Genomic DNA, 63,724 nt, shown 5'->3' on the forward strand with positions numbered 1-63,724 from the left:
AACAAAATAACTGATATGAATGAGAATAACTGTTTCCATAAATTTGAATTGTACTTCCTTATTTGTCTTAATGTCGACTGCTTTTATTTCATTTGAGTAAATGAATATTGTGACCGTGTACATTTTACGTTTTACATTCTTGTACATAACGTGTTTAATGTATAATAAAAAATGTACTCTGATAAAAACACTAATTTCTGTGTAGTTATGACAAACAAACTGGCACGATGTGTTTATGCTAGTATCTAATGTTTCAAATAATTTCTATTCTGTGTATTAGATAATTGAAATAAAACAGAAGCGTGACGATCATTTTGTATGAAAGTCTCTAATTGAATGAACTACAATGTAAATGAAATAGTTTTTCATATTTTCACTTTAACATAGCTTGATAATGCATCCGGTGAATAATGAAGCCAACATTCCGTCACTTTGTCTGTGAGCTGACCGGTTTGTGTCGCATGTAACCTATATTTATTTGCCAAGATTTGTGGTATGGTAACTAGAAATCTGTGAAAGTTCATATAAATATATGTCAACACGTGAACGTACATAACTGGTTAATTAGGCACATTTGAACCCCAACCCCTCTCATACAAAATTAAGCTAAAAATAGAAATTTTAGACAAGTTTCGTGTGCAACTGCAAGAACAAAAAACTTTCCAAAATTAGTTATATAAGCATCTAACTAATGCATCTGATATTTTTTTAGATCGGCAGAGTTATACCCCCTGCTTAAGCAAACAGAAACATAATTATTTGGATGTATAACTGCTACGTATATACAATCATTTTGTAATATTCCGACAAAACAGCATCTGTCATGTACACACATTTTTAGTTCGATATTTTTTCCTGTTGCCAACTTTAATTTGCCTGTTTAAAATTTGAATTCGTATATTATAGTCTGGTACATAAAAATGTGTTTATTTATTTTTATGTCTCAGATAACTGTTAAGTTTAAATGTATTTTGTATTTTATATGATATCTGAATTATATAAAAGAATAAATTATTGATAAAGAATGAATTATTTGGTTTTAATTTTATTATTTATTTGTGACATAAAAACTTTCAACAGGTAAATAAATATTTGCTGATAATTTTCATGAAAAAAAAGATACAGTGTGCTCCCTCGGAAGCATTAATCACAACAAAATTACACAAAAATTGCAGACTCGATGTAATTGAGTCTGTACATTAGGTGCAGCTTCCCTCACGCCCCTATTTGATTTTCAACATGTAGCTGTTCAAAAAATAACTTTATTGTCTCTATTAGAAATTGTCCTTAAAATAAGAACTCGATATCGTACGCTACAAATAATCAAAACTTTGACTTTAAAAACTCAGGTCAAGGTAAGCGATTCATTAATTTCATCGGAAATTTTCATTTTTTTTGTCTTTATAATGCAATAGTGCCAATATTATGGGTTTACGATACCTCTATTGAATATAGCTTAACTTTTTGAAAACAGGGGTGGCTATTTTACAAGATTGAAACTTCACACCTTTTTCAAGGGCATAATAGGAGGCTACTGCCCAAGGCACATTGTCCTCTAACATGGATTTTGTCAGAATAAGCGCCCGTTTTAAACTTAAAAATTCTACAATTACCCATGTTTATCATCACTTCAAAGAACACGTACTGTGATGGGGTTGATCCGTACGTTTGTATGCACGTCACCTCTTCTTTGTCCGATCACAAAATTTAGAAGGAATGTACAGAATTCCATAAACGACAGCCTACTGTTTACTGTCAACTGCCTACTATCAACTGCTTACTGTCAACTGCCTACTGTCAACTGTTTACTTTAAACTGCTTAATGCTTACAGCGACTGTTTAATGCTTACTGTTAATTGATAAATGCCTACTGCTACACCTGTCTTATACCCGATTAATTGCCTGAAAGTAAATGTTGACTTTTTATGTCCTTCTTCCAATGTGTGTATATGTTACAATGAGGCCGTTTGAAACAGTATTGGTCAAGGAATTACTCAGTATCATTTATGAAGACTTTGACTGAAACCTTGGAACTTGTTACATTTATACATGTACATGCATAATTCTCGTTTTACTAAGCAGAAAAATAAGTATATATCTTTGCAGGCATCTGGAACTTTTCCAAATCATAGACCTGTGAACTTTATAGAAATTTTAAACTAACCAAATATTAAAATATTTTTCTGTCATTAATTCTTGTTCGGTAATTTTGAGCTACCAAATTTAACTGCTTGCTTAATTATTTATACATGTATATCCCTGTTCAAGCTTAGATATATCTACCATATAACATGTATATTATAATATTTGTTCATTAAATGATATTGACCCTACCCTATAACTATTAAGCTTAATAGTATTTTTAAACGGAGGCCTTGTAATGTCATGAACGTCTTTGTTTATACATTTAAATCACAATGGTCAGTTTTAAGTTCGCATTTTGAAAATAATGCTATAATGTTTTGTTAAAAAAATCTAGGTAATGGTTCTAAAAACAAAGATATAAAGATTTTCAGAAAAAATATATATACCAGTCACGTCTCGGATTACCGGTAGTTTATTCTGATAAACGGGAGAGTATACACACTTCATGGTCCAAATCATACATAGAACCATTTAGTTCTATCTAAAAAAGTTACTACTTGTTCTGGTGATTGTAGACCGTACATTTATCCCTTAATTCTACAAAGCCTTAGATTTGACTCAAGAAAATGTTACTTTAGTAGATGTTAAAAAAGCATGATGAGTAACATGTCAATTATTGTGTTATAATTGGAAAGTCGATGCATAATAAAAACATTGAAAGATCTTTGAGTTACTTCGGCATTATTAATACGCATGTACAAAGAGTTGTTAGTATTTGTTTATCGATATGATGAACTGCGGTATCCTAAATTTGAGTCACTGTAGTGCCTTCCGTATGTTATTTCTTTGTTTTGCAGTATTGCCTGTGTTACAAACTGATTTTTATAATTTATGATAAAGGCATTAAAACCACATGATTAAAACCAGATTAATCAATACATTGCTGGACGGCCGTCTTTCTATTTCATTGCCTTAAGAAAAGAGTGTTTAGGTTAACTTGTAAAGCTGTTTTGAAGAAATATATTCAGTTAACTTGCCAGATATTGGAGCTTCAGATGTATTTCTTATGGAGCTAATGATATAACGTAATCTTCATCTTCCTAATACATACTTTTTGCGATCCCATCCATTTAAATTAATGGACTAAGACACTGTTTAACCCATTACCCGATATACACACCTTTTAACGCCTTTTTCACCCCCTTTTTTGTTGTCTCAAATGGTGAAAAAATGCCTTATTTAGGCCTCCAACACTTGTTTTTGTTTGCGAAATGCTGTTTAAAAAAGTGACCACATTTTCGGCGCGGCCCCAACCAAAAGATACATCAGGGGGTTGCCAGAAGGAGGCACAAGAAAATTTTGCACTTTTGAGAGGCTAAAAATGACCCCAGATTGATAATAAGGTAACGTGTAACCAATACTGAAAAGCATTTGACTCTATCTCTATCCATTTAGAAGTTGCAGCATTTTAAAATCAATTTTGATGTGAAAAATCAACGCAAAATAGTGTTTTTTGGCAATTTTGAGATGACCCCTCGTTGCCATGGTAAAAGGAAATTTAAGCCTGGGCATGTTGTTACAAAGGCAGTGGTCCAGTCAACATTTGTGCCAAGTTTGATTAGTATTGAAGCAGTTTTTATAGTATTATAGCAATTTGAACTTGTCAAGGGAGACTTTTCAATGAAAACAGCCATTTTTCACAAAATGCTCATGAAGTAATGGGTTAAATGTGGACAATGTTGAATATTGATTTTTCAAATTGGTCATGTTACAACATTCAACAAACAAACTTTGCTTTATGGTTAAAATATATATAGCCATTTTCAATTCATTTTGTCATAATTTTGTTTTTCGGGGAGCTAAACATAAAAAAATACAAGAAAATTATGATATTTTATTTTTAAAGAACTTTTTTATTTACAATTAAAACGAAAACAAAATACACTTATTGATTATAACACCACATAAAAAGTATGTTTTGTCCCAATAATGAGACCTGTAAACTAATACTTTCTTGTATACACCGTTATTTAAAATAAAAATTATGACACGCCTGTAAAAAATCAAAATCTATATAAAATATTTGTAAAGTTTCGGGGAAAGCAATTAATATAAAAGCAGAATTATAATTAAAAGTTCTGTTATAAATTATATACATGTAGTTGTTATGAAATTATATTAGTGTAAATATACTCTGCAATGTAAAGTGATATACACGTTGTAAGAAAGGTAACTTAAAAATGCCTCATTTCATGTCATAGAAGCTGTACACTATCACGATGTCTTAGAACTGTTTACCATTGTCTTGTCAATTGAACTTGTCAAACCTCTAGAACCCTGATAGAAATAGTAATGACTTTCTGGCAAATACGAAGGCAGATTTGCTCATTGGTTTTACTTGCGGTAATTGCAAAAAGAAATAGAAAAAATAACCAACCTAAAAAGTTCACTGTTAACAAGATAATTATAAAAATTATATAAAAGATGGATTTTAAACAAACACGTCAAAAAATATTGTAACATTAACATGATCATTTTGCCTATCAGAAATTTTTAAGTAAGTTTAAATAGTTAAGAATCTGTTATTTCTCATAGTTTTTCAATAGCACAATTGAATTTAAATAAGAGAATAACGATGGCTTTTCATAAAAGTAAAATAAGCTGGTCCAAACTGTAATTTATCACTCCATGTTTGCACTCTTTATGTCATTGAAATATTGAACGTTTTTGAAACAATTTGAATACAGCCAAGTTTGTCTTTGTTTATGTTTTCAGAAGGAAGCCGAGTTAAACCCAATTCATTTATGTAGTCCTTTTCCTCTTCCACTGTAATTTCAATATTTTCATACAGGTTACTTGTCTGTAAAGTCAATGAAAGTATAGGCTGTTCCTCCATTGAAATGTTTCTGGCAGATTTATCATCCTCTGTACTAGAATAAAATTGATTCTACAATTGTATTATTAACCTTCAAAGCACATATCTTTGCAACATAAACTATCAAGAGTGCAATCAACTTAACCAAAATGCAATACATAACATCTAATAAGGAATTACACATTTATAAGCTATAACTAACAGCCCATGAAAACTGAACCTAAATGATCTCGTAAATGAACTCACACATTTTTGATTATGAGAGATTGTTTAGCCTAAATTTCACCAGTGATTTCACCAGTATATTACAGATATTCTTCTAGAAATGTATTACATTGTCAAATGAAAGTTTAATAAACTATGAAATTCTAAATAAAATAAGGGAGTGTTGACATAATGGTCCAGATATCCGCCTCTCAACCGAGGAATAGTGGTGGACTCAAGCCCATCCATGTTGATTGTTGAACACAGATTCTTTGTAAATAAGTTATTATTAAGTTGATTTACCCTAAAATGAGTCCTATATTTGACAATTTATCAATCACCTGTGCAAGAGGCACGTGGAACCATTTCATAACATAATCAATGCAGTGTGCAATGACCGAGTCATTGAAATGAATTCGAAATTACAAATTATTAGGCTTAATTATAAAATAATCCTTTTTAATTTACTTATCATTGTTTTCCCTTCAACTAAATGGCGGGTGCACATGTTTGTACATTCGGAATACTTCTATTTGATCCATACATAGACTTAGACTGTCAATAAGCAGTTAGCAGTAGGCAGTGAGCAGCAGGCTGTCCAGTTAGCAGTAGGCAGTGAGCAGTAGGCTGTCGTTTATGGAATTCCGTAGGAATGAGACGTGGATTTTGTTAGTTGGTAGGGTCTTTGCATATGGCAAGTACATATCTTCTATTGATAGTGAAGTAAAATATGTCAAAGCGAATAAAGAATAAAGAATTTTTACGATACAATCTTGCAATGGAGATATGGCATGGCTAGCAGATGACCCCTTTGGTTTTTTAATCAATGTGGCCTAAATAAAGGTCATCGTAGCCTGATTACACTTAACGCTTTGCTTTTCTAATTGCTAATGGACCTTTAAAGTGACATATTGCCTATCCAAGAGTAGTATCAAAATAATTTTAGGTTTGGCATCACTGCGTCTTGTACATTTGCATAGTCAATAACTCATCTCACCCACAGAAAATACTTAAAATATCCTTCGGAATATATACAGTAAACATTCAATTCATAAAAAGAGAGGGGCAGTCTTTTTATATTTTCGGCAGTTGTTATATTTTATCTTAAACATTTTTTCATTAACAACTTTTAGTCATTGACTATTATAATAGTCAATCTTTTTATATACATTTGTATATAGTCTGTTCTGCTAAAATTGACAATGAAAAGTAAGCACTGTGTCACTTTAAATTATGAAATACTCGTTAATTTGCTGAAACTGAGATTTGTGGTAACAGCAAAGCGGTTTATGAAATTTCCGAAACTGAATCTTGTATTAAATCTACGCCGACAAAACATAGAACTCCGGATTACCTCGCTAAATCTCCAGAAACACATGTGTAAGTAATGTATGATAAATAAACAAAACAAACACATTAGCCCAAGACATCTATAAAATGAATTATTTAATCACATCTTTTTTAAAAGTAATGAAAAAATTTCTTCAGCTTTTTTATATTTGATTTCTTGCAAATCGGTTTCTCAAAAATCCCAAATCTATAAATGGCTCTAGCCTCCATTGTATCTATAATTCAGCGTCTTTACATTTGCACTGTCGATTAATTTTACCCTGTGCGCCGTCCCTCTCGTGAAAATTGTTTGTTTTTTATTTTATCAGCACTGAAAATACGATCACTACACATACATAATAATCTTCCACAGATTTTCGGCAAGTTTCGTGAGAGTGTACACAGTTAGATTTGATTTGGTTTTATTTCTGGCTCTGAGCGTTATAGCCAATTGCAACTTTTTGGCCCTTTTCGTTAAGGATCTCGAAGTCATAAGAGGCATACACAGAACGGATACGGTATTTCGGTCTAACTTACGCTAAAAAAATAACGTGTAAACAAATATTAATTAAATGCTGATAATTATTGACAATTATTTCCAATATATCAGACAAAGACCGCTTAAAATAAGTTAATTCATAGATATCAAAGTAATGCGTACATCATTTACATGTATATATATATTAAATATTATGGTTGTAGAAACCGAAAGCATAAAAATGCCAACCTGCTTACATTATGTCGGATTTGTTTATAATGTTACATCCGTGGGCATATTAAATAAAACAAGAATTTGTAAAAGAGTTACCAACGTCCCCCGCCTCGGGGAAGTTTTATATGAAGCATAAAATTGCGCTATTTCAAAAGATTGAGGTGTGGATCTCAGGACTTTTAGTCCAAAATTATGATCAATGCTAGATCTGCAAATGCAACAATAAATTTATTAAAGAAATAAAATGAAACACGGAATTTAAAAATCTATCATGTTAAGCTTTGATCTCTAAGTGTGACCTTGACCTAGGAGGAAGGGGTGCAGATGTTGTACTTGACATATCGTCGTATTATTGTGACTATTTGTGCCTAGTTATTTCAAAATCCCGAAGAAGTTCTAGATCGGACAAAAAATATACCCAAAATCTTTTAACTTTTGACCTCTAAGTGTGACCTTGAACTTGGAGGTAGGGATGCAGGTGTTGCGTATGACACATTATCTTATTATAGTGACTATTTGTGGCAAGTATTTACAAAATCCTTTGATCTATGAAAAAATTATGAACCGGACACAAAATATACTCTGTAACAGACTATGCTAATCTTTTACCTCCACGTGAGACATTGACCTTGGAGGTAGCTGACCGGTTGTTGAGCATGACACATCATCTCATTATTGTGAACAATTGTGGCAATTATTTACAAAATCCCTTTAAAGATAAGAAAATTATGGACCGGACACGACATATACCCTCAAATAGACAATGTTGAACTTGAATGAGCAAGTGCGACATTGACCCTGGAGGTAGGGGTCTGGTTGTTGCGCATGGCACATCGTCTTATTATAGCAAACATTTGTGCCAAGTTATTTCAGATTCCTTTGATAAATGACAAAGTTATGGAACGGACAGAAAGTGTGACGGACGGACGGACGGACGTTCCAACATTTTGGGTTTAGGGGCTATTTTCTTTGTTATTTTCTTTGTTTTCCTAAGGGCTACTAGCCCTAAACCCTTTAATCACGGAATGAACCTATTGTTCTCTTTTGTTCTCTTTACTGTTATATAGCCTCTAAGCCCAAAATGTTTGCTCGGACAGACGGATGGACGGACGGATGGAGCCTATTTCTATATCCCCCTTTTTCTTCGAAAAGGCGGGGACAAAAATGGTTATCAAACATATCTTTAATTATAATTGTACCGAAACAGACTTTATTTTTGTTTGGATGTTACACTCTCTGTTTATATTTACATAAGGAACCACTTGGTAGAACTCATTTCACTCGGTATTGTTTCCGAGGTTATAATGAATAATAGCCAAGGATGTTCCGATTATGTTATAGCGCAATAAGTAAACAACTGTTTATACTTTTTAAATGACCTACTACTTGTTGCTAACATCAGTATCGTTTATACATAATAACTTTACAGAACTTAAACAATAAGCAACAAGTAGAAATGTTGATGCTAAAGCATCAAGTCGCCGGATAGAAAAATGATTGAATTATCATAAATATAAGAAAATATCAGTTTAATTAATGGTTCAAGTTTAAAGAAAAGAGAAACAATATGTTAAGTAACTGAACACAATAAAACATCATAAATGAAGCAAACTTGCATAGCAACATTGTCAAGGAACTGCTATGATTATTAAATAAGCAAGTATTGTCTGGCAATATTGACCTGAGACTCATTAATTTTCGGGTGGTGTTTCGTTAGTTTACGTAACTTATTATGATTAATGCTAAAGATTTTATTGATAGTATAGATCTCGATATTAAATCAATTAATATTGCTCGATGGCCTAGTGGTGGTAAGTATGACGAAGTTGTGACCTAGTAGACCAAGTTTGAATCTTTGACAATCCCTTTTGCAGTTTTCATAAAACTATTTTTTTATTATTTCTTTTAACATAATATGAAACATAAGTTGAAAAATCGTGTTTCACTTCTAGCATTCTTTTATTTCATAATTTTGACTAATTTTGTAAGGCGAGTGATATTCTTGTAATTCTGTTTGTAATTCTACATTATACCTATTCCGTTATACGAGACATCGAAATCCTTATTGTATACTTCAGAATCCGAATACCGCCAAATAATTAACGGTCATCGAATATTTGAAAATATATATATGTTTTAATTATTGCATTGCAGCATGAAACAATGCAATTCTACCGTAAAAGTGGTATCTGCATAAAAAAATATTCTTATGCGCTATCGAAAAAATATATAATTTAGTTGATATCAATAATCCTGTCGTTACATACGTTAATACATACATAGTTAACATTTAAATGCCTTTCATTTCGATAAAATATCAAAAACAAAATGATATTTTATTAGTTTTCTTTATGTATCTAATACGATTCTGGATCCCTACCGTCATACCGTTTTGGTGACCTGCGCGACGGAATATAACGAAGACGACGATTACCACTATTTATTTCAATAAACGTGCCTCTTTATCATATACCTATAACCTATAACCTATACTAAACTATTGAACGTTGACAGAAATGGCCAAGTTTAACCCTTTACCAAGAAAAAATGAAAAGGTTTTGAAAACTTTTGTAAATTATGAGTATACAGACCTTTCTAATGATATGAAACTGATTAATGAAAGATTACATTGTAATTATTTATACATTTGTATCTTATCAGCCGCGATACCTTTTGCCAGCTATCAGTCTGTTACTATTAATGGATTTTATAACAATAACATACAACGTGTAGTCACGTAATTCTTACAAAAGATCAGGGAGAATCTGTTTATAATTAGATAAAATAATGAAATATAATAAGTCTCATAAGATATAAACAACCAAATAATTTAAATATGTCATTTCAAATATCATTCATGATTATTTAAACATAAAATAGCAACGCTTGACACTTAGAAAAAAGTAAAAGTATCTCTAAATTCAATGACTTGTCCATAGGGATACATTATTAATTCATTTTATGAAAATTGTAATGTTGCTTTTTAAGATGTCAATATTTGTATATTTCATTTCATTTAGCAACGTTACTTAATGTTTGAATTTTTAAGATTATGAAAAATAATTGTGGTCCTTAATTGTTCAGTAATTGATTTGCTTTTATATTCAGATCTTAAGGCCTTCTCCTACCATAGATATAATATTAAACTGTTACAAATATAGTCGCCGGTTTCTACAGGCGACTAATAAGTTTTACATGTATATCTACATTATTTCCAATATCCAATATAAGTATGAAACATTTGTTACAAATAGCGTATAAACCACCTTGTATTATAATAACCAAATAGTAAATTTAAGAAAAATCAAAATTGAAAACTTTTTTAATTGCAAATTATACGATTCGTGCCATAATGATTTAAATATCCGTGGCGATTCTTATTATTCTCGAACTATTTAGAAGCAAGGTGTGTTGGAAGATTATTTACATTAGTAATTCCATTATTTATTTTAAATTATTTATTTCAAACACAATAGTTAATTATAAAATTCAAATCTCTTTAATATGAAAGCCACTTAAAATAAAAATAATATTTGAAGTACACTACATGTATTCATATATTATAATTTTATACGCAAATCAAGTGCAAGGGAGCCGTTTCATGAAACATACACCACACCCATAAAAGGATATTGACGGCCTTTAAACTTTAGAGCGTAAACCAAATCCTGCTGGTACCCGAATGGACGATTACATTTTACTGTACAGGTAGAATAGCATAACAGTCACAAGGTTTTTAAACTCAGACTGCATGGATTTATTCTAAGAAGGAGAGAGTTCATTGATGCAATTACTGATAGTCAACACTCAAAAGATAGATATTGTTTTCTGGCTCAGCTGTGCTGGTCATTTTTAGCAAAACATAACGTGAGCCAGATCTTTTATTTTTAGTTACAAACGACAGCCGTCCTTCGTAAAGACAGTCATTTATGTAATAAATCGGTCGGTATGTGTAGCTGATTATTAAATGGCATTGGTATAAACATTAACAGGACACATTTAAAAGACCAAAAAAACCTAAACAATTCTTGAACTATTGCTTACTCTAAAGGGCTCTTTTTGATACAAAGAGATATTGTTTTCCATTCCCTACAATCACAGGCATAAGACAGAAATATGATGTCAGTCTATAAAATTATTGAGCCTAGAACTGTTTCCTGACATCTTTTATTTGGTAAATAACATGCACAGATAATGAGCCAGACTGTGCTCACATCTACCTTTCTAAAAAACTTTACATCATAAAATTGTGCATAATCAATGATGTTCTAACTTTTATAGATGAAATATCTGTACAAGAAGTTACTACTGCTGCAGTCCCACATTGAAATACAAGTATGTCAGTAGAACCTTAATCCAAAAATAATTACGAAATATCATGAATTTTCTTTATTTCTTTATTATAGCGACGTTAAACATAGTATACGTATTAAATTTTATTTTACTTTGTTGGGTTTAACGTCGCTATAGTAAAGAACAAAGTAAAATTCAAAATTACACCATTTTCATGTTTAAATATAAGCCGGTGCTAGGGGTGCGTAAACCGTAACATGCACTTTACAGTACCGTCCATGAACAGGCTCAGTAAAACCGAACCTTCAACATTTTTAATTTTGCCGTGTTGCTTTTTCTTTAGGGATTCTGGTTTTCTCTATTTTATTCGATTCATCAGGGTTTGTACCTATAAGGGATTAGAATAACGTTATAGGTACTATTCGAAAAGAAGGAAACATTGCTAACAATGTCCATATTAAGGAATCAGATGGCTTAATTTAAATGATTTTCCCCGATAACTGAAGCGGTTAAAAAGAATGGCAAGACATTCCTGTATAATTCATGCATTGTTCAAGTGTGGTGCATTTTTTGCTAAAATGTCCAGTTTGTTTTGATTCATTTTCTCTGCACTTTTGTAGACAATTCATTGTGTCCATGTCCATTATTATTTGTAATAATTTTGTGTCCCTAATTAATTTACAGTCACAGTGTGTACAGATTATGTCTATCTATTTCTGCCGGCTTGTGTTCAATAAAGTGACATAGGATCCAATTTTCCTGGTACTTTTGACATTTTCATTAACTAGATCTTCCACAAAAAAGTTTCACATAAACAAGTAAGATTGTATTTTTTTTCTCAAATTAATGAGTATCTCCTAAGTTTTTCTTTTTCGAACCATATAATAATGGATAATTCCAGTAGGCGTAGCTTTATTTTCCATATTGAGAAAATCGCCTTATTGACCACTTTCTAGTTTAACTCAATGATTTTATTTAATGGATATTGTGCAGAATGTCAAAATATACAGGAAAGTGGGTCAAAAGAAACTGAAAATGTCTCTATGAAAATTATAGGAAGGGGCACTGTGAACTATAAAGTTAGTAATAAAATTCAAATAGCTTATCAGTTTCTCATTCATATCAAAGCCACTTTAAATCAAAATAAAATTTGAAGTACAATAATTTTTTTAGCATTTTAAAGTGTATAGAGAGGTAGAATAAAAATAAATCAGGGAGATAACTGTTTATGTATTATGATATTTAAATACCAATATTTTGATCATTATCTCCCATTAAATGTAAATATTAGCTTATATGTGCATTGAATTTTCAATACACTGTTTTATATACTTGTATAGTTGGATATAATATTTTAATCGATGCAATTTATGCAAACTATCTGTTTAAGAAATTATATAGCCGGAACAAGGTCAATATACGGCGGTTAATGTAACCACACATTTACAGTAACCTCTGAATGTAATCGAAAGGTCGTCTGCAAATGGCGCTACATTTCAAGCTGCCTGTACACAGTCGTTTGAGTGCTCTCTTTCACAAGTACTGTTTCTCGTTGTCCCTGTCACTTTGTATCGCTCACTCTTTGAAAAATTTTTGTCAAAGAGTAAGATAAGATAGGATATAGTTTATTATCGTGACATGTGCATAAATGACATAGATACATAATATACAGATGAAACAAAAGGCACCCGGCCCTTTGGGCCTATATGTCACCGAGAGATCAATGATGTCATTATTTACATAATTCAATAAAGTTACTTCTTATATACATAGGATGATACACAGGATGATCTGAAGTACATGTACAAAATACTGGTAATATATTTTCTTACGTTATCAAATATCAATAGAATCTATTAAACAACTAATAAGTTACTAAGTAAAGGTACAAATATATATTGCTGATACGAGCTAGAAATGTTCAATGCGTTTGCTTAAAAGGTAAATCGTTTTTTCATAATAAAAGTAAGGAATAATGAAGTATCTAAATAGAGTGGTCATATGGATGAAATGTGAAATAGCAGTAACATCGGACGATCTTGATTACATATAACACGAACTAATGTTTCAATTAAATAGCAACATACATATCTAATTTACATATACAAGGAACAGTGAATTATTAAGTTTACGTTAACCATACCGAAAAGCGAAAAAAAAAGTTTCTAAAACATTGTGATCATAGATATGAAATGCAACAAGTAGTGTTTAAACTTCAAAAAACAAAACTCGCATTATTCCAGTATTACGCAGCACATATATTATAGCAATATATACATTTAAAATACAAATGCAATACCAGTTACTGTGCAGAAGATACGACAGAATAGATTGAATTACTGGACTTACGTTAAATAAATCGTAAACACATACACAAAAGAGCTAAAGTGATGGCAGAAATGAAACGTAACATAGTAGAAACTGAGCGACATATTACAATTATTGTGCTTATTATTATACATGTATAGTTTAGGCGACATATTACAAATATTGTAATTATCATAATACATATATATATACATTATTCAAGTACATAACATTATATGCATTTAAATTTCATATACAACACTCGTTAGTGAGAAGCTTGGAATTTGAAAAACAGTTTACTTTTGAAAGTTTTTATCACTTAGAATGTGTTACTGAACTGATGCTAGAGTGATAACACTATTTAATATCGAATAACAACAATATTACGTTACAGAACTTGCGTTATATATATCGTGTATATGTATATAAAAAGAGGTAAGGTTTCAATAATGGTACGGACACAGTCATATAGTGAAACAAAGAAAACTTCAAATTACAATATTACATAGTTATATTATACACACATTCATTGCATAATGGATTCATTTTAATTACGTATACAAGACTATAATTATGAATATAATGGTTTAAGTCAAAAGTAGTTATCAAGGTTAATTGATTACTATGAGAACAAGACACTTCTTCTTTTAAGGTAAACGGATACAAGAAATTTTGCAAGTTTTCTAGAGTAGTTTGAAACAATATGAGATAGTCTCTGATTCATGTCCATGAGAGGATAGTTAACGAAATCAAAATGAGTTCTGAAAGAGATTTTCACGTTAGTCTTTATACTGTTCACACGGAAAAAGGAAATGTTTCTCTTCTTCTACACGATTCGAGGTACAAAGTCTACATAATCTCTGATCAGGCTGTTCTCCAATGTAACGTCCTGTTTCAATTCTTAACGGTAGAATAATAGTTCTAAATTGACACAGTATCGATCTTTCGTTCTTGTTCAGGTTCAACAATACATAGTCTTCGCTATTAAAGCTTTCTTTAAATATTCGGTAAGTTCTTAGTTTTGGCACTGTTTGGACATCTTCTGACCAAATATTGGAATAATTGGTCACTATCAAACCGTTAGCATGTGGTAAGTTAATAACTGTTCTATTGTCGTAATTTGAGTCTAATCCAAGTGTGGTCATAACATGTTTTATTTCGGAAGATTCGGAAGACCAGTTATTGTTGCATTTAGCGTAGTCAGTATTGAACACCATCTTTGTAATTCTCGAATCGTCCATCAGTATTAATCTATTCCACAGTCGCAGAATATTTCCCCATCGTCTGTGAACACAAGGTATCCATCCAGTGTCACCAACCATCGCGAGGATAGGCGTGAAGCGATGGACACCAAGGAAGTACTGCATGGCTCTGTTTTGGACATTGTCTATTGCTTGATATTTCTTAATGCCCCATACTGATGAGCAATAGTCCAGTATAGGCACAACACAGGAGAGATACAATTTTTCGTATGACTTGAAGCCAAAGTCTTTCAGGTTATGTATCTTGTTAATGATGCCACCGAGAGCTCGACCAGCTGCTTTACCAAGAGATTCACTGTTTAAAGTAAAGTCATTCTTCTCATGGAACATCACCCCTAGGTATTTGTATTTTTCAACTGTTCCCAGAGTACTGTTGTCGATTTTGAATTCATAGTCACTTCGTTGTGCCCGACCCTTGCGAAAATGCATGCATTTAGATTTATTTGCATTGATAAGTACTCCCCAGCGCTGGCACCAGTTACTAACAGGGTCTAACATGGACTGTAATTTCTCCTCACTATCCGCCATTAAGACAATATCGTCTGCGTAAATTAACAAGGGTAGTTTAATGTCACCAAGCGTTACACCAAGGTCATGGTCGTTGATTTCACGTGCAAGATCGTTAGCGAATACGGAGAACAATGCATGGGACAAATTACAGTTTTTTTCAATTACGATTGTCAGACATATGTCCGATCAATTCATTTCCTTTAGGTGTCAAATATATATAAAGTCAAAAATTAAAAAAACCTTGTATATGTAAATTACTCCTAAAACTACGTGGTAGAACAACTCTCAACTCGTATTAATTTCAAGGTAATTATTGATAATAGCCGAAATGTTTCTATTGCGCTCCGAGGTGACGGTAGGTTAAATACTTATACTTATTTTGTCCTCCAGCCAATGAGCATCGCGGATCAATTTAAGGTTATTTTTGTCAACCAATTAACAACAAGCCTCTGTTAAACGTCATTTTTGTCTTATGTGTAAAATAACAATGTAAAGCTATACGTAAAACTACCAGGTACATTTAGTTCCTTACAGGGCTATAATTCAAACTTTGTTGGATTTAAAAATTGGATAAGAATTATTTCGAAATGTAAGCAACAAAGGTAAGTTCATTATTATATGTGCTTGAATCATATGATAAAGATTGAAAACTTGTGTTTTTTTAGGGATATAATACCAAATGTTGATATAACTTGTTGATATTAAATTGCTTGACACTGCTAAAGATACAATTATTAGACTTTCTCCAAAATCCTTTTCACAGCTAATCCGGGGATAAAAACTGACTTTTACAGTACAGCTTCGAAAATAAGCGAAACGGGTAGACTAATCTATTGTGATCGGTAGTGATACAATTAATATTTGTATCATAGTTTGGGGACCTTTCTGTTGAAAATGTGTCAGAGTTAAATCGTATACATTTACATGCACAGTACGTTAACTGGAGTGCAGGTATTAGTTACCCGCACTCTAGAGCATGTCCATTGATTGGCTCATTTTTGCTGGGGTTTACTTATTGTGACGGAAGAGAAAGAGAAAATGACAGAAATATCGTATTCAGATGCTCGTTCATTGGTTACTTTTTCCCGGGGTTTCATATTGTGACAACAGAGAACGTGTTTTAATGTTTGACTATGATACAAAAGAGAAAGAACATCAAAACACTCGGCAATCTAATTAATACTCGGGGGCTATGCCCCCTTGTACACATCAGATAGCCTCCTGTTTCGATGCTCTTTCTATTACAAAATGTTCAAGTATGATGACAAAATTAACATGATAATAATTAACACCTGAGTGATTCATGATTTAAATAACGATAATAATACTAGCTAATAATTTTGATATTGATAATGAAATGACTAAATGTTAATTACTGCTTAGAGTTGATAATGGTTATAATTAATCATTTATGATGTTGTTGATGATGATAATGATCATAGTCCGATAACGAAAGCTCATTTGTGATAATAATAGTGACGGCGATGTTGTGATTTTATCAAAACAATTATGAAAATGTAAATATATTATTTATCTACAATGATGATTTGATTATATCAATTCAGACTTTATAATAATTGTTATTATAAATTTATGCGTAGTTACAAAGTCCTAATTAGGCTTTCTATCTCTTACGTACGAGTAACAAAGTCCAACGTAGGACTTTTAAACTCCTAATTAGGCTTTTTTTTATCTCCTACGTAGGTGTTATCATTTTCTATAGAACATGTTAAATTGTCACCAGGACGCTTCCGTAAATAACGCACATTGCAGAAGGAAATATTGTAAATATCATATCTGTTAAATTCTATTTATAAAAAGAGTGGTGCAGTATTTTATATTTCAGGCATATTTAAATAATTTTTTATTTTATCTAAACATTTTCCAATATTAACCTTTGGTTAAACACAATCATTTTTACAATAAATTTAGATTTAATTTAAATTTTTTTTTTTTAGAAAATAATACCCGTCAATTCACCTTAACTCTATAATCATAAAAGGAACATAAACTAATTTTAAATGGATACACAAAGACACCAAAACACTAGGGTTCTATACGGGTTTTATTTTCTGTGAACGATGTTAATGTTGTGCAGGACTGAGTTTGTTTAGATAAATAAAGTTAATTTGTTATAAGGGTAGATTTCTAATATAGATACCGCTTCTTCAATATAACGTTGTCGCTTAATCAAAATAAAGTCTTTGTTAATTTTGTTATGGTGTGACTTAAGAAAGTACAACCTCGCAATTTCTTCTGTACACTTCAATTGCAATATCTAATTGTCTGAAGATGAAAAATACACGAAAATTCGTTTTCTTTAAAAAAAAAGATACTATTCAGATTCTGAAAGTAATAAACAAATTTAGGTATTATATTATCATAACAATTATTTATATGATTTAATGAACATCTTTAGTATTAAATTGGCAGGTTAAATGTTTTTTTTCTATCTAAAATTAAACTTGGCATTGGTCTGTATGATGAAAACGTTCCTCAATTTATAAGACAGATAACGCAATAAAATCCCCCACAAAAATACAAAAGAAAAACACTGGGATTAACAAAGGGACAATGTATGTTTAAAAATAATTTGTTATCAAGCGTAAAATCAATGATTCAGTAGTTGCATTGTATTTAGTTAGAGCCAGCATAAAATGATAATGATTGGCGCTATCATATATCCCTCTTCAAATTGAAATAAATACATGCCGCAGCACGTTTATTTATGCTGACAAGGTTGAAATTAAACCCCAACAATTAAAAGGCCGACAATACTATATAACGATTTAAAAGCTTCACGCACGGAAAACTATAATAACTGATTTAGGCAAAAGTATACCATAGATTTACTGACTTTACCAATGTTTTTATAAACATGTAATAATTGAATCATTGCAAGTTAAATCATTATTGAAAAATCCATCTTATGTTATAAAATTTCTTTATATCGTAGTAAATGCTATTTCATTTTATATATTAAAATACTTAAAGTTTCCGATAAAAGTACCTTATACAACTCTTTAATAATACAATCAATATAACAAAAATAATGATGACGTTATTTTTTTAGGAAATACGTTCACGTGATTAAAAGAACAAACTTTTAATCATTTCCACTGTATCGACTTCAGGACACCTATTTTTATTTTCTTTAATAAAAAAAATGTACGCCAATTGCGCATATCTCGCAAAAACCATTGATATATTTTTAATTCAGCCAGAACATAAACTTTTTATGCCACCGCAGCATCTTTTATGAAAGACTCGAACAATAAAATATGTAAAATTCAACAAGTAAATGAAGAAAAAGACCTGGGCGTGATCGTCGACTGCAAATGACAATCAGTAAACATATAAGCAGTAAAGTAAATAAGGCAAATAGAAATTTGGGATTAATGGCATATAGCGATTCACTTCAATCAAACCTGGCAGGATTGTTCCTTTGGTGAAGGGCTTCCAAAGTTGTTCAAGAAATTTGATTCCATGCAGAAATTTGGTTGCCATGGCAACCAAAAGGAATGATAAGAATAAATTTTAAAAACCTTCTTTTTAAGATCCACACGGCCTTAATATGTTGCATAAGCTTAGATATTTTGCATAAGGCATTGTCTGGTAGACCTACCAAGATTGTTTAAATTATAGCCCTGGGGTCAAAATTGGCCCCGCCCTGGGGTCATTGATTTTTACTATGTACATATACATATGGGGAGTCATAGGTTTTCATTATATGTATATAGTAAAGTCTTTAAAAAATCTTCCTCTCTGAAACAATAAACAACATCTATTATATACTTTTAAATGAAATATTGAGAAATATTGATGAAATAAAATGCGTATTTTCATTTTACGCATTTTCACTGTAAAAAAATATTTTTCACTGCAGTGAACCATAATTTCCGTTCTTTCACTGTGTGTCTTGCCGGATTACGTTTTTCGAAATTCAGCCAATACGGGAAAATCTTTCAAATTGTTTTATCAAAAAGAAAAATGTATATAAATCACAGACAATTCTAGTTTTTTCTATAAATACAGGATTTATTTTCGTATTGTGGTATGAAATCTGTCATATTTCACTCGTGGCTACCACCACTCATGAAACAATTATGTTCATACCACTCGTTGAAAATAAATCCTGTATACATAGCAAACACTTGAATACCATCTATTTACTTGCCATAAGCAATATCCCTTTTGGTTTAAAAGGCTTATTCCTAAGTGATTGATATGACAATGAATTTACAGGTAGAGCATCTATGTCAATGTGCTTTGACCTCAAAATCAATAGGAATCATCTACAATTCATGAGCAAGATACACATTAAATCTTAATATTGAAGTGTCAAAGGTCAATGGTCAAGATCACATTGACCTTTTCTTTCGGCCTAATGGCTTCCTAGTTATTTAGAGTCATCTACTAGTTATGACCAGCCTCCAAACAGGACAAACTGTATAAGTCCATACCTTGGATACCTGCTGAGCTCCTGGTCATCTTTCAGTTATTACTTACATTCACGTCAAATCTCTAGACTGTGGGCAGAGTCGTTTTTTTTTGCTGTGAAAGTTTGATGAGTGACATTGACCATAACCTTTGATCTATTGGTGTTTGAATTTTAAGGGGTCATTTATTAGTCATGGACACCCTTTCATACACATTCTTATGAGTGTATGCCAAAGCGTTTTGGGTCAAACGCACTTTGGGGTCGAATCCAATTTTGACCCCAAAGTGCGTTAAACAGGTACATATGAATTTTTCAACATCAGGCAAACGACCGCACTTTGGGGTCAGAGAAAATTTATGTTCATTATGTTTTAAATAATATAGTGTAGTCAAAGCCAATGGTAAACAAAAATCAAGGTATTAAATAGACACAAAACATGAGCCCTGAATCAATAGGGATTTAAATGGTCTTGATTAGTAAGTGAAGAACTTTCACAAAATAAATCACCAAAAAAAGAATTTGTATCAATGCAGCACGCCTCCAGATTCACGCTAATTTATTTGAATGTATAATATTGTGGAATAACCAAAAGGAAGCAATTTGCACATTATCAATGGCACTTATAACTTACGTAAATTACCAAAAAGTTGCATAAATAGCCCTTAATGCGTTAGTAACGCAGTAGGAATATAGTTGTAAATATTGAAAACTCAGTCATTGACCGCACATAACATGTAAAATATTACTTGAATCTTGAATCATTTTACATTTCCTATAATCGTAGTACATATTTCTCAAGTTTGATTTTATTGAAATATTTTGACTCATCTGGAGGCATGCAGCTTTAAGCTTAAAATATGTTTTTCTAAAATTTTCCATTTATTTTAAAAGAATGTACACCTTTCATTAACTCCATTGTTTTTAGCTAAATGCATCATTTTCCCGTTTGTTATTTACACATTTTACAGAAATTTGATAGTCTTTGCATAAAGGTATAAATTCTGGGTAATCTTAGTAAGACATTTCAGTAAAAAATTTGCCTGATAATATGTTAAAATAGCCATTCATTTAGCTAAATGTGACACATTAGAAACTTGACTAGGTGAAGATGCGGCTTTAAGTAGTAGTCCGTACAGGCAGTCAAAAAATATCAGCTATTTAAGTAGTCGCACATTAAGAGCGAGCTTCAGAATAATGTAAAATTCTCACTGAGGGTTTAGTGGGGATTGTGGGGTATCGATCTCCCCGAGGTTTAAAAATAACATTTTAAAGGCCCATTATGCTTTTATTTGTTTTTCTTCAGCTTTTTTATTTTGATGTTCTTTTATATTATCAAAAAATTACACATTGGCCAATTACCTGAACCATCTTTTTCATCTGTTGCTTTTTGACAATGATGAGTACAGTACTGTTATAGTGATAATGAGTTTACATGTTTTATATGGAAGTCAAATACTATATTGTTTTGACTACTTTTATGACAAAAAAATTCACATTTATCGCTACTTTATTCAGGTAACAAACATCTTACATTTCTCTGATATCATTATTTTAACATTATAAAATTCATCTTTCTAAAGAAGTATGTAAGATTTCCCATTAAAAAAGCATCTGGCGAACGGTTGTTACGGAGGGGAAAAAATATTAACTGCATTTTATTTCATTCCTTACATATTTAAAATGGAGCTCAACATGGCACCAAAAGTTATCAAGTAAATGACTGACAGAACTGGATATTTTTCGCTTTAGGAATACACGATTTCTGTACTAAAATATTTTGAACGGTGGCAAAAAGTGACATTTGCAACTTTTTTTTTGTTTTTGATTATTTTATTTATTTTCGTACATATTTTTTGTTGTTTTTCTTTGTTTGTCATACTTTTTTTTTTTAGTTTTGAATACATACCTTTTTAGTTTTGCATACATATTCTTTTTAAGTTTTGCATACATATTCTTTTTAAGTTTTGCATACATATTTTATTTTAGTTTTGCATACATATTTGAGTTTTTTATACATATTTTATTTTTTGTTTTGTTTTTTACTTTTTTTCGTACATAATTTTACATGACGCCATTTGCAAAGTAGAGGTTTGGATAATTACGCCATTTGTAAAACACCATTTTCAAACACTTCGCCATCTGTAAATTACAGTACCCCATTTGCAAACGCCATTTTGCAAATACCAACATTTTCATTTTTGGAGGTATCAAAAAAGATAATAACACTTTTTAGTATATATATATATACAGAGACATAGATATTATCTATGTCTCTGATATATACATGTACATGTATATACATGAATATATAGTATTTTTTTTTCTAAATCAGTGGAATATAAGGACCTATTTAGATCTTTTATTGTGCATTATTGTAATACACCAGTCATTTGTAACCACCTCCCTTGCCCCCGGGGAGTGCGGGTTAAAAAAAAGATGTCTGCGCTGTTGATGTCAATGCCGCCTCCCCCGCGCTGATTTAAAAAAAATGGGCCGAAAAAGGTCGGCCCGAAACCAGACTTGCGGCGGCAAAAAACGACTGGGCTGATTCCAAAAAATGGGCCGAAATGTGACCAAACTACTGTGCTAGTTTTATACTCAACTATGGGCTGTTATGAAGATGTGGAAGGCTGTTTTGATTGGCTAAAAAATGTACGAAAAACCAAAATAAAAAATGTACGAAAAACTTTAATAAAATATGAATGCAAAGCTCAAAAAAAAAATATGAATGCAAAACTGAAAAAAAAAATATGTATGCAAAAACTTAGATAAAAATATGTATGCAAAACTTAAATAAAATACATGCAAATGTCACTTTTTATTTTTGCCACCGTAATTTTGTTATTGAACAAAATATTTAATATTATTGGATATTTTAAGTTGGTAAATTAATGAAACTTTTATCACTTAAGCATCATAAAAATATTGACCGCCATCTTGAACTCCACCTCAAATATTTCAATGTCGAAGATCGAAAAATAAAGTCAGTTCTCAGTATTTAAGCAGAACTCAGATTACACCTTTAGACATCTGGAACCCAAAGTGCGTTGATATGTAGCATATTAACGCACTTTGGGGTCAATTTCTCGATTTTGACCCCAAAGTGCGTTTGACCCAAAAGTGCGGTGTTACAAAGCGTCATTGAGCTTTTAGTTGGACTTGTAAAGTTTGTAAGGTTTAAGTGGTAAATGTCATGGTATCCTTAATCCTTGACCTACTGAACTAAATATTCTCCAGAGGTTATATAGTACGCTAAATCCGAAGACTTTAGGTTAAAGCTTTCCTAGTTAATGTTAAGACAATCTCTCGGGATCAAGCCACATAAACATTCACCTTTCATCTCTGAACCTCAAAATCAAGAGGGTTCATCATCTATTAGCCATCGGAAATGTTCTTACAAAATAACATTAACTAGGGCTTATTACTTCTCAAGTCATTTATCGGACAAGAAAATTGTGACGAACGAACGCATAGACATACAGCAAATAAGTATGAGAAACCGATAAACATTAAGTGTAGTTTGTTTACGTTTTAGATTTTTTTTTTTACAAGGTTTTTGTAGTGATATTCCATATTTTTAAATATTTCAAAGCTCACAATAGTGTAGAGTAAAACATTTGAGCTTATAAGAGCGTGGCCATGAGTACCTTTATATCTAGTTCTAACATTAATAACAAAAATGTGTATAACGCTTTTAAAAAATCTTAGTAAGAACAATGACGGTTTTGTTTGTAATATACCGGTATTAATGTCATAAAATATTTCAAACGATTCATAATAAAAGATAAATCGCTATTATTAATATAGGGTATAACTTTGTCAATAACGAACGATCAAGTACCAAGGTTTGCCTTTTAAAGAATTGAAAGATCAATATGGTTGTAATGAATGTGTTAGTATTGTATTTGTGTATTATTAAAGCTCGTCAAATCATAATGTAAACTGTATCTTATTAGGATCTAAGCCTATTCTACAACAGATGAATTTGCACGTTTTGAAAACAAAGAACAATATCACAGATCTCAGATAACTCATACATTGAGGATTTGTATTGTATGGATTGCGAAATGCTGTGCGTTAATCATGTAGGTACCCAAATATACATTTTTGGTTTGCTATAATATCTATGTTATATAAAATTATATCTATTGGTTGGTAAATGTTCTCAATTATTGTTTGAAATATGAATAACCTATACAAGTAAATCAACAAGAAAGCATTGATGCAAAGGATCAAAGGTCGTCCAGGTAAGAATTGCAGCAAGTGAAGATGAACTAGTAGACATCTGATGACCAGATATTCTTATAAACCTTTCAATGGTTAATTGCTTTTAACTCTTGTATATCATTTATGTATGGGTGAACGAAAGACATTGTTCATCTTTAACTTTGGTAGGCATGCTAGAGATTTGAATATTAAATGTTTTTTCCACAGGAACTTTAATTCTATCAATGTTAACGATAATATCCAAAATATACAGGTCTATAATATCCAAAATATACCCCCTATATGGTATAAGTTTATTTATACTATATAGGGATATTTTTGGATATTATCATTAATATTGGTTATTTGACAGAATTTCAAGTTTATGCGGTATTTTCTTTGGAACATACAACATAATAGTCAAAATGAACAAAGACTGTTAATTGATTACATAATAGTCAAAATGAACAAAGACTGTTAATTGATTTATTTGGGAGGTCAATCTACTATTTAATGACCTAGTCTGACCCATCATTGTGTTTACATGCCTATCAATAAACTCATATTAAAATTGCAGACGAAGAATGATAACACTATGATAAAACAGTTCATAAAAATTGCCTACTTACAGATTGCATTTCATTTCCTGCAAAATTCTCAAGTTCGTTGCGACACAAATGACCGTTTCGATAAACTAAAAGTACTTCTATAAATAGATTTTCGGACTTTCAGATCATCATTCTATTTATAGGTTAAGCAATTACACACATCATAACCTATTGTGTACTACAAAATGATTAATAAAAATACCAAAGAGCGCGATTAATTGACAGGTAAGATAATTTAATTTGAATATGTTTACATAATTGCGAAATTACCAAGTTCGCTATAAATTTTACATATCGCGACATTTCATTTTTGATAATCAAAAACTCATACCAATCGGAATGTTCGGCTATTATGGCCGACGAAAAGGCTCGAGAAGTTGCAATTGCCCTTTCACAAAATCTGATTTCATTCCATAAGGGCGTCGCGCTTCGGCGCGGACGCCAATAAAAAATGCTCAGATTCACAAAACATTTATTTTTGTATCTGTCAAGTCTCTCTCTCCCTTAATCTATGATTCAATCAGCATGTTCTTAATCTAGTGTTATATTGATTGCTCCGTTCATCGAAAGTCGCCTCACCTTGCTGATCTTTGTTCTTATATTTTGTGAGTGTCCGCAATGTCATGTACCTATTTTTTAATTCTTTTTTTTTTAATAATATCACATGTTCCTTGCCAGAAATTATCCTACAACACAAAATCGCCACGAAAACAGCATTTATTATTATTATAATTATCCAGTGCTACAAATGGAAGCATGATACTTCAGGTCTACGTCTTATCCTTATTAAATTTGTGAAGTGATTTTAATACGTTCTATTTTTTTAACAAAAAAACCCCAAAAAGTTTTTTAGCTTATAGGGGAAACAGTTACAATAAAAATCATTGTCTCCATCTTTAAAATATTTTTTAAAAAAATCAAAGGAAAATTTGGGGTATAGGCCCCAAAAATTTATTAGTGTGGGCTTCCCAAAAAAATTTTTTTTTGGTCAATGCGGTTTCAGCCGCGCCCAAACCCAATTTTTTTTTAAAAAAACATTTCTAATACATTTTAAAACCGGGCTTAGTGTTTTTAAAAATTTTTTTTTAATAAAAAAGGGCGATTTACTTTGACTGATTTAAACCAAAATAAAAAGTGTTTTCGATTTATTTTAAATTTCGCAAATCCTAAAGAACAAAAATGATTTCAACACTAAGGCTTTTAAAAATTGATGTTTTATTGAATAAAATAAGAAACATTGCTCAAAAACAGTATCATTTATTTCATTTTTGCAAACTTACTAGTTCAATGGACTAGTTAAATGGAATACACCCGTTCATTACAGTTGTCAAATAACTGAAAATATAATTTCAGCGAAATGAAGTATAGAAATAAAACCCACTATCAGAGATTCATTGAAAAAGGATTTTTATCACATAATAAAATATACATGTAGAGAATGATTTTTGTAATTTAAAAAAGTTAAATGCGTTCAAGACCCATGCAACCATTTTAATTACTTAGCTATGAAAAAGCGAACAACTGCAGCATCATGCGCGCACCTGCAGCACCAGAAAATACGGTGATTTACTCTTTGATACTTATACTATACCCAAAGCCATTGGTAGTCATAACACATCTAATTTCATCAAATCAGATAAGTTAAATTGTTTAATATGAAACATTTTATCAAATTGTACGCTGTTTTCCGTCACATTAGTAAAAGAGTAATACATTCTATTGAGATGAGAAAATAAATACAAATAGTATACAGTAGTCAGGTCGAACTATGGTTGCATTTTTGAAAATGAATACAGAAAGTTTTGAAAACAAGGCAGTTAACGAATGCACCCTTGCATTTTAAGAACTGTCTTTCATATAGTACACCACATTGCACACTTTTTAAGATGTAAACAAAAGTGGAAAGCTTAGTTTCCAATTGTAAAGTCATCTATATAATAGAAATACATTAACATTTTGCTGAACTCATTTGCTGAACTCATATGGAAGTTTTTCTTCTTAAGTTTATCTATTTATGAACTTGGGTCTGCTGAAATGGCTAACACTGTATCATTCAGTCTGTATTTCTGTTTGGATAACAATCACAAAAATGGGAAGTTGGTCGATCAAGGAAGGTGGTTAAGAGCATACTGGGTTGGTGTAACGGGAATATATTTTACGCAATGTAAAACTTAAAAAACCATCAACGTGTATACCAAAGATTATTTTCCAGAAAGAAACCCGATTTCATCAGTAAGTAAATGCGTCCTTTGAACAAAAATAAGGCTTTTTTTATACAAGGCATTCACATTTTTTAGTCATCCTGTATTCTTTGAGACACGAAAGGGAACTAGTTAATATTTTCTTGTATATGTCTTTAATTCATGTTTTATGATAAGCAATAAAATATATTCGTCAAAAAGCTGTAGGTTAACACATTCTGAGATCAATATAAATAATATATAATCACATTCAGGTCACTATATTAGTTAATTTTCATGGCATTTTTATCATTTGTGAATGAAGTAAAACAATCTTTAAAAACGCATTTTAGTAGTTTAAAATATAAACTGGTTATATTTAGATCTAAAACAAAACAAAGCAATCAATAAAACAATCAGTACAATCCTACGTCTTATAATTTTGAATGAACAAGCATTAAATGGGCTATAATTTACGTAAATAGGGACATTGTTGAAGATGTGTATGTCAATACCAGACCGTATTATCTGTGCCAAATCTCCCGATAATTTTGATACCTTTAAAGCTTTATTTCTTATTGCAAACGCAATAACAGAAGTAGACTTTTTTAAACTTGTCTCACAAAACATCAAAGGCGAACTAGGAAGTTAATATTATAATTTAGAGTGGGACATTTTTGTCATTATTGAAGCAAATATATATTTTTTTCATTACCTCCCTTTATAAAAAGGGAAATGTCATGAGATGAATAAATGTCAACGTTTTTCATATAGGAGAGAGATATCGCACTAAAGGTTCATACTTTCTCATTCAGCATATTAATAATTTACCTTTGCAAGAAAACAATGCAATGATTTTTATGTTAAATTCAAACTAAATCATAACATTTTATCTTAATATAATTATTAAGTATTATATAATGGCCTTCTGTCTTGTTTATGCTCGCTATCAAAGAAATACTGGCGAGCATAATATTGTTTTATTCAACGAGTTCAATAAATTTAGTATTGACTCTACACGAATATAATATTCTTTTTATCACATATATAAAATAAGAACAGTAAACTGTTAAAAAGAGTCATTTTACCATTGACGCGCCTATAGTGAAACGCTAACATTAGCGCGTCTTAACGCTATGTTTATATATAGTGCAAATGACGTCACGTCAAAGTGTTATTACACTAGTGTAATATCGTTTTTATTTAATGGCTTTATTACACTCCTGCGCCGCGGTTTATGTGATCAATTTGGATAACATATATAACTATAGAGCAGATTATATGATTTAATTTGTTTATATTAAGAAACAACTTTCTTGCCTCTTCAAAGATACGTATAGTTGACACTCTGTGTGGAAAACAAGTGTTACATTACCCTGGTGTTTTGACGTTGTTTGATTATTCGGCGGCGGCAAAATATCTTGATATTACACATTACTTTATTCATTTAACATTAATAAGTTTAGTGAGAAAGGAACTGAAACGACAAAGGATGTCAGCAATCATTAACAAAAGACCACTGGAAATAAAAAACAAATATTTAAACGTTTGATCAGTTAAATACCAAGGAAATCGATTAAACGTGCACAACCTCTTATATGGTCAATGCATGGGTCATCTCTAAAAGATCACTAGTTACTTGTCAAAAATGGACTTATATGCCTTATATTTTTCTTCAGCATTGTATAGGCTATGTATGGATTTTAAAATAATATTATCAAACAAAGATATTTATTTATTGTTAGTTTTCTGGCATGTCAGTTAAACATGTATAAATAAGTATGTATGCTTGGCAATGTATAATGACAAACATTTTCTACAATGTACAATGCGATTGAAAGTTAAATAATCTGAAATAATTAATGGTATAATGCGTAATCTTCAATTTTCTACAACGTTTTTGGACCGTCGCATAAATTGCAGTTTTGTCTGGGATACAAACTATCATTACAGCAATTTGCAAACCCGCCGTGGCTGGTATTTGAACTTGTGATCCTCCGTAATTCTTTGATTGCCGTGATTACATTTAACTCAGTTTATTAAATATTGGATAGCTTACAAATGGAAGATTGGAAAAGTAATTTAAACATTCTGTAAGTGTTAGTTTGAAACGAGTAATTATATAACGCAGCTATGACATGTGGGGGTTATTATAAGTTTATATACCATTTGATTCAATTCTGGGAATACATTCTAGCCTTTTGTTAGGGATTTTAGTATTTCATTGACAAAAGAAGCGTGTATCTTATTTTTCTTTCTCTTTAAATGGCCTTATTATCTTTACATAAGGTTGTTGGTTGTTTACATTTCTCAATTTAATTATATTGCATTACGTCTTAATATGATTTAAAACTTTCTTTTTGAAATGTAATAATATACTTTAGGATTTTACTTTTTCAGGTTTAGATCGGAGCTTACAAGACATGCCAATGTATACTTGTATAATTCTTTAAGTGGGAAAGATACAAAGTTTGCAAGAAATGGCTTCACTTAACCCTATACAGTTAGAAAAGGAAAACAGTTACTGGGTAAAAGCTCAGTTAGCTGTGTTGTATACTAAAGAAGGACTTGAACCATTTGTGTGTAATGAAATTCAGCAATTTCAATTGAAATGCTTAGATGATATATGTTACAGCAATGGACTATTAAGTGGGACTTTGTGTTCAAGTTGCTGTACAGAAAATCTTGTAAAATGTCCAACAAATAAAATATGCAGTGTTGGACGTGGAAAATGCAGGTATCATCGAAATGCTGCAAAAAGGTTTAATCCTGCCGGCTGCCCTAACAAGATATGTCATAATTTCACAACTGAGATACAGAATGTACATAGGTACTCTGATCCATCGTACAAAAACACTGATGCTACCCAGTGGTGTGGTAATTTCTGGGAAGTGGCGAAATGCTTCATGCCTCCAGATGGGTATGCAGATAAAGCATCTGCAGCAGAAACAGACTTCAATGGTATAATCAGCATTATTCTCAATCACAAAGCCTTCCAGGGAAAAATAAAAGAAGACCTCAACAATAAGACAAATATGTTTGAAAGGGTAACACTATTTAGATACTATTTATGGAGACTTACGTTAGGTCCTTAGTTACCAAACACAACATTTATATATTTCAATGATCTAAAGCAAATATAACTATAAAATATGTTATTATACTGCTTCCTGAAAATAAAGAAAGTAATTACATTTGGGGAATGTCGGTCAGAGGGTTGGTAAGCGGTTAGAAAGAATTATAACCCATCGCATAATGTCTCTTGCATTTTAGGTGAGCTTTTGTGATCATATTTTGTCGACCTCTATCGTTAGTCAGTGCTTCCGTGCGTCCGTCGTCAACGTTTTCACAAACGACTACTTCTCATAAACCACTGGGCCATATTTGATGAATTTTCCTTTTTTGATGTTCCTAGCATCAAGTTCTTCTAAAATTGTTAAATGGTTTTTCTCTTTTGAACATCTGTGTGAAAAGGGCTAAAATAGATTTTTAAGATAAAATATTAAAAAATAATCTTCTCTGAAAGGGCAAGGCTGAGAGCTTAGATATTTCATGTGTAGCATAATCTAATACAACTCTACAAAAACTTGTTCAAATTATACCCACGGGTTCAAAATTGGCCTCGCGCAAAGTGGTCATTGATGTTCCTTATATGTATATAGTAAAGGCTTTTAAAACACTTCTATGAATTGACATAGGCAAGAGGTTAGTTTTTGGCTTGAAGCAATGTGTAATACTATTCTACCATGTTTTGTTTTCAAATTATAGTCCTGGGGGTCAAATTTGGCCCCGCCTCCATGGATTTTTGGCGTTAAGGGGTCAGAGGTCAATATCATCTTGACCTTATAGGTAATAACGCTTTCTGATCAATATCCCAACTCATGGGCCAGTAGACAATCCCTATTGATTTAAGGGTCAAAGGTCTATGTCATATTGACCTTGTATGTAAAGATAGTTTCTGACCAATAACACAACAAATCAAATTGAAATGGTTGATATTTTTTATTAAACTAAAAATCCTTTTGGTATACACATTTCAACTTATATAATATAGCAATTTGGCAGTCAGTAATGAGGCCTACATGATTCATAAAATTTATGCATATATTAATATGGAAAGATTTGAAATAACTTTGTCATAAAATTACTGCACACAACCTTTGCGTTCCCAATTACCTAGTGACTAGTGATAACCAGTAATTAACCTCTATTGATTTTTTGGTCTTCATCTCAAAAGTCAGTCATAATAACCTGATCACATGACTAATTTGCTGCCGATAGGGGGCATACATGTTTTACAAACATATCTTGTTTATATAATTTGACATTTTTTTCTTTTTATTTCTCATTTTTGACGTAAAGGCTTAACAAATTGAACTTTGAAATCAACTGACTTTCTTTAAATAATTTTATATCATTTGACCTACTTTTTTTTACGTACAGACTTTGAATTTGGACCAGGGGAGTAATTTCTGATACCGAATTTAAAATTGATACTGGGTCAGCTGACCTACTTTTGATACAATTTCATCTATTTTCTTGTTGTTGTTTTTTTTTTGACAAACAAATTTGAAATTTGGATCAGGTGTGTAATTACTGAGTTTGAATTGACTTGTGATCTGACCTGATTTTGATATTTTTATATTGTTTAATATATATACAATGTTCTATCATTTTTTGACCAAAAAAAACTTAAAAATCTTGTTATGACAAAATGCAATTTTAAAACGTCTACACCTTCCACACTTCCAACATAGATATTTTTTCCAAAATATTTTGGCAAAATATCACCTTTTATATAGTTAACAATAAAATGATGGATCATTACAGTTTTCAGTTAAGAGTATATTTTATAATTAGCTTTAAATGAATATTGTTATTAAATTTTGAACAGGCAAGAGACATTGGAAGAGATGTGCGACATTCTCCAAAACCTGAAGTAGAAGATTCAGATCTTAAGAAATACTTCCATTTATTAAGGCAACTTCTTTCTGATCCCGGGTATTTAGCTAAAGACACGCATGCACAGGATGCTAAAAATAAACTTACAGAGGTAAGTTTTGAGATACGCTAAATAATTCATCGATGAGTAGAACACAGTGTATTCTGTATGAGTGTTTCTACAAAATAGCTGGAAAGGAGATATACATAGGATGAACGTTTCGGTTTTCTAAAATAGTGTTTTTCGTGCGTGCGTTTTTCGTTTATCGTGCAACGTGCGTTTGATTAACGCTTTTAAAACGTGCATCGTTTACAAGCGTTTAACGTTTATCGGTTTTCGTTTATGCGTGCGTTTGTTATCCCCAGAAACGTTTAGCGTGTGTCTGCGTTCGTCTAAATTGTTAAGTACCATGTTATGCGTCTGTTACCATTGAGAAATTAAAAATATCTTAAAAAGATCGAAAGTTATTAACAAATTACATGATTATGATATTTTATTAAACGTTTAGAAACGTTTTAATTTTGCGTGCGTTTTAGCGTGCGTACATCGTTAAGCGTATTTCGTTTAGCGCATATCGTTTTGCGTGCGTCTGTGTATTCCGTTTGGTAAAGCGTGCGGGTAACTTTCGTTCGTATAGTGTGTAACGTGCGTGCGTATTTTCCATGGCGTGCGTAATCGTGTTAACTGAAACGCTCACCCTACTGTATCAAAGATGTTTTTCCATAAATGTATTTTGGAAGTACAATTTGTATTGTTTTTAAAGGTAACACTTCGTTGTGTTCTACAGCTTAACACACTTTAACCTTTCATACTTTTGATCAGAATACAATTTATTAGATTCAAGATTTTATTTCAAAAGGCAAAACTATTTTTACAAATTGTCCCTGGCCTAAAATGAAATTGTAAATCATTGATGACAAACATTCACACGTATTTGTTAAAAAAAATGACTGTTGATATTACATGTATTTGAAATGTAACCTTTGTAATTAACTGATATTAAAACTTCAGATTATATTAATTTTTATTGTACATTTTATGGTATTTATAATTACAGCTAGAAAATGGCACTCTAGTCATAAATGAACAATGTATGGAGAAAGTACGACGCGATTCAAAGCAAAGTAAGTGATATAATATTTTATCAAATGACACATTTGTTTTCCAATTTATTAGGTCTATTACGTATTTTTGTGTACATTGCATCTTATTTCACTGCTTTTAGGACATTGGATATTGCTGGCAACATTGTTCGGAATGAAAATATCTAAATTTAATAATAAAGCTAGTGAGTTTTGTTATGGCAGTCTATCCCTCGATCGTTGTCAGTCGTTGTCCGCAATTTCTTTACCAAAACGATTTGATGGCTTTTGACCATGCTATACAGGAATATATCTTAACTAGTTTTCTAGTTTAAAAGTTCTTTAAACAGTTCCCGTCTGGTGCATAAGAAGGTTACAGCAGTGACTTTGAAATTAATATCTTTAAAAAAATCGTCTTCTTAGAAACGAAAAAGACCATATCTTAGATTTAGGCATTTGCATTACCCAACAATTTTTATATTAATCATACCCATGAGGTGAAAACTAGCCCCGCTTCAGGAATTTATATAGTCTTGTATAGATAAACCATTTAATTTTTTATTGCAACTGACATGCAAAGAGCTTATATATTTAGCTAGTGGTCCTTTACAAGTGTTATGTGTAAAATGACCCACCGTTGGGAATGCTAGGTTTTTACATAAACTGGAATGGTAAATCTACTTCTCTGAAAGTACACACGATAATTACATGGTTAACTGTTGACAGAAATATGCCACCATAGCATTCTATAACAAGCTACACTTACATGCGTCTTTTTGCTGAACGAAACGAGTTCCTCAGTTATTTTATCAATGTGGCCATACCATACAGTACGCCCAGTTTTTACCCGATTCAGTTATGCTGTGTTTTTCTTATTAATATCTGTGCTGTTGCTCAACCGATTTTGACAAGGCGCAGAGTGTCTGTAATAATACATTTATACAATAAAAATTCTACAAACCCCTAAATGGTTTTTGAGAACATTCGAGTACAAATTTTTTTCTAAGCCGAGGCCGAGGGGTGCAGTACATAATCATTACAAGCGATTTCTAGTAAGTCGTTCGCATTTTTTACCGTTTCATAGAAAATGTATGCCAAATCTTATAGATTAATTGTGTCCAATGTATCTTGTGAATGCAGTGATGCTTAAGCCTCTTTTCATAAAGTTATGTTGAAATGGTACGGAACACACTGTTATTTTAAAGGTTTCGGTAAGGGCGAATTTTCTGTCATTTTGAAATAAATGACAAGGCTAATATATATATTTCTGTATTTAGTTAAAACTATTCATTGGTTTGGACCTGTAAGGTATACATAAACGTAGTTTGAAATACATATACATATTTAAGCATTAATAATCTGGTATCGATATTTGAATGTCGCATTTATCTATAAATACAGTGCTGTTTTAGTAATAGTTCATCAAGCTATAATAAAATGCTACGCATCACAGTGCTTTTAAAAGATATACGGAATACATACACTTTAGATAGGGATACGTAGCACATTCTAAATTGGAAACAATTAATAATGCTGTTTTTTCTGATTATAAAACGTATTGTCGAATACATGGATATCTGTTATGTGCAATTATTCTTCCTTTTAATTTATTTGTTCCAGTATATAAATAACTGTCTTAATCTTTCGGTTCATCGTGCATGTATAAATATAAAGAACAAACTGGTAGTTAGGAGTAAGTTTGAATGCATGTTCCTTGCAAAAGGTTGTTAAAATAATCAAATTTTGAGCTTACCAGAATCGGGTTAAAAATCTGCGTGTTTCGTACATATAAGGAAAATCAATGACCATCAAGGTCGGGATCAATTGTGACCCAAGGGCTTTTTTAAACAAACTTGGTAGACACTCAATTGAAGATGTTTCATAATGAATATCAAGGCTCTAGCTTTTTGTTTTTTTTTTAAATGGAGATATTTTTTTGCTATATACATAGAAGGAAAATCAATTACCCTGCCGGACAGGGCAATTTTTGACTCCATGGCTTTTAATTGAACAAATTTGGCAGCAACAAAACATTAAATATCTAACCTCTAGCTCTTTGATTTTTTTTGAAATATTGTCTTTTGTTTTACTATGTACATTTAAGAAAACCCCGAGGTGAGCCAATTTTAACTCCAGGGGCTTTTATTTGAACAAATTTGGTAGACACTCACTTGAAGATGTTTCATGCTTAATATCTAAGCTCTAGCTCTTTGGGTTCTTTAAATGAAATTTTTTTAAAGTTTTTAATATATACATATAAGGAAAATCAATGACCGCCTGGGTGGAGCCAATTTTGACCCTAAGGCTTTTTTTTAACAAACTTGGTAGACACTTACTAGAAGATGTTACATGATCAATGTCTAAGCTCTAGCTCTTTGAGTTTTTAAAGAAGATTGTTTAAAATTTTACTATATACATATAAGGAAAATCAATAACCCCTGGAGCGTGGCCAATTTTGACCCCATTGCTTTTATTTGAGCAAACTAAAAGATATTTCATGTCAAATATCTAAGCTCTAGCTCTTTGGGGTTTTACTAAAGGACATTTGTGTAAGTTTCTGTCTTTCGGTTGACATGGCAACAAGAGTTCTGCATGGAATTTAATTCTTTGAAAAAATTCAAAGGTGATCACCAAAGACGGACGACAGAGGGGCGCTGGACGAACAGCGATCTCAAAAGCTCACCTTGTCACTTAGTGACTGGTGAGCTAAAAAGAAAGCAGTTTATTCGTTTCTCCGTATGTTTGATACAATCCCGGATTCCGTTCGTTCCGGATCGCGATATTGTCCTGTACAACATACTGGATGAAAGAATTCCATAGTACAATAATATAAGGTCCCGTTGGTGGGAAAGCTAGCTGCATATTTTCAGAGCAAAAATGTTAAAAAATATGAACATTTTGAAGTGTCACTTCGATTTTTTATATAATGTTTTTGAAGAGGTTTTTTGAAATATTAGTAAGACGGTAGTTTTAAATCGAAGAAATTTTATCTCATTTATGTCCCCATCTATCTTTTTTCCTTTTTCTTTCTTTTCAGATTGAATCTTTTTTTATAGCAATATGAATACTTAACAAATGTTTAGAGAGACAAAAATACAACAATTTTAAGTGTATTTAAATAACCACATCTTAATGTTTTCAAGCAGTAATATATTTTTAATTATAAAAAATTAAAGCTTAAATAAAGTATAAACCATTCATTACCAGGCGTTTAACCCATTAGCTGAATAAGAAGTCTTGCTTACTGTGCTATATAGTAAAAAAGATAATATCTCTTAATGTTCAATGTTTTTTCTACTTTTACCTCAGGGACTGTGGTTGTATCATTAGAACTGACGAAATTTCTGTTTATAACGAGGCCATTGTATCATAAATACGTGTTTTAAATGTTTCAAATGATGATGAACTGTTGATAATTATAATATTGATGTTGTTGTTCTGATGATGAGTATGATGATGAACTGGTGAGGATAATTTTTTCATGATGTATTAACGATGATAATGGTGATGATGACAATGATACTTGTGTTGTTGTGATTGTTGTTTTTGTTGTTGTTGTTGTTGTTGTTGATGATGATGATGATTATCATTATTATTATATTTACCATGTATTGGTGATGATTATTTGTATAGATGATTTCCAAGGGCTTTTGATAATCCAATAACTGATTGATGTTCGTAGAGCCCCGTGCTTTTCTCGTCGTGTTTAACCTGTTGAAACATTCCTTTGTGAAAACATAAACAGTGTTATGGAGAGGATAGAAATAGGAAACAAAATTTGGTTATATAGATCTTTTTCTTAAAACCACAAATTGGGACCCTCCCAATTTCAACTCAATTTGCCAGGATTCTTTGGTGAAAGGCTTCCAAAGTTGTTCAAGGAGGCTGATTCGATGCAGAAATCTGGTTGTCATGACTACCAAAAGGAGAAACTTAAACCAAAGCTTAAGCACAAGAACCACAATGCCTAGAGCATAGTCATTTTGCTCTTAGCATTTTCTTGTAGACGTCTACCAAACTAAAGCCCTTGGTTGAAAATTGGCCTTTTTCTCGGGGTTATTTGTGATTTTATGTAATTGTGCATATAGAATTTCTTTTAGTCTTCTTTTTCTTCAAAACTTCAAGGGCGAGTGCTTATATATTTGTTTAAAATATAGCCTTTGGGTCTTGATTGGTCCAGCCTCGGGGTTATAAGTTTTCACAATACATAGTCAAACTGTCTTATGTGACCCTCCAGGGACTTTCATAGAATAAACCGTTTAAATATGTCCTTAAAAATAAAACCAGGGGCAGACTTGGGGCGTTTTTTATTCTATTTAGGACTGCGTTCACAATTCCTGGTCTTTCTATCAATTAAACTGTATTTTTAAGGCACTTAAGAAAACCAGTTAATATTATTTACTTTTGATGTCTTTAACTTGCAATATAATATATATGTCATAAAGCTGTAAGTTTAAACGTAAAAGTTGTCCTTCTGAGATCAAAATGGCAGTTATATCATTTCTAAAAAAGTAATAGAAGTGTTTAAAATCTATTTCCATATTGTCATATTAATTTAAAATATAAACTGGGTATGTTTAGACCTACGGCTGTAAAACGAAGCAATCTTTAACAAGATCAGTACAATCCTACGCTTAATAATTTTGAATAAACTAACATTAAATAAGGTTTGATTTGCATAAAAGGTTAAATGTGTATATGTTGATACCATACAGTATTATCTGTGAAAAAATCTTCTGAAAACTTTAATAACCTAACGGCTGTTTTTTTTTAAATGCAAACGCAATTATCGTTGTAGGATCTTGTCTCACAAAACCACAAAACATTAAAGGCGAACCAGAAGGTATAATTATAACTTAGACAAAGACATTTCTTTCAGATGTTACACAAACTGAGAATGCATAATTCTTTTGTTAGCTCCTCTTGTAAAAATATATGAATACATTTGAAACTTTTTTCATATGGGAGAGAGATATTGTGCTTCTAGAAGTCATAAAGTTTTATATTTTGTCTTTTTTAAATTTGCAAGAAATCAATGTAATTAATTTTTTGTTGAATTCAAACTAAATCTTAACATTTAATCTTGGAACACTTTAATGTCATTCTGTCCTTTGTTTATGCTCGATATCAGAGTAGTTTGAATAACATACATGACTATAGGGCATCATAAATTTTTTATTATGTTTTGGTTTTATTAAGAAACAACTTGGCTTGCCTCTTCAAAGATAAGTATTGTGGACACTCTGTGTGGAAAACAAGTGTTAAATCATCTGGAAATTGTGACGTGATTTAATTATTCGGGGTGGCAAAATATAATGATATTACTGTAACACATTGTCTTATTCATCTAACATAAATATGTTAAAGGAAAATTGAACTGAAACGAAAAGGATGTCAGCAATCATTAACAAAAGATCACTGGCATTAAAAAATATTGAAACATTTGATCAGTTAAATAAACGTACACAATCTATTATAATAATACGGTACTACGATATAAATCAAGGCATATGTAATCCCTAAATGTATCAAAATTGTGCTTATATGCCTTAAACTTTTCTTCTGCATTGTAGAGGCTAAGTTAACATGGATAGATTTTAAAACAATATTATTGACTAAAGATATGTTTGTATGTTTGGCAATATATAATGACAAATATGTCCTACCATGTACAAAGCCATTGGAAATTAAAGAATCTGAAAGGATTAGTGACATAGTATATCATTGTTATGTACACGTGTAATCATCATACATGAATATATTTCAAAGTTATGTTTACATGCGATGGTAAGAAATATTGAATATCTTGATTATTACCTAGTATTTATCTGTATGTTCTAGATAACACAGTACTCAAAACAAATCATATTAGTTATCATCTCCATTATAGAGCATAAAAATGTTTTATTTAAACTTTTATTGGCTTTAAACATGAGTATAATGTGGTGCAAAAATATTTATCATTTGAGTGCTTTCTTAATTCTGATTAAGAAGTATATCTATATCATAATTAAAAGCTCTAGTAAATAGAAAAAGTAGCGAGATTTAACCTTTACAAAATAAATCTTGCGCGCCAATAGTTGTCATTTAAACTGGTCATATGTTTTAAATTGATAAGATTTCACTAAATAACAAGTTAAATGTTAATACTGCACATCAAAGACGCCGCCAAATGATATGAACAGTAACAGGTACTGTACAAAATCAGCCTTGATAATTGTTCTTTATTGATTATTGAATATCCGAAGCACAAATAAATTTTGCCCATTGTTTATTTAGTTACATATTTTTGTGAAAAAGTAAAACCTAATATATAAATTCACAAAGTAATGACATGTCTGAAAGTTTGAAAAAAAAAAACAATGTTTGTCTGTTGCCAAAAAGATTGAAAGGTGACTTGAGTCAAAATAAATTGAATAAATCGCGTTTAAAATACCAAAATCCACCTAGCCTTTAGTGTCAAGAAATGCCATCTAACAAAGGCATAATGTAATGTTTGTACACTGAACTTAAAATCTTCAAATCGATCCATTTTGAATTTTAAATTGTAAATTTGTTTAAAGCTCGTTGACATGTTAAACATCAGAAAAGCTTTTTTTTCCAGAAAATCTGAAGACAGTGTAATTTTGTACAAACGAAAAAGAATAAACAAAAGCAAAGACTAAAATTTCTCCATTGCCGAATGGGCAAATGCATATCTACTAGCCGCCGCTAGTTACTTACTTAATGTCTTAATGTAATTCAATTGACCCTGCTGGTACGCCTCCAGGCTATTGAAGTTGTTTACAATACTATAGCTGAAGTTTATTTACAATACTATGGCTGATGTTTAGGCTGCTTATTAAATTAATCAGGCACGTTAACAATTATACATAATTTGTATCCCTAAATTGCCATTTTTTAAATAAATAATAATTATAATAATAATTTTTTTTTGGGGGGGAGGGGGTTAAAATTAACTAATCTATAAATAAAAAGGCCCAAGGATTTATTACAAGGTCCTTTGTGCAGCCATATCAGTCCTAAGCAGGCCTGCAACTCATTAAAACATAATTTCCATAACCAAAATTACAAAATAATACATGTTTTATCACCTTACATACATAAATATGTTATACTAGCAATATCAAGATCCTCAGTACTTTTTAAATGCACATAATACCTCACTAGCAGTCCTTTGTGTTACCATTTTACTCACCGAATATAGAAATATACTTGTTAGTATCTCTACCATGGCATTTCTTTTAAAATGTTTTTTTTTTTTTTTTGGGGGGGGGGGGATTGAAATTTACTAATCTATCAAAATTAAGGCCCTAGGAGATATTTTAAGGTCCCTTGTGTCTCCTTAGCAGTCCTTTGTGTCTCCTTAGCAGTGTTTGGTGGGACCCTTCTTGGAGCTGTGATAATTTGTATTTGTGAACATATTATTGCGCAATAGGGTAAACTACGTGTTGTAAGATCAAGACCGCGTAGGTCATGTTTTTTTCTTATTTAATTGTTCAACATTATTGAAGCTATGATTGCTTTTTATGTTGTTCGTTTTGTTTTAATATGTTTTGCACTTATTAATGTGAAGTCAATGCTCCTTTTAAATTATATGGTTTGAGAATTTATATTAAATACACATTACAAGTACCAAGAGGAGGAAATTATACATGTATATTATATAAAATTGATAAGGTTTTATATAGAATTGATAATATCATGTGATAGTGGGTACATTCGAATAATACGGGTTTGTTATATAAAGTCTATTATTCATTCATTCATTATTTTTCATAAATGTCCTATTCCTGCTTGTGTTGCCTATTTTATCATATAGTCTTTAAATAAATGAACGTTAAGTTTCATAGAAAAACTCAAACATCGGGACAATATACCACATTACTCTTTGTAATCGATTCTCACGAGTCCTTTACCATACAAGTTATATTTCCGCAGCAGTTGTTTTTCTCCTTTGGTTGTCTTTTTTAACTCGCATCGAACTTGTCATATAACGGGTTTCCAGAAGAGAGACCTCGAGTGTCACTTTTTAGAAGTGGGCATCTTGAATTACCAGAGAGTACAGCCTCAATGATAACAAAGTATTGATGACTCTTTTTCTTTCTGCATCAATTTTACAAGTAGTAGTTATAATATGAAACGAGTTAGTTACGAGGATATAACACTAGCTTGAGCGACATCGAGGGATGTTTCTGCATACAAAATACATACCGAGATGCCGCCACAACCGGGGTTATACCGTTTCATATATCATAACTATTTATCGCAATTTCATTTTTTTGTAATAAAAATCAGCAAAAAATAAAAAAACAAACAAACAAAGAAAAAAACAAAACAAAAAACAAAAACAACATGTGCACTTCTCTCTTGTGCCGTTTCACATGTTAACTCCCAGATGCTTCCGACAGCTACCTAACTATGGTGGCAAATTTGGAACGCTTTTGTGCGTCGTGTTAGCGTATTAAATATTCGTTTTGTCGTCATGTCGCTTACTATGTACGCCAAATAGCACGTTGTCTTGTGGCGAGTTGTCGCGATGTCATTTTGTCGCTCGGTTCAAATGAAAGGATTTGATTTTTATATGCCCGAAAGAGTTTAGGGCATGTTATACCCCTGGCGTCTGTCCGTCCGTCCGTTAGCAATTTGATTTCCGGAGCATAACGTAGGATGATTGTCCATATTGAGTAGAAGACCCCTATTGATTTTGGGGTCACAAGGTCAAAGGTCAAGGTCACTATTACCCTTAAACTGAAAATGGTTACCGGAGCATAACTTAAGTTCCATTTGGCCTATAGTATTCAAACTTCATAGAATGATTGTCCATATTGTCTAGAAGACCCCATTGATTTTTGGGTTACAAGGTCAAAGGTCAAGGTCACTATTAACTTAATATAAGCCGTTTTGAAAAAAAATCGTATTTCAACGTCTATAATAATACATTTATAGACGTTGAAATATTTTTTTTTCAAAACGGCTTATACGACGTATTAAGTTTTTTTGATATATATGATCAGTACATGTGCTGGGATTGACAAATATGCATTTTATTTGGATTTTAATGGCGTTTTGAGCTCCACACTCCAAGTGTCTGTGATATTGGTAGCCAATAATAGAGACAGATGCGAAAAAACAACTCAACTGTTATATATTAGTTGAGTTTTTGTCCTGAATGAACCAATAAAAAGACTGCACTGTTATATATCAATACAGTTTTCAAAGCCTGTACTATTAATAGTTTAATGAGCCAGTGCACAGTTTCTTAGGTGCATTTTAAATTTAATAATGACCGTGGCTACCAAAGTTGATTTTTTTTAAAAAAGTGTATACAGTAGAAAAAATATCAAGTGAGATCCTCAGAGAATACAGCAAAAATGTATTCTTAAGACCTTTTGTGTGAATTTAGTTATATATTTCGTACAAATTATTTAAAAGTTGTGTCCGTCTGCTATTTGAGTTGAAAAAAGGCAGACGAATACAATTTGTATCAATTTCAATATTTTTGTATGTCCAATTTATTTTAATGTAAAGTAACGTTAAGGGATAGTTAAAGAACAAACTTTTTTTATATTTTGTTTCAAAACGATTTGTTTTGCTAGTGAGGCTAAGTGTTTTTTTTAATATACCTGTATTAAAATATATATGTACACACAGACACCATTAGAACTAATTAAATCATATCAATGTTTGTTTTTATTTCAACACATGAATGAATAATAATAAAATGTCAATTATTTCTATTTCAGAACTGAAGTATGAACTAATAACATGGTACAACACCAAACATAGTACAGTTCATCTTTCACCACTCACAGATGCTTTCCCTACCCCTCTTGCCGGGTTCTACATTATGCCAGAAGTTGACATACAGACAAATCTTCCAGATGGAAGGAAAGAAACAACTAGGGTCAAGTCGTTAGGGGACCTGCTTACATCGGGTAGGAATGTTCCACTGGAAATATATTTATCAGCAGTCGCTGGACTTGGGAAAACAGCATTTTCAAAATATCTCGCTATAACATGGTGTCAAGCTCATAAAAATGATGAAATGTATAACCTTTTTAAAGATGAAGAATTAGAGGCTGTATCTGGCTTCGAGTTTTTATTTTTAATTATATTGAGAGATTCCGCTAAAGTCTGCGATGTCGACAACATGATTGAACAACAAGTCATACAATATCTTCCATGCTCATCTTCAATGCCGGAAGTGTTTTTGAAGGATCTATTAAAGGATATTTTACGTGATGAACAATGCCTTGTTATATTAGATGGACTTGATGAATGGACTCATCCTGATAACAATTGTACAAAACTTCCTAAAAGTGTTCCTCATCGATATGCACGTGATAAATGTGTAATCTTAACAACGACCAGGCCATGGAAGCTTGGAGTCTCAAACTTAGAGATAAGTCAAATTCATAAAACAATAGAGCTAGTTAAACTAAATGAAGACAAAACAAGGGAGTTTAATCTAAACGCAATGAAAATATTGAAACGAAACAATGAAGATTGAAAATCTTGATCAATGATGTGTGTAGATTTGAAGAGGAAATTAGTAACCATGACCTTGAAGATATGGAATCCACCCCTCTTCTTTTTACTCTATCTTATATGTTTATGGGTTTGAAAAAATTCCAATAGGAAATTCAGAAGTTAATGTATATACAAGCATTATTCAGCTCCTTCTATCTAGAACACAGAAAAAAATACATGGAAAGTTTCATTCATCATCTGAAACATCCCCTGGTAATGTCCCCCTGCATGTTTCAGAACACATAAACATTTCTGTAGCTACTACACGTTTCTGCTTACCATTGGGAAACTAGCTTTTCATACATTGTTCAGAAAGAAAAATGAGCACACATTAGTTTTTGATAAAAATGATGCAGAAAATTATCTTAACCAAGAAGATTTGAAATCAAGTTGTCTGTCAGGAATATTATCAGAAAGTAGAGTAACAACATTATTAAATGAAAGTTATAAAATCTCATTTTCACATAAATCAGTGCAAGAATACTTTTCAGCAATATATATAAGTTTCCAAAATAAAAGTGAAGTTCAGAAAATCATCTTTGAAAAGTGTAACTGTTTACAAAATATTATAGAAATGTCAACAGTGTTTGTCTTTATTAGTAACATGAATCCTAAATTAATGTCTACAATATCAAGTGATTTGATGCCTATGATAAACAATGATGACAAAACAAGCAAATACAGAACTATGACATATTATGATCCCTTGTTCATTAAGCCATTACAAGGCATACAAGACATGTACATTTTTTGTGCTAATGAAGGAAAGGGAAACAACGACCTCAAATTGTGTTTACAAGATTTCTTCATTTATAAAAAGTGTCAAAAAGAAAACTACTTCAATAAATTAAAATATTTGTGTCAGCAAAATAAAGAAAACATAAAATCAATAACTATAGAAAATAAAGGTATTGATAGTCAACAAGAAATTATCAATTTGTTTACACTCTCTGACCTTCCACATATAGAGAAACTATACTATGAAGGTGAAATTGTAGAAGAGGAAATAATGAGCTTGTTATTGAAGCCTTTAAAATGTTTAACAGTGATGTCAAGTGAATGGGAAAATCATAAATTTGTAGAAAAATCTTGCCGGCTGTCTGCAGAGATAAATGGACGACTGGTAAAATTGCAACACCTGGAGTGTTTAAATATACACTATTTTATTATGAGCCACGAGGTAATGGAGGCATTGTTCAATTTCCTCACTAGAACAAAATTAATGAAAGAAATATCATTGGACAGTTTAAACTGTAGTGATCATGGTAATTCATGTAGGGGATTCAACCTTGACCTGTCTCAACATTCACAACTAAGATGTATAAGATTGAACTATACACCTGTGTCACAATTAAACATGGATGTATCGTTGTTAGAAAAATGTGGTGTAGGTGAATTATTCAAACCTGGTGTTGTGTCATCTTATCTCAATCAACTACCAGCAGCCAGTAAACTACACACATTTTATTGTAGTTATCTAGAATCTTCCAGTGACATAGACACAATGTTACAATCATTAAAATTGTGTCATCATGTGAAACACGTTGGGTTGTGTGAAATCAATTTAGGTGAAAGATCATTAACACTGACACCTGAAATGATCAATATTGAACGTGTTCACTTGTATCATATGACAATGTCTTGTTCAGTGTTATATGATCTCATTACTGTTATTAACAAACTACCACATACAGTAACAGTACAGATTGCAGGTTGTGATATAAAACCAAAAACAGAATTTGAAAAATTTAAAACATTTATAAATGACTCAGACAATTTTGTAGTCACCTATGATGACCCCTTGTTTGGAGTGTACATGTTTGCGTTTAAAAAAAGTACTGAGTAACCTTCATGACAGGTGAAATAGACGCCATTTTTATTATATCAATATTCTCAGGTGATTGTTTTATAGTGAGGATATGAATGAAATTAATAAACACCTACCTGAAAAAATAGAAAACTTGATTGTCATTTGAAATTTGAAAGTTGAGGGCAGAAAAAGGAAAATTTTCCCAAAAAAAAGTGATGGGGTGAATTTTTATTTCGTTGGAAAGTTAAAAGGTTCCCGTAGTATTTACTCTTATTTTACAGCATTTTAAATTTTTTTTTTAGGGGAAACAAGAAAATTTTTTATTTTTATCTATTTTAAAAAAAAGACACAAAAATTCCCGGGATAAAAGGGCCATTTTTTTAAAAAAAGGGGCCTGCCTTTTAAACCCTACCCTTTTTTTTCCATTATTACGCCGGTCTACTCGGTTTGGGCGGGTTTGGACGGGGGCGTTTTTTGAAAGGGAAAAGTTTCTCTTTGGTATTTTTCCAAAAAAGGGGCCCTTTCGTGAGGGCCCCGGGGGGTAGGGGGTTAAATGAAAAGATTTTCCGATTTCTTTTTCGGGTTGGGCGCTTGGGAGGAGTTTTGGGGGAAATGGTATGCAAGCAAAAAAATTTTTTTCCCAAAAACAGTAATAACTTGGGCCCTTTTATTTAAAGAGTGACACCCCCCTTTTTAAAAAAGACAAATTTTTCCTTTTTTCAATGGTTTTTAAAAGTAAAACATTTAAAACGAGTTTCGAACTTAGTGAAGTTTAATTTTTTTCTTCTTTTATTTTAGTGACAATAATTTGTACATTTTTAAATACTCAACCTTTTACCCGTAAACCCCAAACAAAGAAGTTATTTTAAAATTGTTTCCCCATAAAAGTTATTTTCTTTTTAAAACTATATCAGCACAGTTTATATGTTTTTGCCCCCATTTTTTTGGGTCGACTGTTCTTTAAGAAAAAAGCCCGGAAAAAAATTTTAAATTTCGGGGTGCTTGGGTTTTCGTGTAGGAACTAGTAAAGGTATCAATAGGAAAATTGTAATGCTTGCTTATTATGACAAGGCAAGGGCCTAGTCTCAATATTTCGACTGCAAGACCTACCAATTTCATAATCTCATATTTTATAGATGTCTGTTTTTACCATCGTCTATATAATAAAAGCCCTAAAGCGCACAATTTGTTGGGCTTGGCAAGGGACATCTATATTTTTGGAGTAATGCCCCTTTTTACTCAGAAGTTTTGTCAAAGGTGGTTATTTAACAGACAAACTCTAAAACACATACTTCATTTGGTTCTCTTGTATTTTAACCCCATCCCCAAGAAAGTTCGACTGTAAGATTATGAAGTAAAAGCTAATAAAGGTTAGTAACGGTTTCTGCCTCACAGGCTTAAATCCTAGCTTACTCCCGCACATAGCGAGCTTGACGTATTAATTAGTTAGGGCTGTTTTGTCGCTAAACATTCTACTATATTCACCAAGCAGAAGAAATTTATATTTTTTTTTCCAAAAGATTGATGGGGACATTTCTACTTTTCATCTCCAGTTCACGTTTTCACCTTTACGACTGTCGTCTGTCGTCCGTCCACATTTGTTCATTAACACTCTAGTGGTCACATTTCTGTCTCAGTCATCATAATGCTTGTCTAGGTAATTGCTCAGATGAGTTCAAATATGGGTCATCTCGGATGAAAAAATAGGTCACAGGAGCCAAAAAGATAAAAATCTTGTTAATACTTTTGTGCCTACTGTTTTGATCATAATATGCTGGAAATTTGTCTGAAAGCTTGTTTTGATAATTTAGAGGTCAAATTCGAATATGGGTCGCCTAGGGTCAAAACGCCCAACTTTGGAAAAACCTTGTTAACACTCTAGTGGCTCAATTGTCATCAAACTTGGTCAGGATGCTAGTGTAAGTAATTGCTCAAATGAGCTCGATGGGTCAGGTGAGCGATCTAGTGCCATCTTGGCCCTAATGTTGAAATACCGCTGTCGTTATATTTATTTCGTTGTACATGTATAAATTATTCTTAACTAAGGCCCTTTATGGCCAACTTATTAAAGTCACAGATTTCAAATTACGGCCCTCGCCCCTGAGTGTTTGAATCTTTTGTCTGGGGCTAAGGATAATCTTTCATGTAAAGAAGATATGCTAACAGCTTAGGGTAACTCCTTAAAAAGAAATTTGAATCTGCATTCTGTACCTGTAAATGATTAACATTTCATGTGTTTTTTTTCACGATGCCTGACATCAGTAAGGCTAGATTTATTTCCGGTTAAATTTACTTTCGAATGAATAATTCAATTCAAAACACCCGAATAGCAAAATTTAAAATGTTGCAGGCTCCGTTTGATTTCGCCTATTAATGGACTATATTTCTTTTTAACATTACTACATAAGTTAATAAAAATAATATATCCCGTCACATATAATCACGATTGTTTTGCATACATTTAATATGAAAAGTTGACAACTTTTAACTGTTATTCTACTCGTAGTGCTAAATGTAAAATTACATGGTTGTTGCTATTGTTGTTTATTTCAAAAAGCATTAATTGAAATAATAATTGCCGTAAATCAGTAGCAAATAAAAAACATATCACAATTTGTGTGTTTCGGGCAATGATTCAATGTGTGACACGCAACAGTGTTCCCAATTGACATCACATGTGGCGCCTTAATTTCTGACCTCTTAATTTGTTCGACAATGTCCGTTCGAAAAGCCATTTAAAGCCCCTTATGAAAATACAATTATTGATGCCGCATATGTCAGTTCTGGTGTCAGAAATTCTTTAAACATCAGTAAGATATTTCATTGTAAATCACAAAGTTAAAAATAATGCTCTATAGTTACGATGTAATAATGATACATTGATGTGAAGTTAACGATGCTACTTCAAAGCAACTTGATAGTAAAGCATGTCTTTTTTTCTTTATTTCAGAGGATCCCTTACTGTACAATGTCTGTATACCAATGTATTCATGTTTTGTGAAAGCATAGCAAACAGACCGCTTATGTCAAATTCCCACTGGATTCGCTTTAACGAAGCATACTTTCTTTGGATAGATTCGTTTGTGTAATTAACATTTTAGCATGATTTTAATTATTATAATCAGATGATGGCCAATTTAACACAGTTGTGATAATAAGACAATCGTGTAGATGCCAAACAATACAACTTGATGCATTCGTTGGATGACACATCTTGATCTGCAACAAAAAATAATAAAAAGTAATGAAAGTACATGTGTGGTGTGTGGTCGGAAGTTTTGATTTCGATTTAAAATCATAATTGTCACATGTTAACGTAAATGAAAGCTGAATACAAGTTTTTGTCATAATCATTTCTGTAAAATTTTTACTCCGACATACAGTAGAATATTGTAAATGTTTTATCATAAATATTATATTTTTAACTGTTCCGCGAGAAAAAATGTGCAGCCTGGTCGACAGTCGAGCCCAGTACCGTCAGAATACCGTTTTGCAGCACTGCCGACTGAGCTTAACGATCGCTTACACCGTGTCTAGCTTTTAATGTACTGATGATGGAAGCGTGGTAACCTATTAAGTATTCAAGCCTTATTGTGATCATGATTATATTTCCTTTATACCCAAAATCACATCAAATTGGTATATAATGCATTATTTGTAATTAGTTTTCCATGCATCATACTATGTATATAATATAACTTAAAATGTGTTCATGTTTCATGACTGTTCACTCAGGGAAACAATATTTAGTACAGCATTATTTAATGCTGTATATTATCATATCCATCGACCATTCCAAATATTTTCGGCCTTAACTCAGCAAATTTCTTAACATAAATTAAGTGTATATATTTAAGCAAAATTGTTATATCATAAGTTCAGTGTGTAAATTTTAGCAAAATTGTTGTATCATAAATTCAGGGTGTAAATATTAGCAAAATTGTTGTATCATAAATTCAGTGTGTAAATATTAGCAAAATTGTTGTATCATAAATTCAGTGTGTATATTTTAGCAAAATTGTTGTACGAGTTATCATAAATTCAGTGTGTATATTTTAGCAAAATTGTATTATAAATTCAGTGTGTATATTTTAGCAAAATTGTTGTATCATAATTTAAGTGTATATATCTTTTATTGTAAGTTTTGTTTTTATTAGTTGTATGTGCTTAATATGAATATCTTTCCAAGTTTAATGCTTTAAACGAAATCAGAATTCCAAAATTTCAAATAATGTCACAACTATCGCTATGTCATTATTGAATAAACTCAGTACATATTTAATTCTGTTTTACTGTAGTTCAAATTTTAGGTATAAAGTCATAATAAACATTTAGTAATAAACGTTTAGGAGGTAAGAAAAGCAGCTTGTAAAAAATGCTTTATGTCAATTGACAATATTTTTGTTATTATTGTTAACCTTCAGATATGTCTACTCTGTAAAGTGATGGCTAATTTAAATTGAGTTCTCTTGGATTTTTGCTCTGACATTAGCAAACATATATATTATTCAGTTAAAATAAAAGAAAGTTCATAATTTCATTATCTAATTATATTCATTGGTAATATGTCTTTATGTTTGTATATTACTTATATATGTTTGATTAAATTTAGTATATAAAGTGAATATATAAGCACTTAAATATACTGTTGGTACTTGAAATTGTTATAACATTAATCAAATGAATTCAAAATTAAATATTTCAAATATTTTAAAGAAAAAACATATAAAATCCATATTTTACTATACATAACAAAGTTCAATCAATATGTTTAATAAAGCATGGTGACGTGAAATAAAAATGCCATTATAAATTCATGAAAGTGTACTATATTTTACTTATTAAATACATTTTAAATTTGAATCCATTTTTAAAGGGAAAGTAACTATATCATTTTTTCTCAGTAATGCCCCTTTTGACTTTGAAATTCTTGGTTAACTTCTTTCAGGTACATTGTTTAAAAAAAGACTTAAAACTAAGAGTATTTGTCCACTTTCAAATTTGTAATTCACTTGTAGGGTTTTTTGTTTAATGAATGAAAAATGTACTCTGATAAAAAGATAAATTTCTGTGTTGTTGTGATATACGAACTGGCACGATTTGTTTATGCTAGTATCTAATGTTTAAAATAATTGTTTTATGAAAGTCTCTTATAAAATGAATTACAATGTATGTAAACAGTTCTTGATATGTTTACATTTATGTAGATCTAGCTTAATAATGCATCCGTGAATAATGTGTCACATGGAGCCCACCTACCGTCACTTTGTCCGTCTGTAGATCGGTTTGTGTCGCATGTAACTTTAAAGTTAAAACTATTAATATTTGTCAGCAAATCTTTTACGGTAGAGTTATTCTCTTTGTGTTGCTTTATCGCTAACAATTTATGAAAGTTGATATAAATACATGTCAGCACGTGAACGTACCTACCAGGGCAATAAGGCAAATTCGTAGGTTCGAACCCCATCCCTCTCATACACAATTAAGATAAAATTACAAATTTTAGACAAGTTTCATGTGCAACTTCAAAAACAATGAAACTTTCCAAGAGTAGTTAAATCAGCATTTGACTTATGCATCTGGCATTTTTAAGATCGGCAGAGTTATATCCCCTGATTTAGTAAACAGAAACATAATTATTTGGATGTGTAACTGCTATGTATAAACAGCCAGCTATTTTGTAAGATTCTGTGTCCTGTGGGCACATTTTTTATTGTTGCCAACTTTAATTTGACTGTTAACTATTTGAAATCGTATATTATTATCTGATACTTGTTATTGATAATGTTTTATGTCCAAGATAACTGTTTAAGTTTAAATGTATTTTGTATTTTCAATTTCATATAATATCTGGATTGTAAAAGAGGATAAATTATTAATAAAGAATGAATTATTTAGTTTTAATTTTATTATTTATTTTTGACATAAAACTGTCAGCAGGTAAATAAATATTTGCTGATAAATTTCTTGATTCTCCCTCGGAAGCATTAATCACATATAATATCTGGATTGTAAAAAATTATAAATTATTAATAAGTAATGGATTATTTGTTTTTAATTTTATTATTTATTTGTGAAATAAAACTGTCAACAGGTAAATAAATATTTGCTGATAAATTTCATGAAAAAGTGTACTCCCTGGGAGTCTGTACATTAGGGATAATGAATTAGTGCAGCTTCCTCACGCTCCTATCAGTTTTTCAACACTTAAAGTCATAATGTAGCTGCTCAAAAATATTACCTTTGTTGTCTCCATTAGAGATTAGAAAACTTTGACTTTAAACACTCAGGTCAAGGTAAGCGATTCATTAATTTCATCGGAAATTTTCATTTTTTCATCTTTTTTGTCTTTATAATGAAATAGTGTAAATATTATGGGTTTACGATACCTCTATTGCATATATAGCTTAATCTTTTGAAAATAGGGGTGGCTATTATACAAGGTTGAAACTTCCCACATTTTAGGGGCATAATAGGAGGCTACTGCCCAAGGCACGTTGCCCTCTTACTTAAATTTTGTCAGAATTAGTGCCCATTTTAAACATAGAAAATTTTACAATTGCCACACGTTCATTAAAGGACACGTACTGTGATGGGGTTGATCCGTACGTTTGTATGTACGTCACCTCTTATTTGTCCGATCACAAAATTTAGAAGGAATGATACGTGGATTTTTATCCCCCGCCGAAAAGGCGGCGGGGATATAGAAATAGTCTCCGTCCGACCGTCCGCACTCACAGGAGAGTAATTATGTGGCTAGAAGGACAATAGGTAACTGGTCTTTCTCTTTGATGTCATTCATTCCGTAATGCTTTTATGTGGCTATTTTCTTTAATGTGTGGCTAAAAAGAACAATAGAGAGAACAATAGAGTAGCCACATAATTACTCTCCTGTTAGAACTTCCGTCCTTCCGTCCGTCCGTCCTTCCGTCCGACATTTTTGTCCGGAGCTTATCTCTAAAAGTAATTGAGTTATCAACTTGAAACTTCATAGGTGGAAAGACCTCATTGAGTAGGAGTGCAGTGCACAAGAATGATAACTCTACCCTGCATAATTTTTGAGTTATTGCCCTTTGTTATTTTTCAAAATTGATTTTTGTCCAGAGCATAACTCCAAAAGCCTATGAGATATCATCATGAAACTTCATAGGTGCATAGATCTCACTCAGAAGGTGTGCAGTGCACAAGAATGATACATCTATCTTTCATAATTTTTGAGTTATTGCCCTTTGTTATTTTTCATACTTAATTTTTCACCTGAGTGGAGCATAACTCAAAAGTGTTTGAGATATCAACATGAAATGTCATAGGTGGATAGATTTTATTGACGAGGAATGTTGTGCGCAAGAATGATAACTCTTCCCTATACAATTTTTGAGTTATTGCCCTTTGCTTTTTTTCAAAATTAATTTTTGTCCAGAGCATAGCTCAAAAAGCCTTTGAGATATCAAAATGAAACTTCATAGGTGCATAGATCTCACTCAGGAGGTGTGCAGTGCACAAGAATGATAACTTTACCTTTCATAATTTTTGAGTTATTGCCCTTTGTTATTTTTCATACTTAATTTTTCACCCGAGTGGAGCATAACTCAAAAGTGTTTGAGATGTCAACATGAAATGTCATAGGTGGATAGATTTTATTGAGGAGGAATGCAGTGCACAAGAATGATAACTCTTCCCTGCATAATTTTTGAGTTATTGCCCTTTGCTATTTTTCAAAATTAATTTTTGTCCAGAGCATAGCTCAAAAAGCCTTTGAGATATCAAAATGAAACTTCATAGGTGCATAGATCTCACTCAGGAGGTGTGCAGTGCACAAGAATGATAACTTTACCTTTCATAATTTTTGAGTTATTGCCCTTTGTTATTTCTCATACTTAATTTTTAACCCGAGTGGAGCATAACTCAAAAGTGTTTGAGATGTCAACATGAAATGTCATAGGTGGATAGACTTTATTGAGGAGGAATGCTGTGCACAAGAATGATAACTCTTCCCTGTACAATTTTTGAGTTATTGCCCTTTGTTCCTTTTCATACTATTTTGTCCGGAGCTTATCTCAAGAAGTATTTGAGGTATCAACTTGAAACTTCATAGGTGGATGGATCTCATTGAGGAGGAGTGCAGTGCACAAGAATGATAACTCTACGCTGCATAATTGTTAAGTTATTGCCCTTTTTTATTTTTCGAAATTAATTTTTGTCCAGAGCATAAAAAGCCTCAAAAGGCCTTTGAGATATCATTATGAAACTTCATAGGTGCATAGATCTAATTCAGGAGGTGTGCAGTGCACAAGAATGATAACTGTACCTTTTATAATTTTTGAGTTTTTGCCCTTTGTTATTTTTCATACTTAATTTTTCAATTCAATTTTTTTCTCAAAAAGTATTTGAGGTATCAACTTGAAACTTCATAGGTGGATAGATTTTACTGAGGAGGGATGCAGCACACAAGAATGATAACCTACCCTGCATTATTTTTCAGTTATTGCCCTTTTCAGCCATCCATCAGTATTCACATAGGTTTCAAATCTGTAATTACTATAGCCATCAGTTTTCATTACCAAAAGACCTCTTAAAATTGAATTATTCTGCTCTACTACATATACATTCTTCCAATGAGCAAACACATTCGGCAGGTGATGGCCATGTTGACATGGCTCTTGTCCTAATTGGTAGGGTCTTTGCCTATGGCAAGTACATATATTCTTTTGATTGGGAAGTAAAATATGTCAAAACGAATAAAGAATAAAGATTTTTTTACGATCAAATACCAAAAACCATGGAGCAATCTTGCCATGGAGATATGTCATGGCTAGCAGATGAGCCCTATTGTTGTTTTGTTTTAGATCAATGTGGCCTAAATAAAGGTCACCGTAGCCTGATTACACTTAACGCTTTGCTTTTCTAATTGCTAATGGATCTTTAAAGTGACATATTGGCTGTCAAAAAGTAGGTGTACAGGTCAAAGTCAAAATAATTTTAGGTTTGGCATCACTGCTTTTTGTTCATTTGCACAATCAATAGCTCATCTCGCCCACATACAAATACTTTAAATATCTTTCGGAATATATATCGTAAACATCCAATTGATAAACAGAGTATGGCAGTCTTTTTATATTTTAGGCAGTTGTTATATTTTATCTAAGACATTTTTAACAATTATTAGTCAATGACCATTATAACAGTCAATATTTTAATATAAATAGTATGTACAGCTCAAATCGACAATGAAAAGTAAGCATTGTGTCAGTTTAAATTATGAAATACTCGTTAATTTGCTGAAATTGAGATTTGTAGTAACAGCATAGCGGTTTATGAAATTTCCGAAACTATAAATTGTATTAAATCTATACCGACAAAATATAGAATTCCGGGTAACCTCGCTAAATCTCCAGAAAACACATGTGTAAGTAATGTACGATAAATAAAACAAACGCATTATTTTTCGTCCAAGACATCTTGAAATGATTTATTTGATCAGATCTATTATACTAGTAATGACAAAACTTGCAAATCGGTTTCCCAAAACCCCAAGTCTTTTAATGGTTCTAGTCTCTACTGTATCTATAATTCAGCGTCTTTACATTTGCACTGTCCTGTGCGGCGTCCCTCTCATATATTTTTATTTTATCAGCACTGAAAATACGATCAATGTACGTACATAATAATCTTCCACATATTTCCGGTAAGTTTCGTGAGAGTGTCCACAGTAAGATTTGATTTGGTTTTATTTCTGGCTCTGAGCGTTATAGCCAATTGCAACTTTTCGGTCATTTCCGTCGGTCTTCGGATAAGGATCTCGAACACAATAGTAGGCATACAACAGAATGGATACGGTATTCCGGTCTAACTTACGCTAAAAAACTAAACGTGTAAACAAATATTAATTAAATTCTGAGAATTATTGCCAATTATTTCCAATATATCAAGAAAATTCCGCCTAAAATAAGTAAATTCATAGATATTAAAGTAAACAGTACTTCATTCATATATATTTAATACAATGGTTGTAGAAACCGAAAGTACAAAAATGCCAAAAATGACATTATATCGGATTTGTTTGTGATGGTTAATCAGTGGGTATATTAAATAAAAAATGGTTATCAAACATATTTTAATCATAATTGTACCGAAACAGACTTTATTTTTGTTTGGATGTTTTACATTGTCACTGTTTCTATTTACATATAGAACCCAATGGTAGAACTACTTTCACCCGGTTTTGTTTCCGAAGTTGTTATGAATAATATTCCGATTATGTTATAGCGCAATAGGGTAAACTACGGTTTATACTTTCTAAATGACCTACTACGTGTTGCTAACATCAGTATCGTTTACATAATAACTTTACAGAACTTAAACAATAAGCAATAAGTTTTACATGTACGAGGGTTGTTCGGAAAGTTTTGAGACAATATGATTTTCTCTGTTTCTAATTACAGCTGCGAATATTATTTAATACAAATTATAGCTTAATATGTTATTTATTCGAGTTATGTCTTTAAAACGTTGTAACGTTACTATACGGCATATAATCGTTTCCATAGCAACACCTGTCTACGCATCCTGGCGCACGGACTATTTTCTTGTTATAAGTTTTCTTACTGAATAAAAAGAGCCCTAAAATTGCGCCAAACGTCACGAAAAATTTTATGACGTCACTTCCACTTAAGGACGTCATTTCCGCTAGTTGTTTAAGCCGTTACCGCAGATCATTATAGCAATACGTGCGCGACAAGACAACGACTATGGAACACCGTCAAAAGAGGAACAGCGTGTTTTTATTAAGTTTTGCGTTAATCTTGGGAAAACGCCAACAGAAAACTAAGCAACTTCTAGAAAAGGCAAACAACGGACGTACTGTTAGTCGACCATTGGTATTTAGATGGCATAAAGAGTTTCGGGATGGCAGAAAGTCAACAAAAGACAAGGAAAGGAGCGGTCGCCCATCCGTCATCGACGATAAACTGACACCTGCAAGAAACGCGCTTCAGTGCGACCGTCGCATAACAGTAAGAGAAGTTGCAGAAGTTTGTGATGTAGGTACGGCAACTGCTCACAAAATGTTAACTGAGACACTTGCAATGTCTCGGGTTTCGGCCCGTTGGGTACCGACATTATTGACGGCTGATCAGATAACCGAGTAAAAGCATCTCGACAGTTTCTACGTTCATACCAGAGAGAAGGCGACGCGTTCTTAGACAGAATTTATTACCACGACGAGTCCTGGTTTTACTACTACGACCCAGAAAACAAAGTCGCAGTCTTCAGTTTGGAAGCACACGTCGTCTCCACCCCCGAAGAAAGCACGTGTGTAACCAAATCCGTTGGGAAACATATGTTATTCTATTCATGGACCGGAAGGGGATGCTGTTAACACATGCTGTACCGAAGGGAGAGACGGTGAACGCTGACTATTACTGCAGGGTGAGTAATTATTGTAAACTTTTTTTAACATGAAAATAATTAAAAATAAATATATAAATAATATAGATAATTAAATTGATTACTTACTTAATTATTAAAATAATTATTTGAAATTAATTCACCTGTATCTGTATTAAGTACGAGCTCCGATATTTCTGTTTAAGGTAATCAGACAGGAACTGATCAACGCTATCCGTAAGAAGCGGCCGGAAATGCTTTGCGAATCTGGAGAACATCTACCTACATCAAGACAATGCGCCTGCGCATACAGCATCTGCCACTTCTCTGGAACTTGATGTTTCTCGGGTTTAACCGCATCGCTCACCCACCCTACTCACCGACCTGGCCCCAATGGACTTTTCCGTTTTTCCGGCCATCAAATCCGAACTACGAGGAATCCGGTTTTGAGGACCTAGTTTGAACTGCGCTCTAGAGTTATGAGCATTATTGCAACATTTAAATCTGACTGGTATAGAAATGTATTCGCCAAGTGGGTTACGAGGCATGAGAAATGTGTACGTTGTGAAGGAAGATACTTTGAAAAGGAGTAGCAGTTGACTTTTCTACGGTGACGTTAAACTCTGGAAATAACGGCAACGTCGGATAACGTCGTTGCGTGCGCCGGGTCAGCGGTAGTGTCTGTGCCTAACGCTTTGTAGCTTTTGTATACATGAAGCTATTGTTATGAAATTTGACACTATAATAGATGAGGTATTAAAGTAATGCATAGTAAACTCTTGTTTGATTTTATCTTTTCCAACGCTAAATATTGACCCAGTCTCAAAACTTTCCGAACAACCCTCGTATATCTACATTATTTTCAAAATCCAATATAAGTATGAAAACATGTGTTACAAATGTCGTATAAACCACCTTGTATTATGATAACCATAAAGTATATTTAAGAAGAATCAAAATTGATTTTTTTATTGCAAATTATACGAGTTTTAAATTGTCCGTTGCGATTCTTATTATTTAAAACCATTTAGAAGCAAAGTGTGTTTGAAGATTATTTACATTAGTAATTTCATTATTTATTTTAAATCATTTATTTCATACACAAGAGTTACTTATAAAATTCAAATAGCTAACAGGTTTCTCTTAAATATGAAATCCACTTAATATCAAAATAATATTTGAAGTACACCAACACGTATTCATATATTAGAATTTTATACACAAATCAAGTGCAAGGGAGCTCACCACACCTATGATATATTGACGGCCATTAAAATTTAGAGCGACGATGTAAATGGTACCCAGTTGGACGATTACATTTTAGTGTACAGGTAGAATAGCATAACATACACAAGGTTTTTGAACTCAGACTGTATGGATTTATTCTAAGGAGGAGAGAGTCCATTGAAGCAATTACTGATAGTCAAAACTCAAAGGATCCTGAAATATAAAAAAGGTACATTTTCAGATATTTTTTCTGGCTCAGATGTACTGGTCATTTTGTAGCCAACATAATGTGAGCCAGATCTTTTTTTTAGTTATATAAGACGGCCGTCCTTCGTAAAGACAGTCATTTATGTAATAAATCGGTCGGTATGTGTAGCTGATTATTAAATGGCATTGATATAAACATTAACAGGACACATTAAAAAACAATTCTTGAACTATTGCTTACTCTAAAGGACTCATTTTGATACATAGAGATATTGTTTTCCACTCCTTATAACCACATGCATCAGGCAGAAATATGATGTAAATCTGTAAAAATATTGAGCCTAGAACTGTTTCCTGACATCTTTTATTTGGTAAATAACATGCACAGAAAATGAGCCAGGCTGTGCTTACACTTACCTTTCTTAAAAAAACTTTACATCATGAAATTGCGCATTATTTATGATTTTCTAACTTAATATAGATGAATTCTCTGTGCAAGAAGTTACTACTGCTGCAGTCCCACATTGAAATAGAAGTATGTCAATAACCACTTCCACTGAAACAACAATTGAGGACCACAGCGGGTTATGCTTTGCATATCATAACCATATAGTCTCATGGTGCAGATTGTGTCATGGTGATGATCATTTTTCCCAAGTAATTTTAAAACCTTTGAATTGTCAATAAGTTATAGACACACCTTGAAAAATAGATGTATTACCCCGATAATATTAAAACTTAAGCGGTTCAATAGAATGGCAAGACATTCCTGTGAAATTCATGCATTGTTCAAGTGTGGTGCATTTTTTGCTTAAATGTCCAGTTTGTTTTCATTCATTTTCTCTGCACTTTTGTAGACAATTCATTGTGTCCATGTGCATTATTATTTGTAATAATTTTGTGTCCCTAGTTTGTTAATTTACAGTCACTGTGTGTACAGATTATGTTTATCTATTTCTGCTGGCTTGTGTTCAATAAAGCGACATAGGATCTAAATTTCCTTGTACTTTTGACATATTCATTTACTAGGTCTTCCACAAAAGAGTTTAACATAAACAAGTAAGATTGTATTTTTTTTTCAAATTAATGAGTATCTCCTAAGTTTTTTTTCTTTCTAACCATGTAATAATGGACCATTCCAGTAGGCGTAGCTTTATTTTTCCATATTGGGAAATCGCCTTACCGACCACTTTATAGTTTAACTCAATGACTTTATTTAATGGATATTTGAAGAATGTCAAAATATACAGGAAAGTACGGCAAGAATAATTGAAAATCTCTCTATGAGGATAAGATGAAATGCAGAGTGAACTATAAATTTAGTTTTTAAAATTCAAACAGCTGACTAATTTCTCTTTCTTATCAAAACCACTTTAAATAAAAACAAAATTTGAAAAAAGCATTTTTTGTAGCATTTTAAAGTGTATAGAGAGCTAGAAGAAAAATAATTCAGGGAGATAACTGTGTATGTATTGTGATATTTCAATACCAACATTTTGATCATTAACTCCCATTATGTAAATGTTAGCTTATCTGTGCATTGATTTTTCAATACACTGTTTTATATATTTGTATAGTTGGAAATAATATTTTAAAGAGATATTCAGGCAAAATAATGACAAAAATATTAAAATGAATTTATGTACTCAAATCACGCTTAAATGACATTTCTATAAGTTCCAGCTTGAATTTCTGATTAAATTCTATATATTTTGGGTTTGAAGCGTAAATATATCTATATATGTTAAACAATATTTAGATGCCAATAGAATCACCGAATAGTTTTAAAACAAGTCCTGTTACTTGAACAAACCCTTGAAGTTACATAAACTGATATTGTGGATATTGTATGTTTGAAACAAGTCTAAGTCATTCATTTGACATGTTCTTTAACGTTTCCAGAGTTCACTGTGACAACTATTGTTGAAATCCTAGCGCTCTAACCTGACCCACGCTGGTCAAGTTAGGAAACCACCATTTTATTCTTTATATGGAGAAAAGTTTTGTTCCTTTGACTGTCAAATGTATTCATTTTGATGGCATTTACAGAATAATGAATGAAAAATTTAAATTTAAGAAATGAAAAGTTTGCCTGTGTCTCCCTTTAATCGATGCAATTCATGCAAACTATCTGTTAAAGAAAATTATATAGCCGGTGTAACGTTGTAAAGAGACCCCATAGAATAATGACCCCCGGTCATTATTTTATATAAGATAGTGACCCACTTCTATAAAACAGTGACCCACTTATATATAAAATAATTACCCCCCCCCCATTTTATCTATAAAATATTAACCCCCACCTAAAATTATCTGTAAAGTTAACGTCATAATACAATTGCGTATACGTGTTGTTGCTGTTGTTGTACCTGTTGCTGCTTGTGGTACTGCTGCTGCCGCGACAACAGCTGGCGTAATAAAGGTAAAGTTCAGAGGTGCCGCTAAGAATAGGCGAACATCTAAAATAAATAATATATAAATATTAAATGCTTAATGCAAATTATCCTATCTGAAAGAGCGTTCATTTTCAGTGAGAACACAGAGATTCTGTTAAGAAAGAGTTCAAAGCCCAGACCAAAGCAATTATTTTTCTTCTTCAAATTTTCCTTCATTTGGGCAATTCAGCTATTTAGGCTATCATCTTTTTATAGGTAACAAGGTTTTTGACTGAAAGAAATCAGTTCTTTATCACTTATTTAAAGAAATTAATGTCACACATGCCGTGCATATTAAGCAAACATTTATCACCTGAATTTTCTACAAGCTGCACTCTTACTCAATTATATATGCTTAGTGTGTAATGGCGCAGTGATAGCATTCGTTTCGGATCCTGGAAAAGTCGTTTTATCACATATTTAGTTGTTTTGCTTCATTACATTCTATTAAATGAATGTTATATTTCATTTACACAGATCTGTTCATCATAATTTAAGTCAGCTTAAGGAGATAAATGACTGGCTTGACGTTTAGTTATTTAAGAAATGTTCTAACACGACCCGCATTTCCCCCTATTGAACATTATAAAATCACTGTTGACGTTCTTTATTTAGACATGTGCCGTAACCATTAGACATGTGACTTAAAAATGCGACGCGCTGAAAATAAGTACTGAAACAAATTAGGTCCAATTTAGCTTTATGTTAGGTACTACAGCATTTATGTGTTGATATCGTGTAAGAATTAAAATAATATATCCAAATCTGTGATTGTATATCGCTTGATTAAATGACTGTTTGTCGTTCGGTTGCGTTTGCTGCCTGATTTTTGCCGTTCGTGTTTAACTAAACTTTGCCCCACGCTTCCGCTAATTACCGTGTTTTCGTCCCGCGACCCCATCGTTTTATTTCTTAAATCTCGCCCCGCGCCACCTCGGGTCGAAGTTTTATTTATTTAACTTCGCCCCGCGCCCCGCTTATAAGCGTGTTTTCGCTCCGCGCCCCCGCCATTTTAACTTGTTAATCTCGACTTTTTGCTTGACGGGGTCGCGGGACGAAATCACGAGTGGCACAAATCAGCCACCATACTTGCGTATGATAAAATTCTTCCACACTCCAAACATTAATTTTATTGAGCGATAAAATCGCTGTCCGGGGTATATTATTTCTAATATATATATATATTATAAAAAATAAAATAAAAAAACATCATCTGCTTAAGTCGTTTGTACTTTACCACGGACAAAAACGTCTATGGTTCTTCTCTAACCTTAAAAGAATCGCAAACTTTTAAAACCACTCAACGTCAGTCATTAATACTGACATTTCGCGTTATAAAACAGTCATGTTACTTTAATTTCTATGTTTGGGCTCTCGAATGTTGTTTCCTAAGAAAATAAGCCTTTTTACTCCAGATACTTCAATGTGTCATTCATTGTTGCTTAAAAGAAAAGTAAAGGAAATGAAGGAAAGTTGTCCCTGTTTATGAATGCTAACTATCTGTGCAATATATTTTCTTAATTTTTCGATCATTATAATGTTGGTCTGGCAAAATACCTTAATACACTTTCCTTTGAGTAGCGTTTGCATAACGCATTTTTATATTCCCGAAAATGCATATTATGTTATGCCCCCCGGCGTCCCTCTGTCTGTCCGTCCGTCCGTCCGTTAGCAATTTGGTTTCCGGAGCATAACTTAAGTTCCATTTGGCTCACAATATTCAAACTTCATAGGATGATTGTCCATATTGGGTAGAAGACCCCTATTGATTTTAGGGTTAAAAGGTCAAAGGTCAAGGTCACTATTACCTTAAAACTGAAAACAGTTTCCGAAGCATAACTTACGTTCCATTTGACGCACAATATTTAAACTTCATAGGATGATTGTCCATATCGCGTAGACGACCCCTATTGATTTTAAGGTCACAAGGTCAAAGGTCAAGGTCACTATTTCTTTAAAACTGAAAACAATTTCCGGAGCATAACTTAAGTTCCATTTGACCCACAATATTCAAACTTCATAGGAGGATTGTTCATATTGGGTAGAAGACCCCTATTGATTTTAGGCTCACAAGATTAAAGGTCAAGGTCACTTTTACCTTAAAAACTGAAAACAGTTTCCGGAGCATAACTTAATTTCCATTTGGCCAACAAAATTTAAACTTCATAGGATGATTGTCCTTATTGGGTAGAAGACCTCTATTGATTTTGGAGTCACTAGGTCAAAGGTCAAGGTCACAATTACCTTAAAACCAAAAACAATTTACGGAACATAACAAGTTCCATTTGGCCCACAATATTCAAACTTCATAGGATGATTGTTAGGGTAGAAGACCTCTATTGATTTTGGGGTCAAAATGTCAAAGGTCAAAGTCACTTTTACCTTAATAGTAAATACTGAAAACAGTTTCTAGAGCATAACTTAAGTTCCATTTGACCCACAATATTCACACTTCATAGGATGATTGTGCATATTGGGTAGATGACCCCTATTAATTTTGGGTCACAAGGTCAAAGGTCAAGGTCACTATTACCTTAAAACTGAAAACAGTTTCCGGAGCAGAACTAAAGTTCCATTTGGCCCACAAAATTCAAACTTCTTAGGATGATTGTCCATATTAGGTAGAAGACCTCTATTGATTTTGGGGTCACAACGTCAAAGGTCAAGGTCGCTATAACGTAAATACTGAAAACAGTTTCCGCTCAATAACTTAAGTATTAATTAACCTACAGCTGTAAAATTTTATAGGATGAACAGCTAATTCACAGGTTTTACAAATGCTTCATCCTTACTAAAAAACAAACACTTTCGGGCATATAATGCTCCGCCTAGCGGTGCTCTTGTTAAAAATGGAGCTATACCGACTTTGGTTGATGTTGCTACTGATACCTGCTTTCTCATTAAGAGGGCATATTAGCATTATATATATACAATGTGTGCAGTATAATGTAAGCATTCTTATATATACCGCTAAAATCCAAAAACAAAAGAGCAAACAGAATTTGAAGTTTTTAAAGTAAAATGATAAGTTCAAAGAGGAAGTAGCTCTTTAAAAAGATGCTAGAGATATGAACATTGTCAGGCATGATGT

General features: G+C 32.0%; 3 protein-coding genes across 3 annotated transcripts in view; all 3 read left to right on the forward strand.

The window, feature by feature from the left end:
- The window catches only part of LOC132734654 (uncharacterized), a 16,725-nt gene extending 15,702 nt beyond the window's left edge, over positions 1-1,023 (forward strand). The window contains exon 3 of the mRNA XM_060721441.1: positions 1-1,023. This exon is cut by the window's left edge and continues 2,857 nt beyond it. The gene's annotated coding sequence lies outside the window, so the exon portion shown is untranslated.
- Positions 1,024-29,416: 28,393 nt separating this feature from the next.
- Positions 29,417-43,549, forward strand: LOC132734660 (uncharacterized). The gene is made up of 4 exons (XM_060721448.1): positions 29,417-30,059; positions 31,907-32,065; positions 33,012-33,078; positions 42,783-43,549. The coding sequence occupies exons 1-4, from the start codon at positions 29,493-29,495 to the stop codon at positions 43,547-43,549; spliced, it is 1,560 nt and encodes a 519-aa protein (XP_060577431.1). The 5' UTR covers positions 29,417-29,492.
- Positions 43,550-56,127: 12,578 nt separating this feature from the next.
- LOC132734661 (protein GVQW3-like) lies at positions 56,128-56,526 on the forward strand. The gene has a single exon (XM_060721449.1). It carries the CDS (start codon positions 56,128-56,130, stop codon positions 56,524-56,526), a length of 399 nt encoding a protein of 132 aa, XP_060577432.1.
- Positions 56,527-63,724: the final 7,198 nt, after the last annotated feature.

This window comes from Ruditapes philippinarum, unplaced genomic scaffold (genome assembly GCF_026571515.1).
Source record: "Ruditapes philippinarum isolate M1 unplaced genomic scaffold, ASM2657151v2 ctg4747_1_1_1_1, whole genome shotgun sequence".
NCBI lineage: Eukaryota > Metazoa > Mollusca > Bivalvia > Venerida > Veneridae > Ruditapes > Ruditapes philippinarum.

Bases quoted from the DNA above. Each gene is read 5' to 3' on its own strand.
- LOC132734660 (XM_060721448.1), top strand. From the start codon at position 29,493: ATGGCTTCACTTAACCCTATACAGTTAGAAAAGGAAAACAGTTACTGG. The intron at 32,066-33,011 runs GTAAGTTTTGAG...TTATAATTACAG, and splicing joins CTAAAAATAAACTTACAGAG to CTAGAAAATGGCACTCTAGT. The intron at 33,079-42,782 runs GTAAGTGATATA...TTTCTATTTCAG, and splicing joins ACGACGCGATTCAAAGCAAA to AACTGAAGTATGAACTAATA.
- LOC132734661 (XM_060721449.1), top strand. From the start codon at position 56,128: ATGGAACACCGTCAAAAGAGGAACAGCGTGTTTTTATTAAGTTTTGCG.